This window comes from Jaculus jaculus, chromosome 1, assembly GCF_020740685.1.
Source record: "Jaculus jaculus isolate mJacJac1 chromosome 1, mJacJac1.mat.Y.cur, whole genome shotgun sequence".
NCBI lineage: Eukaryota > Metazoa > Chordata > Mammalia > Rodentia > Dipodidae > Jaculus > Jaculus jaculus.
The window spans coordinates 166,444,891-166,516,979 of NC_059102.1; the positions used below are offsets into that span (position 1 = coordinate 166,444,891).

Genomic DNA, 72,089 nt, shown 5'->3' on the forward strand with positions numbered 1-72,089 from the left:
CCACCAGTTCTCCTTACAGCAGTTTATTCAGGCAGCTTCAAACTTCATCTCCTCCGAGCCTCGGGCGGGGATTCCTTATAAGCGCGCACACTCCGCCCAATCACCCCAGGCTACACAACCTCTCCAGACAAGCATTAGAAGCCAATGAGCAGTGGTGAGGGAGAGCTCCTCCAAATATGGACTTGTTTGTCCCAAGCATAGAACTTCCATCAGGCGCCATCTTTAGGGCTTGGCCCCAGGGGCTCTCCACATCCCCTCATCCCCACAAGAGCCAATTGCTGATCTTCTGGGCCTGGGAGCCAAAGATTGATGGTGCACTGGGACCTCTGCCCCAACCAATACTCTCCATATCACAATGGAGGAGCCTAAGGTCACAGTCCAGCTGGTAGGAAGGCTTGTCTCATTTGTTACAGGGGCCAGTTGGCCAGTCCTGCCATCCTACCCTGGTAAGACTTTTCCCTCACAGATCTCTGTCAGATATTGACGGCCTATCCCACTCCCTACACCTCATCCCCCACCCCTTACCCGGTGTAGTCTGGGACACTCCCCTCTCCCTTCATTTCTCACAACACCCTCTTGTCCTGTTCCTCTCCTGGGTTGAAATTTTATGCAAAAACATTCTCTCTCCTTGACTACTGCTCACACCCCATCTTCCTCCTCATGCCAGTCCCCTCCCTTACAAAAAAATCCAAGTTTCCCCCTCTAAATCTCCAATCTAAGTCTCTGAGGTTGATCTCAGAGTGTAGAACACTTCCTTGCTGACATTAGCCTCTCACCACATGCCTGTCCTCATCAAACTCAAAGGCCCCATGTCCTTTCCCTGCCACCCTTGATATTTAATCTCACTTAAACATCATCATGGACTCAAACCTATTTCTTGCTTGCTCCAGGCCAGCCTCCACACTCATTCCCCCTGCAATACTCTGATCTTGCCTGTTATCAAACCTAATGGACCTACCACTTAGTCCAAGACTTGCGCCTAGTCAATGCCCCTGTTCTGCCCATTGATCCAGCAGTTCCCAGCCCCTATACTCTCCTCACATCCCTCCTCCACTACTCATTTTTTTAGTTCATGACCTCAAAGATGCCTTCTTCTCCATTCCCCTACATCCCATTCTGATCTCTTCATTTTCACCTGGGAGATGTAGAAGATCATTTGCTCTGCTCACACTCTTTTTCTTCTTCTAAACCACACACCAACAAACTTCTTAACTTTCTCGGATCTAAGGAATATTGAGTTTTTCCCCAAAAAGCTCAACTTTCTTTAACCCAAGTTAGGGACCTGGACTTCAGCCTTACCCCCACCTCACAACTCACCCTAGACCACAAACAACATCTTTGCTCCCTCTCCTCACCTACCTCTAAGGAAGAAATCCTTTATTTACTTGGCTTTGCTGGGTTCCTTAAAATGTAGATTCCAAACTTTGTCCTCCTGGTAAAGCCCTTTTATGACAAAGCTAAAGAAGACCCTCATGAACCCCTAGACCCTAAGTCAGAGACAGATGCTGCCTTCTCCTGCCTCCTCTTGGAAGCTCCAGCCCTTGTACTTCCAGACCTTCAGCAGCCTTTTCTTCTTTATTCCACAGCAAAATGGGGTGTGGCAGTGGGAGTTCTGGGCCAAATGAAGGGTCCATCCTTTGCCCCTGTAGCTCTTTCTAAACTAAAATGCTCCATCCAGGGTTGACAGCTGTACCCATGTGCTCTTGCTGCAGCTGCTCTTCTGGCCCAAGAGGCACAGAAGTTCACTTTTGGGCAACAACTGTCTTCTCCCTCCCCCCCCACAGGCTTAAAGAACAAATTCTATTCTTAAAACTCACCTGTATAAACTGATTTCTGAACTTCACCTATGCTGGCCCTAGCTCCTCCCACTTGTCTTAGCCCAAATCAGAGCTACTCCATGGGCCCCCTCCTGACTTACCCCCTCCCTTTTAATTCGTGTATGGATGCCCCTTCTTGTTAAACAACCTTCCTCCACTACCAGAAACTCCTTTCCATGGGGTTTTACCAACTTTCACTTTTATCCAAAACCTTCTCTGGGAACATGCTGACCACCTGCTTCCCCAACCATCAGAGAGAGCCACAACTCTCACTAAACCCTGGAGATCAAGTCTACCTTTAGCAGTCTTGCCCATAGGAACTCAAGCCACTCTGGACTGGACCTCATCTGGTAATCCTAACCATTCCCACAGCCACAAATCTTCAGGGCATCCCCAATTGGATCCAGCTATCACAACTCAAGAGAGTCAAGTCACCTCTGTCTTACCCTACCTCATCCAGGCATAAGTACACCTCCACCCCAACAGGCCTTCTCAAACTTAAACTCTCTTTTCTACTCTTCCCCTGGTCCCAAAATGCTCCTCTTGCATACACTCATGCCCCTCTGCCTCCTCTCTCTTGCCCTAAGCCCTCTGTCCCTCGCTTGAGTGCTCCTTAATTCTTCCTTCTGTCCTCTCACAGGGTGCACAGAACCCATCTCCCTCAAGCCTTTTCTATAACAGGTATCACCAGCAACTGCCAAAAAGCTAGGTCAATACAGGAATGGTACGATAGAAGTATCTGTTTAGCTCAGGACCAAGTCATAACATGCTACACTGGCACTGTCATAGGGTGCTCACTATCAATTTCACCATTCTGTCACCTCTAGCCACCATGGAACTGCCTCATCACCTGCCCTAAAGGGCGACCCATCAACCACATTATCCAGACTCTCACATAAGAACTCATCGCCCCCTACAGTCCACATAAAGACATTACAAAAAGAAAGTACCTTCATCCTGGAATGTTAGGTCAGGATGGGCTCCCAAGATGGAGTCACGGGTCAGCAGAATGGTGACAGAGGCACAGGAAACTGGATTAACCACATTCCTCAAAGAAACCACCCAGTCCTTATCCCCTCCTTGCCTAACAATGCCCCAAATCATGATTTCCTACTCCCTTATCTAGTAAGTTACATGGTCATACTGGTGTCACACCCTAGCTATTTTAAATGGTTAATGCAATGATCTCCCCTAAATGAAGTTCTCTGTTCAATTTAACAAATGAGTTCTTTTTCCTTCCTCACCTTCCCCCAACTGAATAAGCCCTATAAACTCAGGTTGGCTGTGCTCCTCTCTTGAGTCAGCTCTGGCAGCTCGTGCTTTTCCCAAAGAAAGGCTTTCATCTTTGACTTAAGAGTGGTTTGCCTGGTCTTGTTCACTCCCAAACCTTACAGTTCACACCATGGATTATTAGTGTCCTCCTTATTACCAGTAAAAGTGATCTCCTTATTATCAGTAGTGGCACTACTTACCAAACCCAGTAGGAAAATCCATCCTTACAATTCTGTTTCTCTAGAACCACTCATGGTACCACAATCTGTATTAGTCAGGGTTCTCTAGAGGAACAGAACTGATAGAATGAATTGTATTAAAGGGAATTTATAGGATTAGCTTATGGCAGTCCAACAATAGCAATTTGCTGGCCTGAGAGTCAAGGAATCTGGTAGCTGCTCAGTTTACAAGGCTGGATGCCTCAGCAGTCCCAATCTGGCCCTGAAGGCTTAGACACTGCTCTTCAGTCCATGCTGAGTCTTCAGTCCACATTGGAAAGCAGCAAGCAGCATGGGCAGCCAGGTGGAAAGAGGTGATACTTTGCTTCCAAGAGCTTCCTTAGATAAAGCCCCCACCCCAAGAGGGGTCAACCACTCTGGAGAAAAAACTCACCCTGGGAGGATTCCTCCCACCTAGAAGCAACCTCAGAGACCCACTTACAAGAAATGTCTGTGGATTTCTAAACAGATTAAGTTGACAAACTTAACCATCATCACAGCGAGTGAAAAATGTTGATAGGATAGTTCTGATTCCCAGTATCCATGTAAATGCAGGGTGGGTGTAGTGGCTTGCGTGTATTAACCCAGCACTCAGGGGACAGAGTCAGGTACCTCCCCAACCCCAATGAGCAAGCTGAACTGAATCAATGAACTCTGGGTTTAAGTGAGAGCTGCCTCTAAATAAAGGGGAGCATAATCAAGGAAGACATCCAATGTCAATCTTTGGCCTCCACACATATGCATATATGCATGTATCCACACATATGTGCCCATGCATACTATGACTGTGCACACACACATATGCAAATCACATACATGCCAACAAAAGTAGTATCTTCTAGCACACATGACAAGTTGAAGGAAGTTTTCACTATTTTTTTTTTTTTTTTTTAAGAAATCTAGACTTGTAAGAAGTAGATCTCAGGATTTATGAGCTGGAGCAGGAAACTGTGGGGTCGACAGGTACTTCCAGTGCTTGATACCATTTACTGCATTTCATTCCACTGTGTGCTGCCACTGACCAGAAAGACTCATTCCCTACAGTCCTCTGCACTGAAGGTGACAGCAAAAGGAAGGACAGGTGGAACGGAGATGTCCACACTAGGTGGTGTGTTTCTACTCTCATCCTTCCCAACTTCAATAATTACCCAACTCTTATCCAACTCTTCCTTTCTGCTCTTTCTGCTTTTCTGGAAACAGCTCCTGGCTGTGAAGGAATTTTTGTTTTGTAGGAAAGCAAATTCCAGCGATACTCATTTCATTCCTTCCCGTTGAGCTTGGTTTTCAGAAATGTAGATTAAGGGCTCTACCTAGTCACCAGTGGCATATTGCAACTACTCAGACATCCCAGATTCTACATGACCTTGAAGTTCAAACCTTACAGTTCAGTTCTGTCTAATAAATACTCCTCAGATGTTTGCTACTCCATGGAAGTCCCTCTGCTAGGCTTTAGTGATTAAAACAATTAGAAGACCTATTCAAACACCCAAGGACATTTCTTCTTGTGGAGGATGCAGACATAAAGTGTCATTTCAACACAGTGAGAGTATGCTTAGGTACAGCTGTACCTATGGAATTGTGGGAATCTATGAAAGGGCCAACTCAGCAATCTGTCCATTCAAGGACATCTTTTTTCTTAAAGAAACAACAACAACAAAAAAAAAACCTGGAGTCAGGTATGTGGTGCACACCTGTAATCTTAGCACTCAGAAGGCTGAAACAGGAAGACTGCCATGAGTTTGAAGCCATCCTAAGGCTAGAGAGTTGTAACCAGTGTGAGCTAGAAAAGACCCTATTTCTGGAAGAAGAGAAGCACAAGGAGGAGGAAGAGGGAGAGGAGGGGATATGTAGGAAGGAATAAGTCAATCAGCTATTTTCAAGTACATCTGATTGGACTGCTGCAAGGAATGCAGCAGAATGGACTCAGGAGAGGCAGCAGTTCAGATAGTTGAAAGATTCCCCAGTACCCAGGTAAAGCCAAATGCACAAAGTGGCACATGAATCTGGAGTTTATTTGCAGGGGCTCGAGGCCCTAGCATGCCCATATTCTCATTCTCTTTCTCTCTCTCTCCTTGCAAATAAAGAAAACCTAATAAACACACAATATTTTCTTCATTTTTGCTTTTTACATTTAGGCCTAGGATCCACTGTGGATTAAATCTGGTATATTATATAAGGATGACTGGAATGTTTTAAGTCCACCATTGTTCTAGACAGTATGTTGAAAAATGTATGCTCTCCACACTGAACTGCCTTTCTTTTTCAAACACCAAATAAGCAAGGTACTATTTCTGAAATGCATACAATTCCACAGAAATAGCTCATCTTTATGCCCAAACCATACTCTCCTGATATTTGTAGCTTTGCATTCTCAAGACATGTAGTACAACTTCTATACATGTTGTTTTTCACTTTGTATATTGTACAACCTTTGCAGTTAAATGGCAATTTTAAAACTAGGTTTTTCATAAACTTCTAAGCACTTTCATAAACATTTGAGGAGACCCCTGACATCAAGAACATGGAGTTTGGGACTGGAGAAGATGGCTCAGCACTTGAGTGCTAACTAAGCCTGAGGGACCAAGACTCCTCAAAGCCCACATTAGTTTGGTGTGGGGCTGGAGAGAGAGCTTAGAGGTTAATGCACATGTCCACAAAGCCAAAGGACCCAGGTTCAATTCCAGAGGACCCACAGATGCCAGATGCACAAGGTGGCACATGCCTCTGGAGCCCATTTGCAGCAGCTGGAGGCACTAGCATGCCCGTATCTCCTCCCTTTCTCTCTCTCTCAAATAAATAAATAATCTGGGTGTGGCTACACATGCCTGCAACCTAAGGGGGGGGGGGCTGGAGATTCACCAGGGCTCACAAAATAAATAAATAAAAATTTTAAAAACTGGTAATTCCAGGATGATGGAGACCCTGTCTCAAGAAGTAATGGAGCAATGGAGAAGGAAACCCAAGCTCTCTGCAAAGATGTAAACACATACACACAAAGAACATTGTGGTAGTCTGCATCAGATGTCCCCCATAAACCCGTGTTTTGAATGCTTGCTCCCCAGTTGGTGGCAATTTGGGAGGTGGAGCCTTGCTGGAGAAGGTGTATCACTGGGAGACAGACCTTGAGGTTATCACCCAGTTTGCCAATGCTAGTAGATTTACTCTCTTGCTGCTATGGTAGAGGCCAGACTTTGTTCCTCATCTTTCTCCTGCCATCACAAAACTATCCCTTGCTACTTAAGCCAAAATAAATCCTTTCGTCCCATCTGCTGCTTTGGGTCAGATTCTTTGTCCCAACAAGAAGGTAACTACAACACACAGCACATACCCTAGCAGTATTCATTAATTTCTCAGCATTCTTTGTTTTGACGACCCCCCCCCCCAATTTTCACTGTGTAGGCTGCATCACTACTGGGGGTACATTGCAGTGGTATTTTCCTACCATGCACAAGGTCGTAGGGTCAGTCCCCAGTTCCACAAAAGAAAAAAAAAATCATATTTTGGTTAATTCTGAACATTATATTTTGTAACTTGACTTCAACTTCTGATTACACAGTTAACAAATATAAAGGGCAAAGGATGGATCTCAGTGGTAGAGTACTTGCTTCGTATGCACAAAATCTTGAGCAACTCCAAGAAAACAAAAATTTCTTCTAGGGCTGGAGAGATGGCTTAGTGGTTAAGGCACTTGCCTGTGAAACCTAAGGACCCATGTTCAACTCTCCAGGTCCCACGTAAGACAGATGCAAGGTGATGCAAGTGTGCAAGGTACACACACTCACTAGATGGCACACACATCTGGAGTTTCATTACAGTGGCTGGAGGCCCTAATGTGCCAATTATCTCTCTCTCTCCCATTCACTTTCTCACATTAAAAAAAAAAAAAAAAGCCAGGTATGGTGGCACACACCTTTAATCCCAGCACTTGGGAGGCAGAGGTAGGAAGATCTCAGTGAGCTCAAGGCCACCCTGAGACTACATAGTGCATTCCAGGTCAGCCTGAGGTAGAGTGAGACCCTACCATGAAAAAAAAAAAGTGAGGAGGGCTTGCTTCAAAAAAATTTTTTTTCTTCTAGGCATATGCCTGCAAACCCAAAACTTAGGGAGGCTGAGGCAAGAGCTCCAGGCCAGCTTTGTTAACATAATAAGACCCTACCTCAAAAAAATTTTTTTTCTATGTATTATCTAAACCCACTTTAACTGACATTAATTTTAATAGCTTTTTGGGAAGTAGTATTAGATTTCCTACAAAAAAAATGTCAGGTTACTTTCAATGCTGAAGATTTAACCCAGGCCCAGTGCATTCTGAGCACACACTGAAACACCAAGGTAGACCTCCACCCCTTAAAGTTTTCCTTAGTTTTTTTTTTTTGCTCCATTGCACTGGCTAGCTATAAACCTGTTAAGATATTCAGAAAACAGGGCAGTCTTGTGCTGAACCTGGTAGAAGGGACACATCTACTCACTGTAAACTGTGATCCTTGCTCAGGGTTTTGATTGGTTTGGAAGTGCTTTAACAAAGTGAAGAATTTCTCTATAAAGCCAAATTTACTTAGTTATCATAAATTATTAAATGGAATTGTCAAATTTTGAAATTTAAGCACTGATCATGTCATTCATCATATTAACATTAACTTTTGCCTGTTAACCTTACGTTGCTTCCTTAGGTTCCTGCTTATGACGATCTGAGGTGGAAGGCTCTTGATTTCAACGACAGCTTGGGTGGTAAGATGGGAGGAAGGGCAGTGATATTTGCTTATTAGGGGTTAATGTCTGATTTAGAATCAGAGCATTGCTGGCCTCATAGAGTTGAGAAATATTCTCTCACTGTGAGGTGGTATAGAACTGGTTTTATTTCTCCTTAAAAATATGTAACAAGCCGGGAGTGGTGGCTCACGCCTTTAATCCCAGCCCTCGGGAGGCAGAGGTAGGAGGATTGCCGAGAGTTCAAGGCCACCCTGAGACTACATAGTTAATTCCAGGTCAGCCTGGACCAGAGTAAGACCTCTACCTTGAAAAATCAAAAGCCCCAAAACAAAACAAAAATATATGTAACAAGTTAAGTCCTTGTGAGCTTAACTAAAAAGTTAGTTTCTTTCATAAATAAGGCTACTTAGGTTGTCTATTTCTTTTGTTATTTTATTTTTTATTTTCGGCTGGAGAGTTGGCTTAGCAGTTGTTTGCCTACAAAGGACCATGGTTCAATTGCCAGGACCCAGGGGTAAGGCAAATGCACAAGATGGCATATGTGTCTGGAGTTCATTGGCAGTGGCTCGAGGACCTGGTGTGCCTATTCTCTACCTGCCTCTCTCTCAAATAAATATTTTTTTATATTTATTTGAGAGAGGAAGGCAGAGAAAACAGGCATATCAGGGCCTCCAGCCATTGCAAACGAACTCCAGATGCATGTGCCACCTTGCGCATTTGGGTTAAGTGAGTACTGGGAAATCAAATCTGGGTCCTTAGCAGGCTGTCATTACTCCAACCTTCTATGAAATAAAGATATCTTGAGTGGTGTTAAAAAATAGAACAATTTCCACACCACCTCACAGAAAATGAGGGAACACTTCAGTTTCTTGTATGAGGCCAGCAATGCCGATTCACAATTACACATTTTGAGAAAAAAAGCAAAAAACAAAAACAAACAAACAAACAAACAAACAAACAAAAAACCCAGCCAGGTATGGTGGTGCACGCCTTTAATCCCAGCACTTGGGAGGGCAGCAGTAGGAAGATCACTATGAGTTTGACGCCACCCTGAGACTACATAGTGAAATCCAGGTCAGCCTTAGCTAGAGTGAGACCCTACCTCAGAAAAGAAAAAAAAAAAAAAAAAAATTAGACATTTTTGGGGCTGTAGAGATTGCTCAGTGGTTAAGTGTCCTTACTTGCAAGGCCTCACAGCCCAGGTTCAATTTCCCCAGTACTCACAAAAAGGTAAAAGCACTGAGTGCCACATGCAGCTGGAGTTCATTTACAGGGGCAAGAGGCCCTGGTGTTCCCATACTCATCCTCCCTTCCTCTCCCTTTCTGCCTCTCTCAAACAAAAAATAAAAATTTTTAATCAGAAATTACAAGAGTTGACCATTAACCTCTAATGATGCCCTCTTTCTTTCCTGGCAGTAGTATTCTAGGTCATATCTTTTTCTTTCCCCTGATCAGTCTAGACAGAGGTTTATGAATTTTCTTGAACTTCTCCAAGAATGAGCTTTGATTTCACTTTACTGGGGTTTGGTTTTGTTGTTGTTTGTTCCAGTGTCACGGATTAACTACCCTACATTTATTTACCACTTATTACACTTTAATTTCAACTTTTCCTAGCTTCTGAAAGTGGCAACTAAGAGTATGGAGACCATTTCACCCTTAACATACACACAGTGCTTCCCTCTGAGTATTGTTTTAGTTACATCACAAGATACAAGGCCAACACAGAAACCAACTGTATTTCTATATATAAGCAATGAACAAGTATAAACCAAATTAAAAAAAAAAACACCATTTACATTAACTCCAAGAAAATAAATATTTAACAAAATATATACAGGATATGAATGCTGAAACAATAAAATGCTGGAAGCCAAAGATTCAAATCAGAGACAGACATGCTGACGGGCTGACTCACTGTGGTAAGTATGGGAGCCCCATGCCCACACTTAGATAAATTTACTACAATTCTAGTCAGAATCTGAGTAGGGTTTTGATACAGATAAGCTGATTCTAAAATTTATATGGAAAGGTAAAGTTGAAGAGGAAAACTAAAGCTGGAGGAACTGGAATTAACAACCATATTTTAAGACTTACAAGTACTAGTCATCCTGACCACACAGTATGAGCAAAAAGGAGAGACACACAGATTAAGGGAGGAAAAGAAGCTCAGAACTGGGCCCATATGAACATAGCTGATTAACTCTTGACTAAGATACAAAAGAAATCCACAGGGAGAAGGATCATTTGTATGTCCTCAAATAAGATACAAAAAACATATACCTCACACTTTAAAAAAGTTAACTTGAAATGATCACATATCTAAATATAATGTATAAAATAAAGAAATATTTGGAAAACTTCAAAGAAAATCTTTGGGACCTGGGGCTAGGCAAAGCCTTCTTAGACATGACAACAACAACAAAAATAATCCTTAATAACGAATGGACTTTACTGAATTAAAACTTCTGCTCTTTCAGTTAAAGGCAGTGTTAGATAAATGAAAAGACAAGCCACAAAGTACACTTCTGACAGACTTGTATTCATAATATATAAGGATTCTCAAAAGCCACAGTAAGAAATACACCAACTTAAAAATCAACAAAAGACTTGGACAGACTCCACAAAAAAGACATAATGGTGGCAAATAAGAACATGATATTCACCAACAGCCATTAGGAAAATACAAATTAAAACCATGATGAACTATCACTGTATACCTTTAGAATGGCTAGAATGAGGTATAGTGACAATACCAAACACTGGTGAAGACTCAGAGCAACAAGAACTGCATTTCTGCTGAACTTTTTTCTTAGGCACACTATATGAATATGATTACAAGAAGTTAGTTTGATATCATGGTTTTAAGTTAGCAACCTGCTTTCCAACTTACTCTCATAGCTGCCAGTCAGAACATAAGGAACAACTGGGTTATGCACCATTGTGAAATAACTGTAAATAAATTCTGCAAGGCAGAGTCTTCTAGACTTCAGTTGATTGTGTTCACTACTGCCTCAATTTTTAAAGCTGCTTTATTTGTAATTAGCCTTATGTTGTCCTAAAGCAAGATATGGAAAACATTTCCTGTACCTGTTTACAACTATTCAGCTTCTCAGGCCACAAGGACTCTGGTGCATGGTTTAGTTTTCCTCAGAGCAGCAGAGCTGAGGATAATGGGCACAAATGAGCCTTTCTATTAGTGTAGTCCAAGAACACTAAAGTAATGGCTATGGATTGATTTGGCCCACTGGACATAGTTGGCTGGCTCCAATTCTAGGAGCTCGAGAAGCAGCAGCTAGCAGGCAGGGCCAGGGACTTCACTGGGGCTAAGCATTTACTAAGTGGCTGCCAGGTTTTGTGGGGAACTCTCTCACTGCTGCAAGTCCTAATCCCAGGGTCCATTTCAAGGAGTATCTCTTTTCTAGTCAGCTCTTAACAGTGCAGCAGCCCATGGGCTTTCTCAAGGCCCCTGCTGACAGGACAGGAATGGTACAGCCTGAGGAGGAAGGATGAGGAAGTAAGTGGCAGAGCTGTCAAGAGCCAGGTCTCTCCCAGGGAATAAGCTACCTAAACAAACAAGGAGCATGTCAAAACATAGGAAGTGTGTGCACATGCCCCATCTGTTGACACACTGTTTAGCATCATAATCACACGCTGCATCAGCCATCTATGGGTGCAACCCTCCACCAAGCAACCTTGAGATGATGCATCCAGAGGTCCCAAGATGTACAGGTACAGGCCCAAGAGCAAGGACATTCTGCTGAAGGCCCTAATCTTCACAATATCCACATCAGGCTTCAAGGAATATACTTTATTAAACTAGCTCTCAAATTCTGGAAACTAAAATTCAGCTGAATTATAACAATCTATTTACAGAGTGCTGTCTATTGGCCAACTGAGTTGAGAGTGGTCCTTCTCCAACCACCCCTCCCTCTAAAGCCCATTCTCTAAACAGACCTGGGGCTGCCTTCTACCTCAACAGAAACCCCTGGCACACAAGAACAGAGAACCTGACCAAGCCCTCAGCAATGGAGGTTCATGCAGTAGGATGCCAGCCCAACACAGAGACAGACAGACAGAAAGATAGACAGACAAGGTCCTGAGACTGTCAAGCGGCTGAGCACCCGCTTCAGGGCTTCTTCAGACTGTAGGCCAGGCTGCTGGGGACCCTGGTGCCCTTCAATGGTGGTGAGTTCCAGACAGCAGAGCTGGTGCGCTTGTGGTAGCGAGGCTTGCTTTTCTTGAAAATGTCCTCTAAGTCCAGTGGAAGAATGGAGCCAAAAAGCTCAGGAAGGTTCGGGGGGTGGTAGTACTGGTGGACAATGGCCTGGCTGAGCTGGGAACCTGAGAGGAACAGAGGTCTGGGTTACTGCCTTATGCTCTGAAAACTTCCGTGCCCACTTAACCTAACCCGCAGAGGCCTCACGTTCTCAATCCCTGCAAGCCCTGCCTCTGCCCCACCCATCCACTCTTGCCTGCCCCATCACCAACACTGATTGTGTTCTAGTGAGTGCACACACGTGCATGTTTGTATCCATGAATACTGGCACCCGAATGCCAAGATATGCATAAGGAGGCCAGAGGACAACCTCAGATCCTTGCCCTACCTTGTTTGAGACAGGGTCATTTGCCAGGTGAGGGAATCTCCTGCCTCCACTTCCCATCTCCCTGTAGGTACACTGGGATTACAGACACTGTGTCACAACACCCAGCTTCTGGATTTTGGGGGTCGAACTCAGGTACTCACATTTGCACAACAAGCACTGTACCCACTGAACCATCTCCCTAGCCCTTATGATCTTTGTATTACTGTCCTCTGGCAGCTGATCCCAGCAAAGCTCCCTAAGAGCCCTCACGACCCAGGCCTTGGCTGAATGCTCATTTGCATGAGCTCTTGGTCCCCCTTTTGTAGACAGGGAGACTTGCCCCAAGGCACAAGCCAGATACATGTCAGAGGTGGGGGTATGAAGACAAGCCTGGCTCCAGAGCTGAAGCACAGGATACAGTCCTCAACCTCCCTGGCTGGCTACTCCGACCAACCCCAAAGGCCCCAGGGAGAAGGATGCGGGCAGAGAGAGGACTGGAGGTGAAGACTGAGGGAGGAAGACCCTGCAGGGTGGGGCGTCAGAAGGCACTCGGCGCTTGTCAGCACCAGGTGCTCTTCCTCACTCACTCTAGTTTTAATAAGTCTTCTCAGCTGGTTCTTACTGTCAGCATCTCTTCACAGATAAGAAACTAAGGTCAACCACCATTAGGTGGCTTTACTGGCCACATTGACCCTGCTTGTGACCTGACACCAGTGGCTAAGGACACAAAAATCCCAGTTCTTATAGGTTCAAATGAGGTGATAGTCAAAAAACCTAACTGTCCTTCTATACAGAGTGCCAGTCCCTACTCAGAAGAACATGGGCACGCTGAACTTAAACCCTGCAACCTTCCCAATCTATGCTTATATGCTCTAAGCTTCATGGGCCTGGTCAACATGAACTCTTAGCAACCTTCCTTTGGGTTCAGCTGCGACAGGACAGCAGTAAGAGAAGTACAGGGGCTTGGGAGATGGCTCAGTAGATCAAGTGCTTGCTATGCAAATGTGAATGCCTGGAGTTCAGATCCCCAGGACCCACATAAAGCTGGACATAATAGCATTAGTGACTATAATCCCAGTGCGCCTACAGGGAGATGGGAGGTGTAGACAGGAGAATCCCTCCCTCTGGTATATGTACCCTGCCCTGACTCCCAGTTCAGAAAACTGCAAAATACCTGCTTCACTCCAGACTTCATGCCCAGGCTATGATAGCACCCACTCACCCACATTCCTGTGTAAATGCCAGACCTGTAACTTCCAGGTTAGTTCCTGCTCAAGTGCCCTATGCTCTACCTCAGGGTAGAGCCTTAGCATTTCACCTAAAGCCTGCTACCCCGCCCCATCTCTACACTTATATCGATCCAAGACTCATGAGCACTGCTGAGCCAGACTGAGGAGGAGACTTGTCAGAACAGCATGCTTTGTCTGGGCCACACACAGTTGTATTCACTAAAATCAAAAGAAGCCAGGCATGGTAGTGCATGCCTTTAATTGAGGCAGGGGCAGGGGCAGGGACAGGGGAAGAGGCAGAGGCAGAGGCACAGGCAGGAGGGTCACCATGTGTTCAAATGACCCTGAGATTACATAGTGAATTCCAGATAAGCCTGGACTACAGTAAACCCTACCTCGGAAAAACAGGCACAAACAACAACAACAACAACAACAAAAGGAATTCAATATCTATATCCTGTATCTGGAACTCAGATGGGCCTACTGGCCAGAGTGCCTCTCCTTCCCCCAAGTACATGCACAAAACCCAATGGAGACTTCTCATGCCAATGTCCCAAGCCACCAGCCCCCAGTATAACAGCCTATACACCTATAGCAACCAACCCACCACTTCCAGATCCCAAGAAGGGAGACAGCAAGAGCCTCCCAGAGCTCCGGGTCCTGCTTACCTCTGGCCCAGGAGGGAATGGGCTTCCTAGGATGGGCCTCATCATCTGTGGAGTCATCACTGTTCAGGTCCATTCCATAGTTATCTGGGTTGATCTTGGGGTGGGACCTGGGTCCTTGTGGAGTCATTTGATATGAGTTACAAACAGGAGACTGGAAGAAAACCAACATGGTTATCAGGTCCTCCCTGCACTCCTGTTATCTTACCATAAGGAAGTACTTAAACTCTGGTCACCTCCCTTCTTATTTCATTAGGGGGAAAAAAAAGATTTTAGGTTTCATTTTTAAAAGTCACAGAATAGGGCTAGGGACATGGTTCAAGTGGTAATAATGCTAGCCTAGCAGGCAAAAGGCCCGGGATTCAATCCCTAGCAAACACACACAAAGCACTACTCTGTATCTTCTTTTTCATGCAAATTTTCCTCCAGGGCAGCATGTCATCTCCTCAGAACTACTCCTAGAAACTCCATGATCCTCAATTAATCTTCTACCATAGACTGCCCTTGAGCTAACTTCCAATTTTCAACATCTTGACCCTGCTAAAATGATAATATATGTTTAGTATTTGCAATGAGTTGAAAAGCATGTGTTTTGGTCCATGTGTATCTGCATGCTTGCATGTATAAAATGGTAAGATGTGCAAACAGATAGAAGAATATAAGCTTAGTTTTCCTGAGATTCCTTTTTTAACTTTATATTTTTTTAATTATTTTATTGATTTGCATGTTGTGTGTGTGAGCCAGGGTCTCCTGCTACCAAAAATGGAATGCCCAATGTTTGTGCCACTTTTTAAATCAGGATTTACATGGTAGCTGGGGAAATGAACTTAGACTGGCAGACTTTGCAATCAAATGCCTTTAGTCACTGAGCCATCTCTGAAGCTTCAACTTTACACTCTTTTTTTAAGAGGTTTATTTTTTTTAAAAATTTTTTTGTTTATTTTTACTTATTTATTTGAGAGTGACAGAGATAGAGAGGGAGAGAGACAGAATGAGCATGCCAGGGCCTCCAGCCACTGCAATCGAACTCCAGACGCGTGCGCCCCCTTGTGCATCTGGCTAACGTGGGTCCTTGGGAATCGAGCCTCAAACTGGAGTCCTTAGGCTTCACAGGCAAGTGCTTAACCATTAAGCCATCTCTCCAGCACCAACTTTACACTCTTACCTTAAAAGGTTAGCCAGGGATGGCAATTTCCACCTATAATCTCAGCACTAAGGAGGCTAAAGTAGAAGGACCACTGGAAGTCTGAGGCCAGCCTGGGCTAAGATGAGACCCTGCTTCAAGAAAACCAATATTGGGGGCTGGAGAGATGGCTTAGTGGTTAAGACACTTGGCAGAAAAGCCAAAGGACCTAAGTTTGATTCCTCAGAACCCATGTAAGCCAGATGTACAAGGTGGTGCATGCATCTGGAGTTCGTTTGCAGTGGCTGAAAAGCTCTGGCGCACCCATTCTCTCTCTCCCTCTTTCTACCTCTCAATAAAATAAAAAACTTAAGAAAACCAACATTGGACTAGAGGGTTGACTTGGCGGTTAAAGCGCTTGCCTGCAAAGCCAAAGAACCCAGGTTCTATTCCCCAAGACCCACACAGGCCAGATGAACAAGGTGACACATGCATCTGGAGTTTGTTTGCAGCAGCTGAAAGTGCTGGCATGCCCATTTTCTTCTCTCTCTCAGCCAAGTAAATAAATTAAAAAAGAAAGAATGAAAAGAAAATCAACATCATCAAAAAGTTTATTAGTTTCTTTTCTTTTTTATTGGCTTTTCGAGGTAAGGTCTTGCTCTAGCCCAGGCTGACCTGGAATTCACTATGTAGTCTCAGGGTGGCCTCAAACTCACGGTGATCTCCTACCTCTGCCTCCCGAGTGCTGGGATTAAAGGCGTGTGCCACAACGCCCGGCAGTTTCTTTTCTTTTGTAACATTCTAGTTCTACTTTTTCTTTTGTAACATTCTAGTTCTACTATATGAAATAATATGCGTATGAAAATAGGATAAAATATAAGCTGGACATAGCAGTACATGTCTGTAATCCCTGTAATTGAGAAGCTGAGGCAGTAGGCTCACAAAAACAGCCTGTGGTACAAAGCTAGATTCTGTCACCAAAATCAAATTTCTTTAAAGTAAAAACAAATGACTCAAGTTCTTTCTTCAGATTCTCATATACACAGCCCATGCCTGCAAATACTGGGCAGAGAATAGAGCAAGGCCCTCACCAAACTGGAAGCCTCCTCCTCCTGAGGACACAGGCCTCACCTGCACATCCATGGTTGTGTTTAGGGTTTTGCTGTCACCTGCCACCTCCTTAGCTTTCTTCTCTTGCTCCTCCTGCAGACGCTGCTCAGCGAGACGCTGCTGCTCCTCCTGGCACCCAGAAAGCAAGGGGATGTTATGTGTATGCCTGCTCTCCTCTTGCTATACTGCCACCCCATGTGGCAAGGCACACCAGGTAGCCCTTGCCTCAGCGTCTACACCAGGCCCCTACCTGTCTCAGCCCACAGCTCAGCATAGACCCTATGGAAGCCCTCCAGTACCCCTACCTTTTTCTTCTCTTCCAGTTCCCTCTGTTGTCGCTCCTTCTGTAGCTGCAGGGTCTTCTCCCTCTCCTGCATCTCCCTAAGGACACCAAGAGCCCATCAGGACAGAAGTGGAGCCCTAACCCTACTCCCATCCCTGCTATGGAAGCCATGACCAGTAGGCATGCCTTAAAGGATGGGAGAGCAGAACTGAAGACCAGCTTAGAGCATATATATACTTGTACTTTTGCCCCAGACTTGCCAAAAATCAAGAGTCTGAGCCTGACTTTAGAGTCCAATAAGCTGAGGCTCCTACTCTTCCACTTTTCTCTTTTTTGTAATGTGGAGTGTAGCATCTTTCCTCCAGCATTAACACAAGAATCAAATGAGACAATCTAACTCACAGAACAGACACCAGCTTCACCACACAAGGGAGGGACTGTGATGGTTTTGGTTTCACCTCCACATTCAAGAGCTTGTGACCTTAGACAAGTCATTTAACTTTCTTTTCAAACCAGTTTCCTCCTCTACAGAGTTGACGGCTCCACTATCACAGTGAGCTTCAAGTAAGGATCCAAGGAAACATCCAGAGCATAGAACCTGGTAACCCCAATAGCTACCAATCATTAAGACTATCACTATCCCTCAAAGACCCCAATACTGCCCTACACCAGCCAGTTCCAGCATGTTAGCTGCCATCAGGTCCTCCTCTTCCCAGACTGTTATCCGCCCACAAGATCCTTTGTGTCAGTCAATAAGCGGCCCCGATAGTCCTTGGGCTGAGTGTTCTCACTTCTCCACTAACTCTTTTTTTTAAAAAAATATTTTTATTTTACTTATTTATTTGAGAGAGAGAAAAAGAGAAAGAGGGAGTGGGCACCCCAAGGCCTCCAGCCACAGCAAATGAACTCTAGACATATATGCCACCTTGTGCATCTGGCTTACATGGGTCCTGGGGAAGTGAGCCAAGGCTCTTTGGCTTTACAGGCAAGTACCTTAACCACTCAGCCATAGCTCCAGTCTCCACTAACTCTTTAATAATCACAAAGATTATGGATGAGCCTAAACAATGGTACCAAACTGCCTGTATTTGCTGAAAAGAAAACTAATAAATTTAAAAAAAAAATCACAAAGATGCAGTTTCATTTGAGGTGGAGTAAGAGAAAGGACAGCTTCTGGGGCCTGTGTGTCTGTACATATGCATTGGCACAGTCCTTGTAAATATCAAAGGGATGGGCAACCTGAGTTATCATCTCCAAGTAAAGTGCCAGGGATAGGATTAAACATCCCTCCCGCCTAGGATGTCCACAGAGGCCCTGTTTGTCCTAAGATTCCCCTCTGCTACTGGGTCCACTGAGAAAGACACCAAAAGAGCAAGCAGACCTGGTTAAAGGCAGAAGAAAACCAGGAGTAACCCCACTAACTCCTCTTTCAATCACCAATAGCCAATGTACATCATCCTGTTTGATGGCCTACCTGCTGCAGGTTACTGGCTTTGAAGCCAAGGAAAAGCCTACCAACCTCCAAGTGAAGTTGGGAGCTCCCAAGAGTTAGTGAACAGACATATTGCCTCTTATCTTGCACAAGGGGTGGAGGGAGCCTGGCCAGTGTCCACACCTTTCAGCCTGGAGGCGCTCTTGCTCCTTCCTGCGCTCCTGCTCCCTCCGCCGCTCCTCCGCCAACTGCCGCTCCTGTTCACGTTGCTCTGCTAGCCGCCTGGCCTCGGCTGCCTTGCGCAATTTCTCCTGCTCCTCCTCCTTCTTCCGCTGCAGCATCTCTTGGTGGCGGCGTTCCTCCTCCTCCTGTGACAGTATGCGAGCCAGGTCAGAGGGCTGAGGCCAGGCCTAGGTCTCCAGGAGGAGGGAAAAGCTGGCCAAAGGCTGAGGCACCACTCCCACACCCACACAGCCCTAGCACCTAGGGCAGTGGCCATCTGACAACAAGTCCTGAATCTCCAGATTCCTTATCAAGTAAGGCTCTACAAGCCATGACCAGAGTGAGAAGATGCCAGGCAACTACTGCAACAGATCTAGCAAGCAAGTGGTGAGACAGGAGCTGTGTAACAGGGCAAGTGATATGACTATAGTGGTCAGTTTCCTCATCTGTAAAACAGGGACAACAGTAGTTCCTATGTCTCATTGAGTTGCTAAGTTAACTCATATTACACATTTATAACAGTGGCTAGCACAAAATAAATAAACCTCACTGATTAGTAACAGAACTTCCCAAAGGTGAAATTTTGTTCTCTACAGTTTTCAGTCTCTGCAGACTGACAATTCCCATGGAGAGGTAAAGTGCTACTCTACTGGCCAGATTATATAAGTATGGATGGTACAAATTAGTGCAGAACATTTAGCATGTGCCAGGCATTAACTTACTTTTCATACATTAGCACATTTAACTCTTGCAATGACCCTATCAAGAAGATACCACTGATACTTGAAGAAAAAAAACAAAAAAGATCGACCAGGATCAAACCCACAAAGTGGAGTGTGCCCAGCAGGTCCTCACGGAGCTAAAACAGGGCCAGTCCACCCTACCTGTTCCACGACTCGTACCTGTTGGAGCCACCTAAGCCTGCGTGCCTCCTCCTCCTGCTTCCTACGTGCCTCCACCTCCTCCATCTTCTTAGCTGCAGCCTTCTTCTTGGCCTTCTCCTCTGCCAGTCGCTCTTCTTTGGCCTGCAGAATCCACCCACATGTACTCACAGGAGCAGCCCCTCACTCTAAGGCTGAGTGAGGGCTAGCCTTCTGTGTGATGGGTACCCCAAACTTTATGAACATTAATTGCCATCTTCAGGCCAGGGAAAAGACACAGGAAGCCATTCTTGTCCAGGACTGCGCATTCACAAAAGGCTGCTTGGAAACCCCAGAGGCCAAACCTTCAACCTTGAGCTTGGCTCTAGAGCCCATAAGAAAGACAGGACTACTAGCCCACAACTTCTGGAAGATCCAATCCTGCCCTCCAAACTATCGAGTCTAAGGAGTGCTACTCTACTAGGGCACAGCCCACCTGCAGCTCAGCTGCCCACCAGCCCAGGCTCACACCTTCTCAGTTTTCTCGTCAATTTGAGCAAACTTCTGCTCAATTTGCTTCTTCTTCTCCTCCTTCATTTGCTCCACCCGCTCACGGGCCTGCAGCACTTTGCGGAGGCGCTCTTCACGCTTCCTGTGGGCACAGAGCAGTCACAAGGAGCCTGCCTAGGCTAGGGAAGGCTTGGCTGGGAGTTGCGCTACTTACAGCTTCACCTCCTCCAGTCGCCGCCGCTTGTCCTCCTCCACCTTTTGCCTACGCAGCTGTTCAGCCTCCTCCTTCCGTCGCAGGTTCTCCAGGCGCTGCCGCTCCTTCTCCTGAAAGGGGGGGGGGGTGCTAGGACATGAACAAGGATGCCCACCAACCCCAAAACAAAGGCTGCCTGGTAGTTTTCACTAGCTCTCAACAAGATGGCAGGAACATCAAAATGTCTCGTAGTCAATAGATGCCCCTAGTACACTCTCCGTGCACACTGGAGCTTCAGGCAGTACTCTCTGGAGGACCCAAAAGCCTCTCAAGGCCGTAATTTGTGGGCAGCATAAAAAAAATCAGACTCAAAATTAGATGTGTGCCCTGACTGTAACTATATAAGCACTGCAAAACAGAATGAAAACAGACTGGGAAGAGACAGGAAGGGAGCATGAAAAGTTACTATTAATGTTCTAACTTAAAATGGTAGCAGGTCCAGAAACAGTCATTTATCACTATCATGCTTTATAAAATATGTCCTAGAAGTGTGTCCATTATACTATACTTATGTGTGCATTAACACATAATAGTTGAAATATATAGTTTTGCCAAAAGTTAACATAGCTATATAGGCTAATAAGATCAATCAAGAATGACATTTCTAGCCGGGCGTGGTGGCGCACGCCTTTAATCCCAGCACTCGGGAGGCAGAGGTAGGAGGATCACCGTGAGTTCGAGGCCACCCTGAGACTACATAGTTAACTCCAGGTCAGCCTAAGCTAGAATGAGACTCTATCTTGAAAAACCAAAAAAAAAAAAAATGACATTTCTAAAAAAAAAAAGACACTTCCTTCCATCAGTTTCCAAACTTCCTATGATCTGGTTACATCAGTAATTTGTAAACCAATGTATCCCCTGCTCGGCAGATCCAGAAAGCCCAGGAGGACATGGCCAGAGCTCCAGGCAAAACACGAATGGGCTGAGGTTCCAAACAGCTGAGGAATCTAGCCCCAAGGTAGCAAGATGTTCTTAAAGATGAAGAAAAGGGACTCCAGCAAGCTAGGTGTAGTGGTGTACACCTTTAATCCCAGCACTCAGGAGGCAGAAGTAAGAGGACTGTCCTGACTTTGAGGCCACTCTGAGACTACATAGTGAATTCCAGGTCAGCCTGAACTAGAGGAAGAAAAAGGGGCTCAGTCTGTGGGTAAGGCAGAGCAGACACAACCTACCTAACCCTCTGAACACAATTAAAAACCTTGGACAAAATGCAAAAGAAAACAACAGGTATTTGAGACCTCTAAAAAGTAAACAGTAAGAGGCAGACCAAGAAAAGACAGACTAGGACTTCCTGCTAAGATGGTGGTCTAGAAACCACACCAAAGTAGCCAAGGGGAGAAAAAGAAAAAAAAAACCCCAGCAAAATACACACTTCTACTAAAAAATGAGGTTATAAGAAATTATAAACTGCAGCAGAGAAATAGGAAAGATCCAGAGCATCTAGAGCCCACAGAAGGAGCAGCAGAACCAGGGCCACAGCCTTTAGGCTCAGGCTGATATACAGAAAAAGTTGGTGTGGGGATTCTACACTCACACCAGCCTGCTTGCAAACTCAAGAAACGTGAAGGGAGGATGGCAAGGAAGAACAAAAGAGCAGCTTGTGAGGAAGAGGATCACAAGGACCACAGGAAGAACTTTAGCCACCATCCACAGCCTCCCCTCCCCCACCGCCAGCCAAGCACCAGCAAGCACCAGAGACCTGGGAAAGGGAGCTCACCTACACAACACCCAGTACAGGTGATCAGAGCAGCAACCCGGTGACGCAGCCAGCCTACCTGAGCCCATGGCGCAACAAAGGACCCAAGCAGGAGCGCAGCATAACTGAGAACAAACATTCCCAAAAGGTAACTGGGATTACACCAGGTCAGTACCCGCTGAAAAAGCCTGGTATATAGGCTTGAATCGGAAAAGCCAATTGCACCTCCCACGTCAGGGTAAATTACATGTTAAATCTGATGGAGGGTTATATTTGCCATTCTTAAATAAGCTATATTTTTGGCTTGTCATTTCTTGCTTCCTGATTTATAGAGCCTTTGTTTCCACTTGTCATTCATTAGGGAAGGGTCTCACTTGATGGCAAACTGACTTGGAACCCTCAACAGACCAGAAATCTTAGCCTCCTAGTTAACAGGATTAAGGGTGTGGGGCAACATACATCCTAAGGTACTGTGGCTCTGTTAAAGGATCTGGTTGTCGTAATACCTACTCCTCCATAAATATTCTGTGCTATTTTTCAATGAATGTGTATATTGTTTAGTTAAATTTTAGAATCTGCCTGCATTTTGCTCCACTCAGCCTACCTGAATACTCTCATAGCAGGCAAACCCAACATCTAAGGTCACTTTTATAGATACTCTTGAGAGTCTTGAGAGCCACACCTAGCACCTTAAGCTTCTATCCTGATGATACCTAACATCAGATTGATTGATACATCTAATTATAATGCAGATAATTAGAAAATCCAAGCACTAAATTAATCCAAGATGCAAAAGTATGTACATTATAACACAAGAAACACAAAATATCAAGTCAATATAAATCCACCAAAAAGTATTAATGCATCAGAAATGACCTCCAGTAAGACTGATTTAGACAAAATGCTTAAGATTTCAAAAGTGTGACCATAAATATGTTCAAACAAATCAAAGGAATGAAAGAGAATCAAAGGAATCAAAGACACAGGAAACTTATTTAATGAAATGAGGAGGTCACTACAAGACATAAATAAGGAAATAGAAATAATAAAGAAAAACCAGTCAGAATTACTAGCAATGAAGAACACAGTCAACAAAATAAAAAATTCTGTAGAAAAACTCTCATATGTGGATCCTAGCTACAAATGTTTAGACTTGTGTGTGATCTGCAACCAAAAATCGGTAGCAGAGGCCAGTAAGCTAGAAAAAGGCTATAAGGGAGGGAGTAGAGGAAAGGACTTAAGGGAATGATATTATATATATGTAAGAAGAACAACAGATTAGAGGGAGTGGAATGGCCTAACTGAGGCCAGGGGAAGAGATTAAGAGAAGAGTGGGGGAAGGGTCGACCAAATTTCAAGATATTCTGAATAAAACATATGAAATCCTACCCCCTTTTTTGGATAATGGCACATCCAGAAGCCATAGATTGTTACTAGAAAATTTTCAGAGCCAATGACAGAATACCTTCCAGTGAGTTGTTGGCCAGAGAAGTCCCTGTTGCCTCTAAAACATTACAGGCTATTGCCAAGGCCCTTGGTTTCCCACCAAAAACAAATAGTAAGACTCTATGCCAAGGCCCTTGGTTTCCCACCAGAAACAAATAGTAAGACTCTATTGCTTCCCATGCCTGGGTGGCAACATCTCTGAGAAATCAAGCTGTGGCTGAGCTGAAAGCCTCCTCCCTGTAGACCAGCTGATAGAAGCTGGAGAAAGCTGCACTGCATGCAACTCACTGGAAGCCTCAAATTTGGCCAGACAGGCCATTTACCAAATGGGTGCAAGCAATAGTGGCATGTCTGTTCTGAGGGAAACTAACTGCTGTTTAATTGGATTGGAGGCCCACTCTATGGAATGGAATACAACCCTGGTACTGAAAACCTAATCAAAAGCCTATGGCAGGGGAGGTCATAAACCTTAGGGATGTAAAACCTGCTCTTATCTGGCTAAATGTATATATTATGCTCACCAAACTACCCTGTGAGCACTACACTTAATGTCCATATTCATATACTAATGCTACTCACACTTTTGGTTAGAGAAGCTTCTCTTTTCAGATGGCAGTGACCACTGGGATGACCCAAAAGGCAAGATAGTGCTAAGAAGAAGTGATAAAGGAGTGCTCAGCACTGAAACATCTCTATCACACCTACACGGCTCAGGATCTATTGCAGAAGAGCTGGAAGAAAGAATGTAAGAGCCAAAGGAAGGGTACAACTCCTTACAATGCAACTGTCCAGACAGAAATTGGCCTCGATATCCATGACCTCACAGTGCCTAGCAATACTTTCACAAGACCTTCATAATAGGAGGAAAAGACAATGACATCAAAATAAAAGAGAGACTAACGGAGAGACGGAGGGGATATTTGGAGAGTGAATTTGTGAAGGCAAAAGTGGGGGAAGGAAGGGGGAAATTATCATGCTTTATTGTCTGTAAGTATAGAAGTTGTCAATAAAAACATTATACATCAAAAAAAAAAAAAAAAAAAGGAAGGAAGGAGGCTGGAGGGATGGCTTAGCAGTTAAGGTGTTTGCCTGCACAGCCAAAGAACCCAGGTTTGATTCCCCAGGACCCACGTTAGTTAGATGCACAAGGGGGTGTATGTGTCTGGAGTTCATTTGCAGTGGCTAGAGGCCCTGGCGTGCCCACTCTCTCACTCTCTCTCCGTCAAATTACAGGCCTTTGCCAAGGCCCTTGGATTCCTACCAGAAATAGATGGTAAGACCCTATTGCTGAAGACTCCACATATTTGGGCTACAAGGTTACTGAAAAATCCTGCTGGAGCTGAGCTGAAAACCTTATCTGTGTAGAACACCTAACAGAAAAATGGAAAAAGCTACACTGTATGCAGTTCCATGGGAGAGAAAGAAATCACCAGTGGAGATAAACAGTGGACACTGCAAGCCAGGCCAAATGCGCCAATAGTGAAATAGTGGCATGTCTTTTCTGGGGGAAACCAACCACTCTCTAATTGGACTAGAGGCCCACTCCACAGGAGGGAATAGATGCCTGATACTGAAAACCTATGACAAGGGAAGACACGAACCCTAAAGGTATAAGGTTTGCTGATGTCTGGCTAAATGTATATACTATGCTCACCAAACTGCCCAGTAAGTACTTCTTTTAATGTTCATATCCACATATTACTGCTACCCTCACTTTTGGTTAGAGAACCTTCTCTTTTCAGATGGTGGTAACCTTGGGATGACTCAGAAGGCACCATTGTGCTGAGAGGAAGTGACAAAGGAGTGCTCAGCACTGAAATATCTCTATCACACCTTCCAAGGCCCAGGGTCCATTGCAGAAGAGGTGGAAGAAAGAATGTAAGAGCCAAAGGAAGGGTAGGACTCTTTGCAATGCACTCTTCCAGACACAAAATGGCCTGGATATCCATGACCTCACAGTGCCTGACACTACCTACACAAGACCATCATAATAGGATGAAAAGATGATGACATCAAAATAAGAGAGATTGAGAGGATAAAGAGTTATAATGGAGAGTGGAATTGCAAAGAGGAAAGGCAGGGGGGAGATTACCATGTTTATTGTCTGTAATTATAGAAGTTGTCAATAATTAAAATTTAAGAAAGGAAAAGAAGCCCTCCAAGTAGTCTTCAGAATTCCTTATAGAAACTGAAAGAGCAAAGGCATGTGCAGCCTGGCTCATGGCACAAGAAGCCAGGACTACCAAGGTCACGTTTCCAGATTCCACTGCTAACATGCCAGACCCAGCCTGCAGCCTTGGTTCAGAGCCACACCTTCCCCATCATACCCAACATTGCTACTGCTCAGGTCTATGCCCCTGTAAGTTTCAGAGGTTCTGGGAACCAGAGACAACACTGTCTGTTCTCTTCACAGACACCCATGGACCCCAGTGTTCGGGACAGGAGAGGAGATGACTGTGGGAAGCATTTTAAGGTGTGGCCTGGTGAACAAACAGCCACAAATCACACACCACTTGCATACTCCCTGGCACAGTGTCTGGACAAAGGACAAACTCTGTAGAGGGAGAATATGGATCCCCAGAACTGCTGAGTGCCTCTAGCCAGCCATTGGTGTCTCTTGTGCTCCCCACATTCACATCTCACTTCCTCACATTCCTACTTACAATATTAGTGCTTCTACAGGGACTGTCGTAACACAGACAGGACTATAGTGGGTAAGTGCCAGGTGCAGCTCAGTTATAGAACAGAAAAAGGTGTTACTTACGACAAAGCTGCACTGTGGAGAAGAGAAAACAGAAAAAAGGCCAAGAGTTAATGCTAGCCCAGCAGACATCCTATAGGGCAGCCATGTGCCCAGCTGTGGTAGTAGGGTCTACTCAGGGCCTGAACTTTCTCACCAGTAACACTGCCACCTCCTCTTATCTCACCCAGTCTTCATTCCCCACAGCAAAGGTGTCTGTACCCACTCCTCCCCTGAACCACTCACAACACAGACATGTAATACTGTGGGCAGTGCAGTGGTCAACCAAGCCAAGCCAATTTTCCCAGTTATAAGCAACTGAGCCTCTAGATCACAGTCCAGAGCCTGTAATGTCAGTGCAGTACCCTAACACTGAGGCAGCCCATGGTCAGAGGCTTGACCACACAGAGGCCAGGCCTCTCTGTGCTCAGGCAGCCTAAGAGATAGACCAGAGCCCTAGTTCCAGCAAAGCAGACAGGAGAGCCATTCCCTCACCTTAGGGTCCACACGCAGAGGAGTGTTGCGCTTAATGAAGGATTTCATGACACTGCTGCGCGAGGCTGAGGTTGGGGTCATGAGCATCTGGTTCCTCTGCACCGTGTGCAAGAAGGTCCGGAGGGGCCGCACTACCTTGCTGGCTGGACAAGGTGGAGAAGGGGTCTTGCTCCTGGGGGCTTGCAAGTCCTCATCCTCAGGATGTTCCTCATCCAGCTCACTCATGGCCTGCTTGTAGCTGCGTTTCCTTCTGCCCGGGACAGTAGGCTGTATTACATGATGGACCTAAGACCTCTACCCACAGCCCTGCCACACCTCATAGAAAGTCACCCCTGTGAGGGCTGGAGAAAATGGTAAAGGCGCTTGCCTGCAAAGCCTAAGGACCAGGGTTCAATTCCCCATGCCCATGTAAAGCCAGATGCACAAGGTGGCACATGTCTCTGGAGTTCATTTGCAGTGGCTGTAGGCCCTGGCACGCCCATTCTTTCTCTCTCTCTCTCACAAATAAATAAATTTTAAAGTCATCCCTGTGAAAAAAATGTGGGGCCAAGCCATGGGTTTCTGAATAAGAAGGGAATGCAGCTGCTTTTTTTTTTTTGCTGCTCAAAGGAAGGGAAGTGGCAAGTCCAAGGTCAGAGATAGGAAGAGAGAAATAGGGATCACCCAATTCCCAACTCAGTGCTCATCCATGGCATCAAGCAGCCTCCTCTGCTAAGTGGGAGAACCAGACCATGATACCAGCCAAGAGGCAACAGAGCACCTAACCATACACCTACCAACTCTGTGTGGACACAGCTTGCTTCATGTCCCCTGGCCTCCTCAGACTAGCTGCCTGCATATCCCTTCCCAGATACAAACCTGACACTCTGGGGAGGTTCTCTACGTCCATCAGCTTCGTCAGTCTTGGCCTCTGTGAAGAGAGCAATTGCAGTGATGCTGCAGAAATAACAGCAGTGAGGTGTACATGGAGGACTCAGAGAAAGTGTCCATCAGCAGCAACTTTAGAGGAGCAAGGCTCCCCTCTTACAGAAGCATCAAGTTGAACATGAACTGGTCCTAAAGAATCTATATCCAGAGCTGGAGAGATGGCTTAGCAGTTAAGGCTTTTGCCTGCAAAGCCAAAGAACCCAGGTTTGATTCCCCAGTACCTACGTAAGCCAGATGCACAAGGTGGCACTTGTGTCTGGAGTTCGTTTGCAGTGGCTGAAGGCCCTGGTGCACCACTCTGTCTCCCTCCTTCTCTCTCTCAAATAAAATAAGTAAATATTTTTTAAGAATCTATATCCAGCCACAGCTCAGCATACCATTCGCAAGTCAGACCCTCCACCCAGAGCCTGATATCTGTGCTAAGAATGGCAAGACAGACAGTCAGGCGTGGTGGCGCATGCCTTTAATCTCAGCACTTGGGAGGCAGAGGTAGAAGGATTGCTATGAGTTCAAGGACACCCTGAAACTACATAGTGAATTCCAGGTCAGTCTGAGCTACACTGAGACTCTACCTTGAAAAAATAAAGAATGGCAAGACAGTCTCATCAAAATCCTAGTCTGTGCCTCACTATCTCTGACACCAAGTGCCATGTGCAGAAACCTTAGAGGAAGCAAGTTCTGAAGCTCCTTGCAAAGTTGCTATACCTACCTCTCCTGGCCTTCAGTTGGTGTCACTGTGACATGAGGGGAGCGTCCCCACACAGGATCACCATGTGGGGAACACAGGCAGTACAATTTGTTTCACTTCCAAGAGAAGGCACCATTTACTCCAAAGGGTCCTTGCAGCAGTCTTGGAGCAGCCTATGAGACTGGCACAAACACTATCCCTGAGCCCTTCCTGAAGATGCCTTATTCTCACAGCTTCAGTGTCTTCATAGCAGACTTACCCTTCACAGGAATATGAACAACCCCCCCCCGCCACACACACACACACACACACACCCAGCCCCGCTGCCATAGCCCGAGAAGCCAGGCAGGGCTTTAGACCAGCTACCAAAGCCCACAGCAGTTCTGCCCTCTTTGAACAGGGAAAGCTGTGGAAAGGTCAGAAATATACCAAGTATCTGGCAAGAGGCCAGATAGGTATGTAGACTCCAGCCTGTGATTATTCCTGACTCTCTTGGACTGAGCCTCAGGATCTTTAACTGACACTTTTGCATTCTTACCCTGATTCAGCTCCCCCACCAACCTCCTAATCCAGCCAGCTCCAGCTACTCATGGCCCTTAGCAGCAGCTATGGCTAGATCCATGGCCTTTTCAGATTTCATTATTTAGCCTATCAAACTAAAAAATGGGATTCCTTATTACTAGAGACAGGGCCAGAATGGGGCCACACGGCCCACAGCAGCTCTGGCTATCTCTGTTCAGCTTGTCAGCCAAGACTCACCTTGCTGCCTTACAGGGCGTGTTTCTTGGCCACTGGTCACAGGCTTCAAGGTAGGCATACTAATGGCAATCTTGGTGGCACTGCGGGGCTGTAAGGTACACTCAGTGTTTTTGGAGACCTACGGGAAGAACCAAGGCTTAAGGATGCCTTACCTGGATCCTGGTACTCACATGGCTGTGGTACAGAACTTCAGCCCTGCAGGGTCTCAAGTTCGCTGCTCTCTGACTTATTGGCCTTACCTCTGGCTCAGGTGCCTCCTCAGGCTCAGCCTCATTGCTGGTCTCCTGCTCAGGGCTGAAAGCAAAAGGGGAACCACTAAAATTAAGTATAAGCTCTCCCCCATACCCCAAGGTAGGGTCAGCAGTGGCTGAAAGTCTTAGACAACAAACCCACAACCCTCAAGCTTGATAGGAGGACAGCAGCCACAACCAGTAGTTTCCAGAACAGAGAAGCAATGTCAGTTCCTGAATCTTAGTGGATCTCACTCTGTCAGAGCTCTGACTCAAGATAGGAACTTATTACTATTTGGATCTTAACCGCTTCCCAAAGACCCATGTTGATGGATCCTCTAGCAAAGTGCTATTGGGAGGTGATGGAAACTGAGGAGTAGGACCCAGTGGAAAGTCTTCAGATCACTAGGGTTTTTGTGGGTAGTGGGGGTTGGGGGAAATAGGTTCAGGTCATTAGGGAACTATGGAACCATAGCCTTCCTTTTCTCCTTTCAAGTTCTAGCTAGGAGATGATGGCTTTGCTCACCATGAATTCCTCACTAGATGCAATATACTACCACCCTAAAGCAGCAGGGCCAATTAGTTAAGAATGGAAATTTCTATAACTGTGAGCCAAAATTCAATGTTTTCTCTTTGTAAACTAATTATTCCAGGGTTAGTTATAGGAAAGAGAGCTGGCATATACCTTTATCACACCTCTGTCTCAACCTGCTAGTCCTAGATGAGCCCATCTCTTTTGAGGCCTAATCTCTACATACTTAGGGGTTGGCTAAGCCAACAGCTGTGCCCAAGCACTGACTCCCTGCTTCAAAGCAAGGAAGCATCTAGTAGTAGAGAAACCTGACCTCTACAGAGTCAGTATCCTGGTCCCAAACAAAGCTGAGTATAATCCTGGGGCAGGAAGCACCCCTAACCCCTGGCCACCTCATCTTATCCCACCTCAATTTAAAGGCGGCTTTTCGGGCTGCAGAGATGGCTTAGTAGTTAAGTCGTTTGCCTGCAAAGCCCAAGGACCTCAATTCGATCTTCAGGACCCACATAAGCCAGATGCACAAGGTGGCACATGTGTCTGGAGTTCATTTGCATTGGCTAGAGGCCCTGGCATGCCCATTCTCCGCCCTTCCCCCCATAAATAAATAAAAAAACATTTAAAGGTGGCTTCTCATGGCTATCTGCTTGATTTACAACCTACACAGCCCATACCCCAGAGGCTAAGCCTGGTCAGGGTTCACAAGTGATAAGTCATGCTGCCTAGAGACCCGACAGTCCTGTTGCTTGTTGCAGTCAGCAGTGCCATGGACAGTGCAAGATGAGGAGGGAAGGTTCAACGTCAGTAACAGTTTTAACCTAGTGGTCACCTAAACCCAGTGTGTTCTGCCTACGAAGCACAAGAATTGAACTCACCCAACTTTTTGGGGCACTTCAACATTCAGGAGCCTCTCCAGGTAACTATGACCTGAGGGGAAAACAAAAGAACAAAAGGTACCTTCAGAAGCTTGCCAGGTACCAAGCCAGAGAACCAGAAAATGGGCTTCTTGCCGGGATACAGACACTGCTCCCTTCATACACACAGCCCCACTAGTGTCCTAGGCCTCACCCTCACCACTCCTCCTTATAGCCTCAAAGCAGCTGTTGGTTTTCTGTCAATAGGCCAGCCAGCCTGAGGGCATGGTGGTGCACAGCTTTAATACCAGCACCCAGGAAGCAGAGGTAAGAGGTTGCCATGAGTTCAAGGCCACCCTGAGACTACATAGTGAATTCCAGGTCAGCCTGAACTACAGTGAGACCCTACCTTGAAAAAAAAAAAACAAAAAATTTAAAAATCTAAGAGGGACATCAGACACAGCTCTGGGCCAGGCACTAGAGCCACTGTCTGGTCGTCTTAACAGTCATCAACTGATCCTATAAACAACAGTATGTGCAATGCCAGGGCAAAGAATGTTGAAGCCTATGATGGGAGCAGGGGCTCCCAAAATGACCTATAGGATTTGCTATGAAGAAAAGGCAAAAGGAGAGGAGTGACAGAAAGACAAATTCTGCATGTGCTCCCTCATATGTGGTTCCTAATCTGGAACAGCCTAAATTACAGGTACACTTGACAGGCAACTCGAGAGACAGATAATAGGGTGTGGAAGGGTCGTGGGCGCTGTAGAAGGTAGCCTAATTCTAAAACCATGGGCTCTGGCTTATAATTCCCAGTGCCAGAAATGGGTTGCACCCCACAATGAGCTGTTGGTCAAAAAGACCTATGGGGTCCCAAACCAAGGTAGGCTTCTGTCAAAGTACTTGGTTACCTGCCTATTGCCTATTGTTGCTGAATTCACCACAAGCTGCCAACACAGGACACTGAGAAATCACGCTAGAATTTAGAAGGAAGCCAGCTCCCTGAATGGCTAGCCCTAATAGTGCTGAATGAGTGCTACATGAGCTGGGGTGGGAGGGGAGAGGGAGGGTAGATAGCCACCTACATGGTGAACAAGTAATAGATCCTGCTAGATATAAAATCAACCAGCTGGAAGAGATATATACTACACACCTGTGCAATAGTGGCACTCAGCCTAATCAAATAATCATTGGCTCTCTGGATAAGAAGACCTCTCAATTGGAAGAAACTCACAGCTGGTACTGGGAACCAAGTCATAATCCTACAGAGATGATGGTCATAGACTCTACTGAGAAACTCCCACTAGTCTTTGGCCAAAAAGAGAGGCTATACCCATCAAAATCTCTCTTAATTAACTGTGTTTATCCCCTTTAACCCATGCTGCTCTCACTTTCTGTTGGGAGAATCTGTTTTTTTCACAAAAGACAGCAAAAACCGGGGAGCACCAAAATCCATTAACATGACAAGAAAAAACAGGGACTGCCTACCATGAGATGAGCCACTGCTTGCACATCACCCAGGGTCCAGGTAAAATCACAGAGGAAATGGTGAATTAAGCATGAGTGCTGCTCTCACAGTGAGCCTGACAACCTGAGCCAGGGAGATGGCTACAGATACTGAGGACACTCAAAGCTTATCAAAGCAGAAATCTACAAATCGCTAAGAGCTCAACACTAAAGTAGACTTAGAATACACCTTCCAACAAGACTCGGGAAAACATTATAGAAGAGGGGGCAGGAAGATTATAAGAGCCACAGGGTAGGAAGGAGTATTCAGAAGCATTGCCCATGTTGGTGGTATAGTGGTGAGCATAGCTGCCTTCCAGAAGCATTGCCCCCACCCCAACAATGACTGACTGCTGCATTTATAGCCCATAACCTCATGATAAACACCAGTAACACCACTAAAGTGGGCCCACAGTGAGGAGAGGAATGGGACTAACACTATTTGCCCATACAACAAAGCTCCTAATTAATAAAAATAAATTTTAAAAGGGGAGCCAAGCCGGGCGTGGTGGCACACACCTTTAATCCCAACACTTGGGAGGCAGAAGTAGGAGGAATGAGTGAGTTTGAGGCCGGCCTGAGAATATGCAGTGAATTCCAGGTCAGCCTGGGCTACAGTGAGACCCTACCTCAAAAACTCTCCCCCACAAAAAAGGAGGGGGGAGCCAGGCGGCTCCTACCTTTAATCCCAGCGCATGGAGGCAGAGGTAGGAGGATCACCATGTATTCACAGCCATTCCTCCTATAAACTGGTCTGGAAGTTCATCCCAGCAACTGACACTGACTACAATACTAATTATAAAAATAAAATACTGAGGCCTGGAGAGATGGCTTAGTGGTTAAGGCACTTGCTTGAAAAGCTTAAGGACCCAGGTTCAATTCCTCAATACCTACATAAGCCAGATGCATAAGGCAGCACATGTGTCTGGAGTTCCTTAGCAGTGGCTAGAGGTCCTGGCATGTCCATTCTCTATCTGCCTCTTTCTCTCTCCTTTCTCCCTTGCACATGCTCACTTCTCTCTTTCTCTCTCCCTCTCTCTTAAATAGATAAATAAATAAAATATTTGCCAGGCATGGTGGCACATGCCTTTAATTCCAGCACTTTGGAGGTAGAGGTAGGAGAATTATGGTTGAGTTGGAAGCTATATAGTGAATTCCAAGTCAGCCTGGGCTAGTGAGACCCTGGAGAAATGGCTTGTCTGCAAAGGTAAAGGACTAAGGTTCAATTCCCCAGGACTCATGCAAGCCAGATGCACAAGGTGCCTTTCTCTCCTTCAAATAAATAAGTAAATAAGTTTATATATACATAAATATATATATATACATATATATGTATGTGTGTGTGTGTACATATATATATATATATATATATATATATATATATATATATATATATGTAGAGAGCGAGAGGTGTACCAACATGCCCAGCTGAAAAAATGTATTTAAAAAAAAAGGTCAGCTCCTGGGTCAGAAGATTACGACCAGAGCTAAGGTGTATAGCAACCCAGGTGGTGCCCAAAACCTAGGGAAAAGAGGGAGGACAGTCAAGAGCAGCAAAGTGGGGCTGGAGAGATGGCTTAGCGGTTAAGTGCTTGCCTGTGAAGCCAAAGGACCCCAGTTTGAGGCTTGATTCCCCAGGACCCACGTTAGCCAGATGCACAAGGGGGCGCATGCATCTGGAGTTCGCTTGCAGTGGCTAGAGGCTCTGGTGCGCCCATTTTTTCTCTCTATCTCTTTCTCTCTGTCTGTTGCTGTCAAATAAATAAATAAAAATAAACAATTTTAGCCAGGCGTAGTGGCGCATGCCTTTAATCCCAGCACTTGGGAGGCAGAGGTAGGAGGATCACCGTGAGTTCAAGGCCACCCTGAGACTACATAGTGAATTCCAGGTCAGCCTGGGCTAGAGTGAGACCCTACCTCAAAAAACCAAAAAATAAAAATAAAAATAAACAATTTAAGAGCAGCAAAGTGACAGGGCTCACAGGGAACAAAGCAAGGAGCAGGATACAGAGATCTCTCCTTTCTGGGATCCAGTAGACAGGTTGCTTAGGTAACAAGCCCCAGATACCCTATCATTTGTTTTGTGTCTCAAAGCAGAAGGAAAGGACTAACAAGCCAAGGTTATCCTCTAATCTTTAACATGTGTACCATAGCACATGCATGCATGTATACACATGTATGAGTACAAATAAAAAAATACAATAAAATTACTCTTCCCAACTGAACTCTACTCCCTTATGCAGGCAACCCTGACTCTGAGCTGTCTACTGTCCTCTGTAGCTCACCACACCTGTTTTGACTAGAGCACTGGTCATTTGAGCTAAGAACCAACATTAATTAAAGCAACTAGTATTATGGAGTCCTTCCTACGTGAGGCACCATCCTAGATGCTCTATGTGATTTAATCAAAGAGAAGCTCACAATGACCCTGTGAAGTCACTCTCCTACCACTTTACAGATAAGGAACTGAGGCCTGTCAAGATATTTCCAAAACCTGCCCAAGGTTCCAGGGTGGAGAAATGGCTGAAATGCACTCAAACCCAGGCCAGTAGCTTCCAGGGTCAACCTGATCATCCCTACTCCTCTCAGCTGATATTTAGTCATCTGCTCCCAAAATGAGCAACCCTGATCAGAACTCACATCTCTACACCAAACAGTTTCATTAACAGGAGGTGAGAGAGCATTATGAATTAAGTCAGTTGCTGCAGGACAGAGCTGAGCTGAAAACCTGTTGACCAGCTGACAGAAAGCTGGGAAGAGCTACACCACATACAACCCTATGGGAGAGAGAAGTTATCAATGGTGGCAAACAGCAATTAGACATTAGAAGTCTGAAGATTGGCCAGTCAGGCCAAATGTGCCAACTGGTGCAATAGAGGCATGTCTGTGTTGGGGGAAACCAACCACTCTCTAACTGGACGGGAGGGAATACATGGCTGTTAATGAAAACCTAGTCAAAAGTCTGTGGTGGGGGAGGTCACGAGCCCTAAAAGGAGTAACACCTGCTGTTTTCTGGATAAATGCATATATATTATGCCCACCAAACTGTCCTATAAGCACTTTTTAAAAAATGTTTATACCCATATATTAATGCTACTCTCACTTTTGGTTCTCTTTTCAGATGGGATTATCACTGGGATGATTCAAGTCACCATAGTGCTGAGAAGTGACAGTGGAGTGTTCAGCACTAAGACATCACTATCACACCTTCCAAGGCATAAGAGGTGGCAGAAAGAATGTAAGAGCCAAAAGGGTAGAACGGCTTACAGTGCATCTGCCAGACACAAAATGGCCTAATATTCATGACCTCGCAGTGCTTGGCACTACCTACACAAGATGATGACATCAAAATAAAAAAGAAAGATTAACTGAGAGGGGGAGGGAATATGATGTAGGGTAGATTTGTGTGGGAGAAAGTAGAATGGGGAGAGAATTATCATGGTTTATTGTCTATAATATGGAAGCTATCAACAAAATTTTCTGAGCCGGGCGTGGTGGCAAACACCTTTAATCCCAGCACTCAGGAGGCAGAGGTAGGAGGATCACCGTGAGTTCGAGGTCACCCTGAGACTACATAGTGAATTCCAGGTCAGCCTGGACTACAGTGAGACCCTATCTCGAAAAACAAAAAATAAAAATAAAATAAAATAAAAAAATAAAATTTTCTTTTAAAGATTACTTACAATTCAGCTCTTTGGTGGCACATACCATAATCCTAGCACTCAGGAGGTAGAGGCTGGAGGATTGTGAGTTCAAGGCCACCCTAAGCTAAGTAGCAAGACCCTACCTCAATAAACCAAGGGCTAGGACTGGAGAGATGGTTCAGTCAATAAAGAGCTTGTGCTGAAGCACAATGAACTGAGTTCAGATCCCCAGAACCCACATAAATCCATGCATGGTAGAACAAACCTATAATCCTAGTGCTTGGGAAATGGAGACAGGTGGATCCCCAAGGTAAGCTACACTAGCAAACCAGTGAGCTCTGGGTCCAGTGAGAGAGACTATCTCAATAAATAAGGTAGAAAGCAATTAAGGAAGATACCCAAGGTTGACCTCTAGCCTCCACAAGTATGCATACATGGTCTAGGGATATTGCACACTGGTTGAGAACTTGCCTATCATGTATAAGACACTGACTAGGGGAAAAAAAATCAGTTCCCCAATCAAACTAATCACATTTTGAGGGCTCAAGAGCCAGACATGGCTAGCTAGTGCATCCCATGATGGAAAACAAACATATGGAACATTTAAGCCAGGTGTGGTGGCGCACGGCTTTAATCCCAGCACTTGGGAGGCAGAGGTAGGAGGATTGCAGAGTTTGAGGCCACCCTGAGACTACATAGAGAATTCCAGGTCAGCATGAGCTAGAGTGAAATCCTACCTTGAAAAACCAAAACAAACACCAAAAAAAAAAAAAAAGAAAAGAAAGAAAAACCAAAGAGATGTGACATTTACATCATCACAGAGAGGTCTATGGAAAGTTCCCCACTAGATAGTTCTTTCAGAAACCCAGCTGAACCAGGCACTAGGGACCATCCACCACACCCTATCTCCCCACACTCACAGATGATGCGTGGAGAGGCCTCTGGCTCTTTGATAGCCTTCTTGGCAATCCTATTTGACCTGCGGATGGGCCCTTCCTGTATGGATATGAGGGAGTACTTCTGGGCTAATGATACTGGAGGACCAGGAGGAATCAGGCTGCGCCGCACTGATCGAATGTCCCCATGAGGGTGCTTGGGTGTGTCGGGCATGTTATTTGGCAAGATGGGGGAAAGCACACGTTCCTGCCATGGTGAGTCTGGAGAGCCAGGTGAGTTCTGTGGGTCCTGGGAGACTCGTGCAATCTTGAGCTTGGAAGCAGAACGTCCTGCCCCAACCCCTCGACTCTTGGGGTTTTGGGGAGTAGCCATCAAGGAGCTCACTGTGACAGATTCCAGCCTCCCAGCCTCTGATTTCCTGGATATTGATTTCTCCTCTGATGTCAAGATGCCTTGGGAAGCTGAAGGTGTGGTTGGAGCTGGGGCTTGGGACAGATCCAAGTCAGCCACAGGCTGAGGGAGGTGCTGCTCAGCACTGAGGCGCTCACTGGCACTTATTTTTACCACAGGCTGCTTGGTCAGTAATATGGATGAGGAAACAGTTGACTGCATAGAGTTTGCTGCAGCCGCGGCTGCAGCCCGTGTTATCCGTCGCAGAACAGGGGAGCCATTCTCCCCATTCACTGTGGTCAGCTTCTCCACCTTGTCCTTGCTACAGCGGTGCCGATTGCTGCTCCGAGACTTTCTGCGGGATAACCTGTTGAAAGTGGTAAGAAGACAGGGATGTACTCCCAAAAACAGAGCTGGGCACATCAGTCTCCCCAGTAGCCTCCAGCTTAAACAGAGTATGAAACAAAGAATTTGAAAGCAAAAGATAAGTGCTTCCATGCAATCTCATCCACCTCTAGCCATGAGACCATGACTGCTCCTCTCTGAGCCTCAGTCTCCTCCACTATAAGCTAGTAACAATACCCAGTCCTCACAGAACTGCTAGAAAGATTAAATTCATATGAACCTCCCACTGACTACAAGCACACTGTACCAGTCACTCTGCTAGAAACTTCACTTATGCTACCCTTAATCTGCAAGGTGGCCCTAAGAAGTAGAAACCAGTATTCCCACACTGAAGGATGAGGAAATTCCACCCCAAGTATGTATAGCTGCCTAGGTACGGAACTGGGGCTTACATCCAGGGCAGCCTGATCTAAGATCTGATATTTTCATTTGAGTACTACAGTCATCACCATTCCTATAGAGAGTTCAAACAAGCCAAGCAACAGGAGAGCTGGGGAGCAGCCACCTGGGTCACATCTCTAGTCAGTCTTATCCAACAGAAGGCCAGTTTCTCTTTCTTCTTCCAGTCTAGAAATCCTTCCCTTCCTCCAAAGCCCAGATCAACTTCAACAAAAACATGTGCATGCACTTTGAACTCGGTTAACACTTCATTTCCCCATATCTCACCCCTCACCACCACCAATACTGGTTGATGCTCTTATTAACACCTGCAGGAGTAAAGTCTCCCAATGGACACTAAGTTTCCAGATACCACCTGCCTAGCTCGACCTCCCTGACCCCTCCTACCTTTTCCTGATGGGGTCTCTGTTTTCATCCTGAATATTAGAAACTTGTCTCTTCTTCCGTCGGTTCTTCTGAGAGGGAGTTTTGGGCATCAGCTCAGGCTCTTTGCTGAATTCTCTGTTTTTAGTACAAGGTGGATGAACTTGAGACTTCCTGCCCCCCTCTTCCCCTCTCCTGCTGACCCATCCTTTCCCCCCAATCCTGAAAGTGACAAGTTAAGCTGAAGGGGCTAGCACATGGTGAGCTCTCTGAAGCCACATGTAAGTATACAACAGGCATTCAGGGCTTTCTCCTGGAAACAAGGACTGGGAAGCTTCCACAGACCCATAGACCCACATAACTAAGAAGCCCAGCCAATTACAGTGAGCCAGGCAGGGAATTCTACCTTTCCTTCCCTGCCCACTGCCATAGCTCAGGCCCAGCACACCAGACACTTGGGAAGAAACCCTAATAGTCCATCTAAACCTACAAGATACCCTACCACTATCACCATCACCACCACCAATTCACCAGCATGCATCTGCCTTCACCTGGTGAACATGCGCTCAGCCTCTTCCTCAATCTCCTGGAGCCACACCAAGTCCTTATTGTCCAAGTTGCAGACAAAATCCATGAGCTTCTGGTCACACAGATCCAACAGGTGAATGGGTCCTGGGGCAGTGGTCCCCATGATGGCTATTTCTGGTGAAGGCAAACACAAGAAGCATAAGGGCTCAGGGTGAGGAACCAGGACCTCCTCCAGGGGGAGAATCTGACAGGCCACAATCCCCAACCTTCCCCCGCCCCCCCCAAAATCACACAGAATACCCAGTGCCTAAACCATGACTCCTCCTAGTTACAAAGCCTCTTACCAGATGCACAACTCCAAACATCAATACAATGACCTCATGTCTATAAAGAGAGGGGCTCTGGGCTGGGGAGATGGCTCAGTGAGTAAAGTGCTTGTCACAAAAGCATGAGGACCTGAGTGTGGAGCACCAGAACTTATGTGAAAGCCAGATATGACAACATACGCTGGGGAGGCACAGACAAGAGAATCGTTAGGACTTGCTGGCTAGCTAGTCTAGCCAAACAGATGAGCTTTAGGTTCAGTGCATAAACCTGACTCAAAAAACAAAGTGGAAGAGGTAGGAGGATTGCTGTGAGTTCCAGGCCATCCTGAGATGACATAGTGAATTCCAGGTCAGCCTGGGCTAGAGCGAGACCCTACCTCAGAAAAAAACAAATAAATAAATAAAATGGAAAGCTACTGAGGAAGACATCCAATGTCAAACTCTGGCTTCACACAAACCCATACATGTGCACCCACACACATATGAACATGTATGTATACAAGCATGCCCAACATACAAACATACAGATGCAAGAGAAAGAAGGGCCCTTCTGCTCACATCCTTCAAATACCCCCTTTCTTAGCAATCTCCCTGCCCACAGAGCATGGCTGTCCCTATGGGTCCACATTTTGCAACCACTTCCAATGTGAACCTTACAAATGGCCTTTTGGAGATTTAACGTGTCCAACAAATGCCACCTACCCCCCTGGATCAGGGAGCAAACAGCAGCCACCCCAACACCTCTCTCTCTACCCAAACATAGGTCTGTTATATTACTTTTCTGTGGGATCTCCTCCTCTCACTTCTCATGAGTAGGGAGTGTCAGCCATATGAGCTAATACCAGACATCACGCAATCAGACATCCAATACAACCACCTCTTTAAAAGGTCAGTGGAACTGGGCATGGTGGCATATGCTGTAATCACAGTTGGTAAGTGGGTTGGGGGAGGACAAGAATTCAAGGTCATCCTTGGCTACATACCAAGTAGTGAGTAAAAAGACAACATAGGCTACGAGAACTTGTCTTAAAAAAAAAAAAAAAAGGTGTAAAGATGTTCTGCATTCCACAAAAAAGTAGGGTCCAGAGACATGCTCTCTCCAAAGCACCCCCACAACTCTCTCCTTATAAAAGTCCTATAAATGGATGAGGATGCTTAAGATGAGTGGGTAAGCAATTTCTTCCTTTTAGGAAAGCCTGTCTACAAAAAACAAGCAAAGGAAAATACAAAACCAGTTTTGCTTTTTGTTTCCTTAAAAAACTAGGAGTTTGAAAGCTGGGTGTGGTGGTACATGCCTTTAGTCCTGGCACTCAGAAGGCTGAGGTAGAGGATCACCCTGAACTGGAGGCCAGCCTGGACTAGAGTGAGTTCCAGGTTAGCCTGGCTAAAGTGCAACCCTGTTTAAAAAAAAACAAAAAACATAAGAGCATGAACATCCTCAAGACCTGATAAATGTAACCTCACAAAAGTCCAAAGCTAAGAGGAAGATCCTGTTATTGTCATAACAGGGACTCAATAAATATCCCAGGTGGTGAAAGAATGAAAAATCAAATGAGTGACCAGGTAGGTAATAACAGTTCAAAGCCATACTATAGCAGACCTCATGTAGGGATGATAAACCACCACCCTGATTTATACCTTCAAAAGCAAGAACCATGCTCAGCCTCCCACCTAGGATGGAAGGCCATGGAACTAGATGGTTGACCTCTCTGATCCTTCTCAAGATTAACACCATGACAAGCTGCAACTTTATAGAGGACTTCCTTGGACATGATTTTGGGGGCATGTGATCCTTTGCCCTTCAGACAAGCTCTGCTCTCCATCTGGAACACAGTATCATCTCTTATTTAGTATGCTTCTTCACTTAGATCTCAAATCTCAGAAAGGACTTGGCCTCCAACCTAAAGTAGCACCAAACGCACTGATTTTAATTCTCTGTACCGCATCTGTTTATATACGTATATTGCCAGTCTTTGTCCACTAAACATTGCTCCCTGAGGGCAAACCCTTGCCTATTCTATTCATCATCAGAAGCCTATAGCCCTCGACAATGCTTGGAACTTGCAGAATGAATTAATCCATCAACTAGTCCTATCATTTCCCCTCCTCACCACAAGTACACGTGTGCATAGTAATAAACAACTCACTAAGTACAAGTTAAAACAGGTCGATCCACACCCACTGCTCTAGATGCCAAAGGCAGAACTAAAGGACAAAGCCACACAGACAGGAGTGCACAGGCTTTAGGGAAGGACTTCATCTAATGTAGCCAGCTAGTCATAGTCAGGGACCTGGCCACTCCACTGACTTCCCCTAACCCCTCTGCACCCCACCACAGCCCTAGACAAGTGCAGGTCCTCAGTTCAAAGGCAGCAAAGACTTGAGAGGCACTACAGGGAACTGGGTAAATAACTTTTCTGAGTTTCTGCTCAAAGTGGATGAGTACCTCCTTTCACAAAGTCTAAAAAAGCACTTCTTCCATGAGAGACAGGGGTTTTTGTTTGTTTGTTTGTTTTTTTATTTTTTTGTTAAGCAAGCCTTCACTTGGACATTAAAAATAAAAGTTGTAGGCAGGAGTGGTGGCATACACCTTTAATCCCAGCACTCAGTAGTAGTAGAATTACTGTGAGGTCAGCCTGGAACTATAGAGTGTATTCCAGGCTAGTGTATTTCAGCCCTGGCTAAGAGAGACCCTACCTTGAAAAATCAAAAATAAAATTAAATTAAATTTAAAAAAAAATTTTAAGTTGTCAGGCTGAGGAGATTGCTCAGTGGTTAAAAGCACTTGCGCCTGCTGGTCTGGGTTCAATTCCACAGCTACCCACATAAAGCTGGAGAGGCACTCATTTGCAGTAGCAAGTGACCCTGGTGCTACCATACACACACACAGACATATCCAAAAATATGTTTTAAGATTGTCATTGTAAGTTAGAACACAGGCAGAGAAAGGAAGAATAACAAGAATCGGGCTCCTGGAAAAGGCAACAAAAACCTCACCTTCAGCACATTCTAAGAACCTGTGCACAGAGGATGGGGACACTGGCAATTAAAGGTACTTGCCTGCAAAGCCTGTTGGCCCAGGTTCAATTCCCCAGTACCCATGTAAATCCGGATTCACAAAGTGGCCCCATGCATCTGCTTAGTTTGCAACAGCAAAAGACCCTAATGCGTCCATATACTTTCTCTCTCTCTCTGTCTTTTTTTCGAGGTAGGGCCTCACTCTAACTCAGGCTGACCTGGAATTCACTATGTAGTCTCAGGGTGGCCTCAAACTCTCTGCAATTCTCCTACCTCTGCTGGGATTAAAGGCGTGTGCCACCACGGACGGCTACTTTCTCATCTTCTCTCTCTTTCTCTCCTCCAACCCCCACCCCCATACACAAAAAGAACCTGTGCACAGACCCCGATCACCCAAAATCACACGGAAGGAGAAGGGAGATTTCCTCCTCCATGCTATACAACTATGCACCAGTACACCTACCCCTCGGTACCATCCCTCCTAAGGATGCAGGAAATTGGGCCTTTCCCTACCACACCTCCATGCAGGACGATCTGTCATAACGGTCCGGCTTAATACCAGGGTCTGGCACTATGTTATTTCATTCTGACCATAACGTCCAGTCTAGCTATGCACATATAAGAAGGAAACAACAAGAGGTCTTAGTCAAAGTCACCCAATAAGACAGGGGGCGGGGCCCAGATTTAAAACTGCTCGTCGCCAGCAGTTGAGCGACCTGGACAAGGCAGGCGTCGAGTCTCGGTCCTGGGCAGCAAGTGGCTGACGCACCTTGCAGCGCTAACACAGCCGCGCTGGGGCGAGTGACAAGCTACGGGGAAGCCTCCGCCTCTGGACCGGGGACGGTTGAAAATGCTGCTCAGCTGGGGCGGGGGAGGCTGAGCGAGGGGCTTCGGGGCACCGGGACGCCATCGGGAACAACGCCTACCCCCGCCGGGGCCCTCCGGCTTCCTGCGCGTCCAGCCCGCACCGCCTCCCCGCCAGGCGCAGCGCAGGGTGCGGGGCCCGAGTGGGGGAGGGGACGGACGCATTCTCTCGGCCCGTGGTGAGGGTCTAGGTGGGAAGGCGCGGAGCCCCGGGACCACCTGGACAGGTGACCCCTGCATTTCCCAAGCTGCAAGGGGGCAAAAGTGAGGGATCTCGGGCCGGGCTCGAGGCTGACAGAAAAGCGGCGGCGGGGCGGGGTGGGACAGGGCCTAAGAACAAGTCGCTAAACTTCCCAGACCACGCCACGCGGCCGCCGCGCTCACTCACGACTGCACCGCGTCTCCTCGGCGCTACTCCGGATCAAGTCCACGGCCTCCGCGGCTGAACCCCGCCCGCGACCAGACCCACCCGGCTCCGGGTCTTCTGGGCTCACGGCACCCGAGGAGCGACGGGGCGGCGAGCGCGGGCGAAAGCTACGATTTTCAAAACCGAAGGCTCAGCCAATTCTCTGCGAGTTTGTCTGGGCGGTTAGAAAACCCGAAGCCAATCAGGTAGCAGGAAGCGCCAGTCGGGCTGTCTATTGGCTCTTCGATTGTCAATCTGCGGGACTAAGAGTTGAAGAAAGGAAGCGTAGACGCTTTAACCCGCCTCAGCTTCCGGAAACCGTGGGTCTCGGCTCTGCGAGGAAGTCGCCGGCGCTCTGGGGAACGCGCGGCGCGGAGAACTACAAACCCCAGAGGGCACTGCGAAGGCCCCCGCGAGGGTGACAGCCTTGCGACCTTTTCCACTTTTGAAAAGTGAAAAGGAAATGCGTTGTAAATCGCTCCGAAGTTTGTATAACATATGCAGGGCCTTCCGTCGTCTCTTGGGATCAGTCTCGTGAATCACACTTACTTGGACAGTGGTTGTTAACTGGAAGCAGCTCCTCCCCCGCCCAAATATACATGCTTGGCAAAGTAAGAATACATTTTGTTGGGGGGGGGGGCGATGTGCCACTAGAGTCCAGTAGGTAAAGGTCGCCCTGCTAAGCAAAGATAGCTACCCGCAACAAAAACTTTTCTAGCTTTAAATATCAGAATTGCTCCTATGGAAAAACTGCTTTAGGTAAGTCTGAGTTGAAGATTGAGGGCATTTGCACATCCATCTTTGCAGAATTAGTTACAACCTAAAAGTGGAAGCTATTGTAAATGTCCAACAACAGATGAATAGGTTTGTTTCTTTCTTTCTTTTTAAACTTTCACTGGGCTGGAGAGATGGCTTAGCGGTTAAGGCGCTTGCCCGGGAAGCCTAAGGACCCAGGTTTGATTCTGCAGGTTCCACGTTAGCCAGATGCACATCGTGGTGCATGCATCTGGAGTTCCTTTGCAGTAGCTAAAGGCCTCCCTCTCCCCCCACCTTTCATTAACAACTTCCATACATATAAACAGTATAATATGTGTTATGTTTTATTTGGTTTTGAAAGTATATAGCAGAAACTGCCTTATAACTAGAGAATCTTCTGCCTCAGACTCCTAAAAACTGGAATTACAGATGTTGATCCCTACAAACAGCAAATGTTTTAGAATTGATTATGCAGATTGTTTAAAAGAAGGAAAACCAAGCCGGGTGTGGTGGCGCACGCCTTTAATCCCAGCACTCGGGAGGCAGAGGTAGGAGGATCGCCATGAGTTCAAGGCCACCCTGAGACTACAGAGTTAATTCCAGGTCAGCCTGGACCAGAGTGAGACCCTACCTCGAAAACCAAAAAAAAAAAAGAAGGAAAACCTATCGTGCTGCTGCAACATTGATGAACCTCGATGATCTTTCGTTAAGAAAGCTACACCAGTCACAAACAGACAAATATCTGTATGTCAACAGTAGCAAACTCCCAGCTATCAGGGTGTGGTGGTGCACTCCTTTAATCCCAGCACTTGGGAGGCAGAGGTATGAGGATCACTGTGAGTTCAAGGCCAGCCTGAGACTACGTAGTAAATTCCAGGTCAGCCTGGGCTAGAGCGAGACCCTACCTCAAAGAAACAAAAAGAAGAAGAAGAAAAAAAAATGTAGCAAACTCACAATCAGAAAATAGAATGGTGGCTCAGTTTGCCCAAGGGCTGGGGACAACATGTCAGAGCTTCAGTTTTACCAGATTAAATGCCTACAGAACTGTTGTAGAACACTAATATAATTTATAGCACCAGGCAGGAATTCCCTCCCATGGTGTGGGCCTTAAGTCCAATCAGAGATCAGTGGGTTTGTCCCCTAACAGACATGCCACCATTGCAGCAGTTGGTACATTTGGCTTGGCTAGCCAGCTGCAAAGTTTGCAGGGTTCACTGATGCATAACTGTTGATGTGAAATCATTCTTAAATATAAATTAAGGGGTACGGGTGCAGCTCACTTGGTAGAGTGTTTACCTAGTATGCATGATGCCTTGGGTTAAATCTTCAACGCCTAACCAAAAAAAAAAAAAAAAAACAAAAAACCAACAACTAGGTGTGGTGGCATAATCCCAGCACTTGGGAAGTGGAGGCAAGAGAATCAGGAGTTCAAAGTTTGGCTATATAGTAGTGACTTACAAGCCAGCCACATGAAACCCGGTCTCAAAAAAAAAAAAATACATAGGGGCTGGAGAGATGGCTTAGCAGTTCAGGTGCTTGCCTACAGAGCCTGACAACCCAGGTTCAGTTAATTCCCCATTACCCACATAAAGCCAGATGCATGTATCTGGAGTCCATTTGCAGCAGTTCAAGGCCCTGTCACCCTGACATGCCTATTCTCATTCTCATATTCTGTGTGTGTGTGTGTGTGTGTGTCTCACTGTCTCTCTCTCTCTCCCTGCTTACAAATAAATAAGTAAATCATTTTTTAAGTAAATGAGATTAAGATGCATGCCTTTAATCTCAGCACTTGGGAAGCAGAGGGGCATAAGGATCATTATGAGTTCAAGACCACCCTGAGACAACATAGTAAGTTCTAGGTCAGCCTGGGCTAGAGTGAGACCTTACCTCAAAAAAAAAAAAAATAATTAAATAATTAAATAAAATGTGGAACATGCTAGGCATAGTGGCACACACCTTTAATCCCAGCACTTGGGAGGCAGAGGTAGAAGGACTGCCATGAGTTTAAGGCCACCCAGAGACTACATAGTGAATTCCAGGTCAGCCTGGGCTAGGGTGAAACCCTACCTTGAAAAACAAAAACAAAAAATAGAACATGTCCTAAGGAAAAAAAAATAAATTTAAGTTTAAATAGGGCTGGAGGGCTGGGATGGCTTAACGGATAAACATTTGCTTATGAAGCCTAAGGACCCCATTCAAGGCTCAATTCCCCAGGACCTACATAAGCCAAATGCACAAGGTGGCACATGAATCTGGAGTTTGTTTGCAGTGACTGGAGGCCCTGGCATGCCCATTCTCTCTCTATCTCTTTCTCTCTTTGTCTGTTGCTCTCAAGTAAATAAAAACAAATTAATAAAATAGGGCTAGAGGGAGGATTTGGTGGTTAGGGCACTTGCCTGCAAAGCCTAAGGACCCAGGTTCCATTCACCAGGATCCATGTAAGCCAGATGCACAGGTGGCACTCAGATCTGGAGTTCATTTGCAGTGGCTGGAGGCCCTGGTGTGCCCATTCTCTCTGTTTTTCTGTCTCTCTCATAAATAAACAAAAGTTATAAATTTAAAATAAATGTACCAAGAGAATCAAAAGATAGGATTTGTATATGCATCATCGTCTGTTTAGAATATATAAGAATGAGGGCTGGAGAGGTGGCTTAGTGGTTAAGCGGTTGCCTGTGAAGCCTAAGGACCCTGGTTTGAGGCTTGATTCCCCAGGACCCACATTAGCCAGATACACAAGGGGGCACAAGCATCTGGAGTTCTTTTGCAGTGGCTGGAGGCCCTGGTGCGCCCATTCTCTCTCTCTATCTGCCTCTTTCTCTCTTTCTGTCACTCTCAAATAAATAAATAAAAATAAACGAAATTTACGAATGAGGGCTAGGAAAATGGTTTAGCAGTTAAAGGTACTTGCAGCCAGCCTATCCCTGTTTAACCTGGGTTCAAATCCCTGGTACCCACTTAAAGCCAGATGCACAAAGTGGCATGTACATCTGGAGCGCATCTGTAGTGGCAAGATACCCTTGCATGCCTATTCTCATATTTATATTCTCTCTCTCGCTCCTTGCAAATAAATAAAATATAAAAATATAATGATGCATCCTTTTCTGAACAATAAAAGCCTTTAAATCATTCTATTTTGATTTCTTGAGTTAATCTCTACATTCTATGTTGCTATATAATTTCATCCTAATGCAATATGCTTTTTTGTCACTCAGAAGGTGAGGATTTCAAGTTCAAGGTCAGCCAGAGCTATATAGTGAGCTAGTGAGCTCTAGACCAGCCTGGGCTACATGGTAAGACCCTATCTCAAAAAAAGAAGGTTTGGGCTAGAGAGATGGCTTAGCAATTAAGGCACTTGCCTGAGAAGCATAAGGACCCAGGTGCAACTCCACAGAACCCACATAAGCCAGATGCACATGCATCTGGAGCTCCTTTGCAGTGGTGCACCCATTCTCTCTCTGTAGCAGACAGCTTCAGCTTTGCAGAGATGAAGTTCCAGACCAGGCACAGTCATGGAGGAAGAAATATTTATTGAAGCTTACAGATCCAGGGGAAGTTCCATAATGGCAGAAGAAGCTGGCCTGCTTTCACAGGACCAAACAGATAGAGAGGAAGCACCAGCCAAAAGCCACACAGCACAGCACACTTCAGGAACTCCAGCTAGGCACACTATGCATATCCTTAGATTGAAATCTCAAACCCACCACCACACCTTAAGATTTGCCCATTGATACCACCACCAGTCAGGTGGCTATAGATACAAGGTACAAAGTAATAAAACACTGAATATATTGGGAGCCATCTATTCAAACTACCACACTCCCCTACCCTCAAATAAATACAAATAAAATACATTTTTTTCAATTTTTTTTTTATTATGTAGTTTTCATTGACAACTTCTATACTTACAGACAACAAACCATGGTATTTCCCTCCCTTCCCCTCCCTCACTTTCCCCTTCATAACTCTGCTCTCCATCATAGCCCCTCCTTCTCTCCATTAGTTTCTCTTTTAATTTGATGTCATCATCTTTTTCTCCTAGTATGAGGATCTTGTGTAGGTATTGCTAGGCACTGTGAGGTCATGGATATCGAGGCCAAATTCTGTCTAGACAGTTGCAGATAAGGAGTGGTACCCTTCCTTTGGCTCTTTCTGACACCTCTTCCGCAATGGTCCCTGAACCTTGGAGGGTGTGAGATGTTTCAGTGATGGACACTCCTCCATCCCTTATTCTCAGCACTATGTTGCTGTTTGGGGCATCCCAGGGGTCATCACCATCTAAAAAGAGAAGTTTCTTTAACCAGAAGTGAGAGTAGCATTAATATATGAGTATGAGCATTAAGTCTAGTGCTTTCAGGGCAATTTGGTTAGAGTAACATATGCATTTATCCATGCAAAAACAGGGTTTATATCCCTAAGGCTCATGACTTCCCCTGCCATAGGCTTTTGATTAGGTTTTCAGTGCCAGGTATGTACTCCCTCCCACAGAGTGGGCCTTTAGTCCAATTAAACAGCAGTTGGTTTCCCCCAGGGCCAACATGCCACTATTGCACTTGTTCAGTCATTTGGCCTGTCTGGCCAAACTTGAGGCTTCCAGTGTCCACTGTTTTCACTGCTGATGACTTCTGTCTCCCATAAGACTGTATACAGGGCAGCTTTTTCCAGCTTTCAGTTGGCTGGCTGCAAGGAGAAGGTTTTCTGCTCAGCGCTAGCTTGATTTCTCAATGACTCTGCCACTCAGGCATGTGAAGCCTTCAGCAATAGGGTCTTACCATCTCTTTCTCACAGGAAATCAAGGGCCTTGGCAATAGCTTATAATGTTGGTAGACAACAGGGACCTCCATAGCCAACAACTCAAAAAAGTATGCCAGGCATGATGGCATATGACTTTAATCCCAGCACTTAGGAGGCAGAGGTAGGAGGATTGCTGTCAATTCAAGGCCACCCTGAGACTCCATAGTGAATTCCAGTTCAGCCTGGGCTAGAGGGAGACCCTACCCCCAAAAACCAACAACAACAAAAAGCAGGTTTTCTGTGTGTTGCAGGGGGTTGGCGGGGGTAGCATGTTTGTGTTGCTTGGAACTCACCAATTAGTCTAGACTGGCTGGTCATCAGGCAATTGCCTTCACCTCCCCAATGCTGGGATTACCGTTCCCAGCACAAAACAAGAGAAAATGTTTAGTCACATGTAAGAGAATTTCCCTTTGAATAACAACATATTTTCCGCCAGAAAACTTTATAAGCTAGAAGAGAGTGGTATGATATACTCAAAGTGCTGAAAGAAAAACCAAAAAATATGCCAGTCAAAAGTACTAAATCCTCAAAATCTTCCTCCTTTTTATTTATTTTTTTAATTTAATTTTTATTAACATTTTCCATGATTATAAAAAAGATCCCATGGTAATACCCTCCCCCCCCACTTTCCCCTTTGAAATTCCATTCTCCATCATATCCCCTCCCCATCTCAATCATTCCACTTACATATATACAATACCAACCTATTAAGTACCCTCCTCCCTTCCTTTCTCTTCCCTTTATATCTCCTTTTTTTTTTTTATTTATTTATTTGATAGCAACAGACACAGAGAGAAAGACAGATAGAGGGAGAGAGAATGGGTGTGCCCAGGGCTTCCAGCCTCTGCAAACGAACTCCAGACGCGTGCGCCCCCTTGTGCATCTGGCTAACGTGGGACCTGGGGAACCGAGCCTTGAACCGGGGTCCTTAGGCTTCACAGGCAAGTGCTTAACCGCTAAGCCATCTCTCCAGCCCTTATATCTCCTTTTTAACTTACTGGCCTCTGCTACTAAGTCAAAATCTATCTTTCAGAAATGTAAGAGAAATAAAATATTACTCAGACCAAGCAAAAACAGTGAGTTCATCACCACTAGAAAAGCCTTTCAAGAATGACTTGAAGGATTCCTATATCTAGAAGCAAAAAGTCACTTAACTGTCATTGTAAGCAGTATGGAATGGCTGGGGAGGCTGGGGCGGCGGCTTGGTTGGTAGAGTGGTTGACTACACGAAGCCTGGATCAGATCCAAGGCCTGCATGAGCCTGGCATGGAGGCACACACATGCCTAACATTCACGTCTTGGCTACATAGCAAGTCTAAGCCAGCCTGGGCTAGACTCTGTCTCAAAAATAAATTTAAAAAAATTTAAAAAGTGCTAATGCCAGCACTAGAGCATTTCTGGAAGTGCATGTGAGTGCACTCTGAGGAACATGCCTTGTACTTCAAGCACTGGTGCAGTGCCAAGAACTTCTTCCCCAAGGAAAGCACCAGCTTCAATCTAAGCGCCTTTTGAGCAGCTGGCACATGCGCAGTCAGGTCTCCTGCGGGCTCCTTTGCACCTGCTCAGAAGTCAGCGGGCAATGGGTTTGGAGGTGGAATTGGAGAAGAATGACTGCTGGGCTGGAAGGTCTATGCACTGTGTCTGAAACAGTCTCTGTGGCAGGGCTTTGTACCTACCTCATGGAATCCGACTTGATGCCAACACTCTTTAGAGTCTGGGGACACATGGAGTCTTGGCATAGGCCTGGGGCTGGGGCTCCAGAATCATGCCACTAGCAGTGTGCAGCTGGGGGGCCCCTGGCTTCTCTAGTCACTCAACACATCTCAAATGAGGTGTGGGTTTTTTTGTTTTTCAAGGTAGAGTCTCCCTGTAGTACAGGCTGACCTGGAATTCACTATGTAGTCTCAGGCTGGCCTTGAACTCACAATGATCCTCCTACCTTTGCCTGCCAAGTGCTGGGATTAAAGTCATGCACCACCACACCCTGTTAAATGGGGTTTTCTTTTAAGAAAAGTGTGTGCATGCACACACGTGCATGCATGTGTATGTGTACTTAAAATATAAAATATGTAGAAAAGTGCACAAAACAGAAGTACAGCCTTAGTGGTTTACCAAAACCATTTCTGAAACCCACCTCCCATGACAAGAAAGCAAACATCACCACTTCCCAACAGCTCTGTGGGCCCATTCACATTCGTCACCTTTTCCAAAGTAACACCTTCAAAAACAAAGTCAGGGGTGAAAAAATAAAGGCTAGGGATTTAGCTCCAGTAGACAGCTTTAGTAGGTGCAAAGGTCTGGGTCCAGTTAACAGCATGGGGAAAAAGAAATTTCAAGTAGGGCAGTCGTCTGAGATACATGAGACCCAGTCTCAATAAATTAAATTAGTTAATTAAAATCGCATAACTGTTTATCTAGCACTCCCATCTGCAGCAGTTAAATCCCTATTGTCAACTTGATAGGATCAGGAGCCAAGTAAGAGTAGATCTGTGAGGGCATTTCCAGAAGGGATTAACTGAGGGAGGAAGATCTTCCACCCTTCTGATGGCAGCCTGTGTATAAGGAGGTTCTAGGAAAAGGCAGGCCTTTTGCCTGGCTACCCTTGCTTTGCAGAGTTGAAACCTAGCTTCTTCAGCCTTCCAACATGCACTAAAGACCAGTGGCCCTCCAGGAATCTGCCAGACCTCAGCTTCACACTGGAAATACTGCAGTATTCGACTCAGTGAACCAAGCAGCCGCTGGTGACCAGATTCCCCAGCCTATAGCCATTGTTTGAGTGCCTAGCCTGTACTATTAAATCCCCTTTATAATGTATAGTTATTCTTTCAGTTCAGTTCCTCTAGGGAACCCTCATATACCATCCAAACATACATACCTAAGCATATAGTTTGCTTTACAAAAAAAAAAAAAAAATGGTGGGTTTTAAATACAGTCTGATCTTGTGTCCAGTAGTTTTCACTCAACATTGTAAAATTCATCTGCTATGTGTGTCTGGGATTCCCTCAGTTTTGTTACTGCTACAGTATGCTTCATCTTATGAATACAATACAATTTTATCCAATGTATTATTGGATTGTATTTTGAGATTTCTCAGTCATTGGCTATGTCACATAAAATAACAAGTCAACTTTAAAGGGAATAGGAAAATAGTTTCTTCTGAACCAAATATGATGATCATGGCCTAGGAACATGGCTCTAAGTTACCCTGAGTGACACATTCCATCATGAATTTTAGTCACAGTCCAAAAGAGAGTCACCAATGAGGCCGGGCAGTGCACGTCTTTAATCCCAGCACTTGGGAGGCACAGATAGGAGGATCGCCATGAGTTTGAGCCTGGGCTAAAGCGAGACTCTACCTGAGGCTGGGGGGGGGGGCGGGCAGAAAAAGAAAGTCACAAGTGAATGTATTTGCCTATTGGTGGAAACATGAGATAGAGGGAGCATGAGATAAAGAAGGCAAGACAGGAAATCTCTCCTACAAGTTTCACATTTTAAAATATTCTTAGCTTTAGGGTTAAATGTAAAAGGTCCAGTACCCTCTAGAAAGTATCATACAGCTTATGTTGACAGAAGTTGTGCTAAGCTTCATGATAAATAAAGAAGTTTAAATACTAAGAGCTAGAGAGATAGCTCAATTGGTAAAGTCCTTGCTTTGTAAGCATGAGAACCTGAGTTTGGTCCCTAGAACCCATGTAAAAAAAGCAGTTAGGTCCCTGAGCCTTGCTGGATGATAATGTGGCCTAATTGGTGAGCTCCAGGCCAACAAGAGAGCCTGATGAGTAATTGTGCAACCCAGAAGGGTGCTTATATTTTAACTAGAGAAATTATAGCTGTGTTTAATTTTTAATTAATTTATTTGTAAGCAGAGACAGAAAGAGAGAGAGAATGGGCATGCCAGGATCCCCAGCCACTGCAAACGAACTCCAGACACATGCACCCCCTTGTGCATCTGCCTTATGTGGGTCCTGGGGCATCAAACCTGGGTCCTTTGGCTTCACAGGCAAATGCCTTAACCACTAAGCCATCTCTGCAGCCCACAGCTGCATATTTTTATATGTAAAAAGTTCAAGCAGCAGGAGACTGAAGAACTTAAAATGAGTATATTTCGGAGATGGCACACCTATCTACTTACTGTCAAGGTTATAAGTAAGAATGTTTGGTTAGTAGGTTAATAGTTAGGGAGCTAAAGGAGAGTGTATCTGGGGATTGTTTCTAAAAGCTCATCTGTAAAGGAGGTTATACTTGAAAGAGAGTGTGCACTTATCTAGGGAAAGAGCAGAGTTAGAGTTGCTTGGGAAGGTCAGGAAAATTGTGGCCAATATGAGAGCCTTTTAAAAAAAATGTTTTATTAGTTTTGAATCCAGCAAATACAGGCAGTTTGGTACCATTATTAGGCTCATCCGTGACCTACCCCCTCCCCATTGGCCCCTCCTTGTTGAGGTATATGTGTCGTGCATTGTGAAGTTAGCCCACAGTTATGGGTAAGATAAATGTCTCTGCATATCATGACCAACATGTGGCTCTGACATTGTTTCCGCCCCCTCTTCCGCAAAATTTCCCTGAGCCATGTGGGGTTCATTTTTGGTCTGCTTCAGTGATGAGGTGCTAGGGGCCTCTGAAGTATGAGAGCCTTTTAAACATATCAGAAGAGCAGAGAATATATGAAGACAGCACATATTCCAGGCTGATCCGAACTCCAGCAGAACTCAGGCACTTTGCGTATTTTATGCTGGAATTCAGATCTGCCCTCAGTGACGCCTCCTCCAGCCAGACAGCTGGGAATCCAAGAAGCTTTAATAAAGCTCCCAAATCTATTGGGGAGCATCTCTTCAAATTACCTCTTAAACCAAAACCAGGTTGGGTGAACCCGTGAGTTTATCGGGGTTACTGACAGAAGAGTGAGGGTTGCTTACAGAAGCATGGGTAATGCAAAGACAAGCTGCATCACAGAACCCCCCCTTCCCCCCCCAGCGTAGGGGAACTCAGTTGGTCTGAGAGTCTCCAGCACACTGCCTAACTTGCAAGCAGGTGGGAGAGTCTGCCAAGGAGCTGCTGGTCCTTTGTGTGCCTTACCTTCAGAGGGATCTTGCGACCTTTTCCAAGACTTGACCTCCTGAGTCTCTGGAGCCTCCCTTCTCCCCTCAGGAGGGAATGTTTCAATCCAGAGGAACTTGCTGCACAACACAAAGGCAAAGTTTTCTGTCTACCTCCTCAAGGCTTTGTAATTGAATCAGTAAAATTAACATAGTAGACAAAGCAACTGGAGAAAAGCAATTATGTGCCTTCATATAAGAGTCCTATAAAGTAGGAGTCTACATGAAGACCCAGATGATTGAAGGTGGTGGGTTGTTTTGGGGTTTTATTTGCTTTTTTTTTCTTTTCCAGCTCCAGATCTATATAGAAAAGACTTGTGGCTTTTTGGGAGGTAGGAGTGAGGCACAAACTCTAGGAAGCTGAGTGGAAGAACTGCATGGCAGATAAGAATAATCTTGTTCTGAAGGCAGTCACTCAGGTAATAAAAGTTACCTTTTGGGGAGATAGCTCAGGGTAAAAAGCACTTACTGTACAACTTTCTGTCTAAGAGTTCAGGTCCCCAGATCACAACTAAAAGCCAGAAGCTGTGGTTAGCTTCCATAATTGCAGTATGCCTACAGTGTGGAGGAAAGCAGAGACTGGGGAGCTTCCCAGAGTGGTGAATGCCATGCCTCAAACAAGGGGGAAGGCAGGAACTTGCCTGAAAGTTGTTCTCTGTCCTCCACACGCATGCCTTGGTGCAAGTACCCGGCCACTTGCACATGAACATGCATGCTCATCAAATAATTAAACTTAAAAAAAAATAAACTCAGTTGTTGGCCAGGGAGGTCACTGATATCCCCAAAACAGTCTAGGCCATTGCCGAGGCTCTTGGTTTCCCACCAGGAATAGATGGTAAGACCCTATTGCTGAAGACTCCACATACTTACGTGGGCTGCAAGGCCACTGAGAAATCCTGCTGGAGCTGAGCTGAAAACCTCCTCCATGTAGACCAGCTGACAGCTGGAAAAAGCCATTCTGCATGCAGTTCAATGGGAGAGAGAGAAATCACCAGTGAAGATACTCAACAGTGGACACTGTAAGCCTTAGATTTGGCCAGCCAGGCCAAATGAACCTACGGGTGCAATAGTAGCACATCTGTTATGGAGGAAACCAACCACTCTCTAATTGGGCTGGAGGCCTGTTCCATGGGAGGTAATACACCCCTGATACTGAAAACCTACAACAGGGTAGTCATGAGGACTAGGGGTGTAACACCTGCTTGTGTCTGGCTAAATGTATATACTATGCTCACCAAACTGCCCAGTAAGCACTTCTATTAATGTTCATAACTGAGCAGATTTTTTTTTTTATTTCATGGATCAAAGTCAGATCATATGCATTAAGTAACTCCCTCCTTTCTTTTGAGGACCCCTCTCACTCTTGGAAGTCTTCCTATATTTCTTTTTTTTTTAAAAAAAATATTATTTATTTATTTATTTGACAGAGAAAGAGGAAGGAGGAAGAGAGAGAATGGGCACACCAGGGCCTCCAGCCACTGCAAATGAATTCCAGACACATGTGCTTCCTTGTGCATCTGGCTAATGTGGGTCTTGGGGAATCAAACCTGGGTCCTTTGGCTTTGCAGGCAAATGCCTTAATTGCTAAGCCATCCCTCCAGCCCCTGTATTTCTTTAATCTACTTTTGCTCTGCTTAAAAAGATTTCCACATCTCATCAGAATTTGGAGAATTACAACTTAGCTAATGTTGCTTGTCAATATCAAAATATGAGTATCAAATTAGATAGTAGCATTAACAGCTATTAGTATTTTTACCTTTAGGGTTGAGATTACACCTTTTGCATAAGTTTCTCTAAGTTGCACTTAATCACCAAAAGCATCAGCCACTGGAATCAAGCACTGTTTCATCAGGATTGGTTAAAGCAAAACTGAATCTGTGGGTTTAAAAACTGGGGAATAGAGTGGAGATCCTGTACCACATTTTAATTCTCAAAAATAGGAAATGTCTTAGCAGCTTAAATCTTTTATTTTTATTTTTTATTAGCATTTACCATGATTATAAAAAAAAATCCCATGTTAATTCCTTCTCTCCCCCCTACTACACTTTCTCCTTTGAATTAAATCTTTTAATATAAGCTTAATATTAGGTTTTACTTTGATATGTAGCTTAAAACCAAATCAATTGTACATATACTGGTACTTTAGCATGAGAGCAAACTTCTTTAAAATAATTGGGGACCTTTAAAATTAGGCCCTAGTAGAAAAAAAAAAAGTCCATGGTCATACATCCAGCAAATTCATACTAAAAAGTCTTTTTCAGCCGGGTGTGGTGGCACACGCCTTTAATCCCAACACTCAGGAGGCAGAGGTGGGAGGATTGCCGTGAGTTCAAAGCCACCCTGAGAATACATAGTGAATTCCAGGTCAGCCTGGGCTAGAGTGAGACCCTACCTAGAAAACCAAAAAAAAAAAAAAAAAAAAAAAAAAAAGGTCTTTTTCTAGGATAAAAGAAAACTTTACATGTTACAAGCTTATTACACGTATTTGCATGGCTCTTTCTTCTCTAGGCACTTAAAACAAGTATTTTTAAAAAGTCTGTCTGCAGGCAGATGCATATCCACTATACTTAAACAGGGACAAAGCCAGGCATGGGGCACATACCTTTAATCCCAGCACACTTGGGAGGTTGAGGTATGATCACTGAGTTCAGGGCCAGCCTGGGCTAAAGTGACATCCAAAAAAAACAGGGCCACTGGTTGCTTTGTTCTAGCGAGTCCTAACTGACCTTCACACATGCACCAATTAGTAAGTACAATTTAGTAAAATGAAAGCTCCTGAGGCTACATAGTGAATCCCAGGTCAGCCTGAGCTAAGTGAGATTCTAAAGCCAAAATAAAAAAGGCTTCAGTAAAAAGTCATTTTATTTTGGCAGTGCATTCGGTTGTTTAGGTGCTGCTAGAACATTTAATTTCTGAATGTCTACATTATTTTCAGTTCCTGTATATTTCAGCTAGAAACCTATAACCTGACTGACTGTAAACTACTGTCTCCCCAACAGACAATTTTAAAAGTCAGCTATTCCCCAAATCAACCTGAATGGTTCACTTGAATTTATTTACTTGCCAATCCTATCAAGTACAATTATTTAAATTGTGTTGATATGTCACCATGCACACAGCACATAAAACAAATGAGACAGTCTTGGTTAGACTTGTAAATTAGAAGTTTTACCTCCTTAAATCAATTTTGTTCAGGCCAATTCATGACTATGTAAACAGTGCTAAATTTAAACATCAGTACTTCATCTTAGACCTTTGCTTTCAGTAAGGTTTTAAATTGAAATGTCATTATTTCCCTATGTGAAGGATTAAATGAAACTGGAGCCCAGTGGCTTAGTGGCTTGGGAAGAACACTTGGTGATGGTGGCATAATAAATTTAGCTCCAGCATAGTTCTGATTAGCTTGAGACTTAAAAAGCAAGCTGGGACTTGATAGGCTAGAGCTCCAGTTTGTATTACTAGAAACATTTTTGTTCTTCCCTCCATTTCGCATGGCCTGCCATGCAGCTGCTGATGAGATGTAACTGTGTCTTCATTCTTTTTTCTTGTGAGCAATCTTCATCGGGGAATTCTGATCCTTAGTCTTCTGTCTAGTAAGCTGTTGTGGGCTCTTATTAAGGTTTCTAGATTGAGGGGCTGGAATGTTACACCTCTCTCCACCCATCGTTCAGCATCTTTGTCAGGGACTTCGAGCTGATGGCCATGGCCGAGGCTCGCTCCCTATCCACCACGCCTCCCCCCTTTTCCAGGCAGGTATGGGTGGGACACAGCATGTGAGCACCTCCAAGCGAGCGAGCTACTCTCACTTTTGGTTAGAGAAGCTTCTCTTCTCAGATGGCAGTGGCCTTGGGATGACTCAGAAGGCAGCATGGCGCTGAGAAGAAGGGACAGAGGAGTGCTCAGCACTAAAATATCTCTATCACATCTTCCAAGGCTCAGGGTCCATTGCGGAAGAGGTGGTGGAAAGAATGTAAGAGCCAAAGGAAGGGTAGGACTCCTTACACCGTGCTCCTCCAGACACAAGATGGCCTGGATATCCATGACCTCACAGTGCCTGACACTACCTACACAAGACCACCGTAATAGGAGGAAAAGATCATAACACCAAAATAAAAGACTAGCCAGGTGTGGTGGCACTCACCTTTAAACCGAGCACTTGGGAGGCAGAGGAGGTAGGTGGATCACTGTGAGTTCGAGGCCACCCTGAGATTACATAGTGAATTCCAGGTCAGCCTGAGCTAGAATGAGACTCTACCTCAAAACAAAACAAAACAAAACAAAACAAAACAAAACAAAACAAAACAAAACAAAAAAACCCAAAAGATAAAAAATAATAATAATAAAAACAAAAGAGAGACTGATTGAGAGGGGGAGGGCATATGATGGAGAGTGGAGTTTCAAAGGGGAAAGTGGGGGGAGGGAGAGAATTACCATGGGTTATTGTCTACAGTTATGGAAGTTGTCAATAAAAAATGAACTTAAAAAAGGACAAACAAATAAATAAATTCACTTCTTGTGAACCTAAAAAAAAAAAAAAAAAGGAGTTAACTCAGGAGAACGGATGGAAGCACTCAGTTTCCTCTCCTGGGATATTTGGAATAAAGGAACTTTAGAGAATGCCCCTCCCCTTTAAGTGCCAGACCTCAAGTACTCTCACGCCTTGGGCATGTTTGAAGTAAAATTTCCTGAACTTTTCCAGAAAAACACCGCACTGGGGAGTCTGAAGACTGGTTGGAGCGCCTGCTGTCTAATGAAGCCACAGTGCGGCAGAGTGGGGTGGGCTGTGTCTCCACAATGTCTCCACAGGAAGGATATCGGTCAGTGAAGTGATTGTCTTGCGTGACTTGAGATGATCCCTAGAACCCACATTAAAAAGAAAAGTCGGAGCCAGTCGTGGTAGCTTATGTCTATAATCCCAACACTCAGGAGGCTGAGATTGGAGGATTACAGTGAGTTCAAGGTCAGCCTGGGATTCAGTCAGACCTTGCCTCAACAAAAAGGCATGGTGACACATGCATATACATTCTGGGGAGTCAGAGATAGGTGGATCTCTGGGACCAGCAGACAGCCTGTTTGGTGAATTTCAGGCTAGAGAGAGACCCTGTCTCAAAATGGTGATAACACCTGAGGAATGCACCAGAGGTTGTCCATGGGCACAGACACACACGTGTACATGCTCGCACGCACGCACAAAGCAGGAAGTAGCTTTGGAAGGTCTCTCTGTCAAGACAAATTCAGCACCTGAGGAATTAAATTTTAATTTCTGAATTTAGACTGGGCCCCCTTTGGGGCCACTAGGGGGCAGTCAATGTCTGCATATGCGTCTGCTGCGCTTTAAACAGCATGACGCATTTTTCTGTGGGTGAAATGGATAAAGAACCTCCTTTTGGCTTTCCCTTCCATTCCAAGCTATTCTATAATAAAGCCTTCTAAGTCATAACCATTTGGGCAATAAAACAAAGGGGGACTGGAGACATGCTTAGCGGTTAAGGCGCCTACCAGCAAAGCCAAAGGACCCAGGTTCAATTTCCACAATACCCACATAAAGCCAGATGCATAAGGTGGCACATAGGTCTGGAGTTTATTTGCAGTGGCTAAAGACCCTAGTGTATCTTCTTATTCCCTCCCTTTCTCTTTGCCTCCCTCTCTCTCAAATAAATAAAATATACTTTTTAAATGAGTATTCTGTTGTTGCCACAACCCTGAACTTTTCTAGACTTGACCCTTTACACATGAGGATCCAACTCTTTACCCTAATATGTTAAACTTGTAGATGGTTGACTTGTTCAGTCACAGAATTTCAAAGCTGAAGGGACCCTTTACAACAGAGAAAAGAGTACAAAGAAGTAAGTAGCTCGTTCAAGGTTACATGGAAAGTTAGTGCAAGCCCAGAAATAGATTTCATCAAAGTTAATTTCTTCATATCTATAGGAAGAGAGATTTCAGGAGTTCTTTCAGGCCTAAGAATATGAGTATTTAGTTTTGACTGTCTGCACCATGTTTTCTCCCCCATCACGGTTCAAATATGCTGGTAACTAACCTTTTGAGTCTTAGAGCTGGATATCCCAAACCTTCCTCACCAGAATATTACATTTCATGAAATTCATTATTTTTTTGTTTTTATTTTTATTTAGTTTTTGGTTTTTTGAGGTAGGGTCTCACTCTAGCCCAGGCTGACCTGGAATTCACTATGTAGTCCCAGGCTGGCCTTGAACTCACAGGGATCCTCCTACCTCTGCCTCCCAAATGCTGGGATTAAAGGTGTGCACCACCACACCCAGCCTATGAAATTCATTATTATCTCAATTAAAATTCAAGTTAAATTCCTTAAAGCTCTGGCCAGCCTAGAGAGCCTGTGCCAGTGTTCTAAATGTTCTTCCACGAACGCACTCTCTGGGTAGCGAATGGATCCCTTCAAAAGAGGCTGAAGACATTTACAAACTAAGTGAGAAAATAATGGAAACAAGATGGTATTTCCAAAACAAAACTCAACAAAGTGCTGAGAAGAAATGACAATGGTATGTTTAAAACTAAGTGAGACATTGCTACCACACCCTCCAAGGCTTGGGGGCCATTGTGGAAGAGGCAACGGAAAAGCCTATGAACAGGGAAACGATGGCATTAAAATGGAAGAGACTAGTTAGAAAGAAGGGATTCAGTGGAGAGGGCACCTGGGAGGAGGGAAGGGGTAGTGGGAAGGGATTATGATCATGATATATTGTCTATCCTTATGGAAGTTGTCAATAAAGTTTTTTTTTTTTAACAGAATGTAAAGGCTAGAGAGATGGCTTAGCAGTTACATCACTTGCCTGTGAAGCTTAAGGACCAAGGTTCAACACCCCAGTACCCACATAAGTCACATGCACAAGGTGGCACATTCGTCTGGAGTTCATTTGCAGTGGCTAGAGGCCCTGGCATACCCATTCTCTCTCTATCTGCCTCTTTTCCTCTCTCTTGCTCTCTCTTTCCTTCCCTTTCTCTCAAATAAATAAATAAAATATGTTACAAGAAAAGAATGTGAGGCCCAGAAGAAGGGGAAGAGCACTTTGCAATAGTGTCTTCCAGACATAAATTGGCGAGGGTATTCATGACCCCATAGTGGCTGATGCTACCCACACCAGACCTGCATAAGAGGGGAGAAACAATGACATCAAAATAGAACAGAAACTAGTTAGAAAGAAGCTGGGATTCAGGGAGGGGGGATCTGGGAAGGGAAAAAGGGAGGGTAGTGGGAAGAGATTATAAGCATGCTATATTATTTATATGCACTGATGTTGTCATAAAGTGTCAAATAAAACTTCCCCAAGAAGACCTGCAACTTGGGGCTGGAGAGATGGCTCAGGGTTAAAGATGCTTGCAAAGCCTAAATACCTGAGTTTCATTCATTAATACCCATGTAAAGCCCGATACACAAAGTAACGCATGCATCTGAAATTTGTTTGCAGTGGCAGGGCCCCCCCCTGGCATGCCCATTTCCTCCTTCCCCCACCCCCCGTCTGCCTCTCTTTCTCAAAAATATCTTCAACCTGTATTTCTTAATGATGAGACACTTGCCACCTTCAGTGAACTGAAAGAGGGGAGAAAAAGAGAAGGCAGCTTCCTCCTGTGAATGCAAGCTTGCTTGACCAGGAAAATGTAGGTCTGTGTAGCCCCCTTGCAAACAGCAAGGATAGAAAGCGCTGTGGACGAAGTAGATACAAAGCTTGAAGATACACTGAGAAAACAGAATTCTTGCTTTTATTTACTCATGGGTTGGTTTTGTTTGTTTTTGCAAACTGTCGAACCCTTATCTAAAATTCTAATATTTTACTTTTATTTATTTATTTGAGAGAGAGAGAGAGAGAGAGAGAGAATAGGTGTGCTGCAAATAAACTCCAGGCACATACAGGAGAATCAGGAGTACAAAGCCAATCTGTAGTATTTGATGGTTTTGAAGCCAAACTGGGCTACATGAGATTCTAATTCAAATAAAAATAAAAACAACAACAACAAATAGGGCTGGAGAGATGGCTCAGTGGATAAAGCACTGAGGACACAAATATAAAGATGCAGATCTCTCAGCACCCACTTAAATGCCAGGTGAGCATGACCGCCTGCCTATAATCGAGCACTCAGGAGGTGGGGACAGGGGATCCTGTGTAAGATCTGGAGCTAGATTAGGTGCCTGGGTGAGCCCACAGTTCAAGCAAGAGATCCTATACCTACAATGGAAAATGATCAAGGATGATACCTAATGTCATTCTCTGGCCTCCACGTGCATGTGTATACATGTGCACCCACACACATGTGTACCCACACAAATATACACAAAATACTATACATACATACACAGAATAAATAAATAAAATAAGGACACCATGTAATTTCTAGCAGTACTCCCTCAGAAAAATGTTGGGTCTTCTTTTTTAAAATTTTATTTTTATTCATTTATGAGAGAGAGAGAATGGATGCACCAGGGGCTCTAGCCACTGCAAAGAAGTTCCAAATGCATGTGCCATCATGTGCATCTGGCTTATGTGGGTTCTGAGGAATCCCACTTGGGTCCTTAGGCTTTGAAGATAAGTGCTTTACTACTAAGCCATGTCTCCAGCACTGAGTCTTTTTTTTTTTTTTTTTTGAGGTAGGGTTTCACTCTAGTCCAGGCTGACCTGGAATTCACTCTGCAGTCTCAGGGTGGCCTTGAACTCATGGCAATCCTCCTACCTCTGCCTCCTGAGTGCTGGGATTAAAGGCGTGCACCAACATGCCCGGCTTTTTGAGTCTTCTTTTTAAACAATGTTTTGGTTTTGCCAAGCCATGTGGACTTTGTTTTATTCCTCTCTAGGGAAAAAAAAAAAAATTCTTTTTTTAAAAGACCTCATTTTTTTTTTTTTTTTTTTTTTTTTTTTTTTTTTTGGTTTTTCAAGGTAGGGTCTCACTCTGGTCCAGGCTGACCTGGAATTAACTCTGTAGTCTCAGGGTGGCCTCGAACTCATGGCGATCCTCCTACCTCTGCCTCCCGAGTGCTGGGATTAAAGGCGTGCGCCACCACGCCCGGCTTTAAAAGACCTCATTTAACAAGAGAGCAGAAGGGGGAACTAACAGAAGGACAGAAGGAAGAAAGGGAACCAGCTGGAGGAGGGCGGGACCATGGGGAGAATAGTGTGGGAGGGGAATAAACGAGAACAAAGTATAGTGACACATATGTATGGAGAGGCCATGATCACCTTTTGTTGTTGTTTTGTTGTTGCTGCTGGGTAGCCGCAGGCTGACTCAAACTCATAGTGCTCCCCTCACCTCAGCTTCCCCAGTACTGGGAGAAAAGGCATGTGCCATCATGCCCTGCTACCCATTATTTTCTTTTAAAGTGATTTTATTTTTATTTATTTATTAGAGACAGAGAGAGGGAGTGAGAGAGAATAGGCATGCCAGGGCCTCTAGCCATTGCAAAGAAACTCCAGATGCATGCACCTCCATGTGCATCTGGCTTAGGTGGGACCTGGAGGATCGAACTTGAGTCCTTAGGCTTCACAAGCATGCACCTTAACTGCTAAGCCTTCTCTCTATTACTTTCCATGCTAACCTAAAACCTTAATTAAGAAGATAAATAGGGACTTTGGGGTAAGATGCGGCATAGCCACACCAAACCAGCCTAGCAAGGGATTTAAGCAAAACGCACTTTTCTTCTGTAAAATGAAGCTATATAGTTTTTTTTTTTTTTTTTTTTTTTTTTTTTTGCCACAGTGGAAAAGCAGGAGAGACCAAGATCCACCAGAAAGGAGGAAAATGAAGCCGGGCATGGTGGCTCACTCCTTTAATCCCAGCACTTGAGGGGCAGAGGTAGGAGGATCACCATGTGTTCAAGGCCACCCTGAAATACAGAGTGAATTCCAGGTCAGCCTAGACTAGAGTGAGACCCTACCAGAAAACAAAAAACAAAAAACAAAAAAAAAAAAAAAGAAAAAGAAAAAGAAACCAAACCAAGAAAGGAGGAAAACAGCCAGGATCCCATTGAGGTACTTGCAGCCCCAATCTGTGTACCTTCCCAGTGCCCCCGACCTGGCATTAAGCTGCCAGAGCAGAGACCAAAGGCGGGGATTTTCCAACCTCATAAACCTCCTTGCAAAGTCAGGAAACCTGAAGGGGGAGTAGTGAAGATCAGCTAAGGAGCTGCTGAAAGAGATACAGGTGGAACCAGCTAAGCAGTTCCAGTACAACTCCAGGCTTCCTGCACTCTCCCATCCCCCAACGACCTTCTGTGGAATGCATTCAGCCCCCCCCCCGCCAAGGCAGGGCATCCAGCACAGCTGATCAGAGCATCAGATTCACAGCACAACACGGAGGGATGGAGGTGGGTACTCAGCATTGGTGAGATTGGAAGCCACCCCAAAAGGTACCAATAATAAAGCAGGTACATAGGCCTGCACCGGAAGTGCTAATCTCTCTTTCCATGTCAGAGCAGGTGGGTTGTACATTCTTGGTTGGCTTCACCATTCTCAATTAAGCTGTTTTTGGGAGGTGGTTATTATTGCCTGTGACAATTTCAGATTTATAGGGTCTTTGTCTTTTGCTTCTGTCATTATTGGAGGCAGGGTCTGATTCAGATCCAGGCTGACCAGGAACCCAATTCAGAACAGAAATCTTGACCTCCCAGCTGACAGGATTAAAGGTGTAGAGCAACACGCGCCCCTATGGATTTAGGCTTTATAAGACTATCTGTTTGTTTTAATCCCCACACTTGCATACTCTGTGCTGGTTTTTATTGAATGTGTATACTGCTCAATTGAAGTTTAGAATTTGCCAGTAAATTGCTCCATCCAGCCCACTAGAGTACTCGAACAGCAGCAAACTCAACACCTAGGATGACTTCTGTGGTTGGACTGGAGTACAAGAGCTACACTGGGCACCTCAAACTCCTACTCTGAAGGTACGTAAAGTTGGATTTCCAAGTCTAAAAGCACCGCAGATTATTAGAAAACCCATCAAGTCAACTCAGGATGCAAAAATCACTACATTATAATACAAGAAACACAAATAATCAAGACAATACAATCCCACCAGAAATTATAAATCCATCAGAAATGGCCCCCAATGAGACTGCTTTAGATGAAATGCCTGACAAAGATTTTTAAAAAATGATTTTATCTATACTCAAGGCAATCAGAGGAATCAAAGAAGAAAACAAAGGAATTAAAGGAGAAAACAAACTCCTGAAGGAATTCCAAGAGAACACAAGAAACCAGCCTAATGAAATAAGGAGGTCATTATAGGCCATGAGTAAGGAAATAGGAATACTGAAGAAAAATCAGGCAGAAATTCCAGCTCTGAAAAACACAGTCAAATAAAAACTCTGTGGAGAGCTGGAGAGATGGCTTAGTGGTTAAGCGCTTGCCTGTGAAGCCTAAAGACCCTGGTTCAAGGCTTGATTCCCCATGACCCATGTTAGCCAGATGCACAAGGGGGTGCACATGTCTGGAGTTTGTTTGCAGTGGCTGGAGGCCCTGGCTTGCTCTCCCTCTCCCCCCCCTTCCTCTCTCTGTCTGTCGCTCTCAAATAAATAAATTAAAATAAACAAAAATAAATAAATAAAAACTGTGTAAAGTCTCACCAGTAGAATGGATGAAGAAGAGAACAGAATATCTAAGCTAGAAGACCGGGTGGCAGATCTAATACAGTCCAACAAAGAGAAAGACAAACTAATAGGAAGGTATGAATGGGAATTTCAAGATATCCAGGACACTATGAAAAGATCAAACATAAGAATTCAGAGTATAGTAGGAGAGGAATTTCTTTTTTTAAGGAGAGGAATTTCAATCCAGAGGCTTAGTAGGCATTTTCAACAAAATCACAGAAGAAAAATTTCCTCAAAATGGGAAACTAATGCAAATGCAGCTACAGGAAGATTTTAGAACACCAAGCAGAAAAAGCCTGGAAAGAACCTCTCCTTGCCATGTTATAATTAAACTACTAAACACATAAACCAAACAAAATATATTGAAAGTAGTTAGAAAAAGAAAGTCACCCACAAAGGCAAACCCATCAGAAAATAGCAATGGTAACTCAACATAAACTTTAAAAGCCAGAAGAACTTGAAATGATGTATTACAGTTTCTTTTTTTTAATTTTAATTTATTTATTTTTTGACATTGCAATCTTTTTTCTCAATTTTTATTAACATTTTCCATGATTATAAAAAATATCCTCCACCCCCTTCCTATTTCTTTTTTTTTTTTTTGCCCTTCCTATTTCTTAAAGATAACAATTGTCAACAAATATTACTATGTCCTGCAAAGCTATATATCCAAATAAATGGAGAAATAAGAACATTCTACAACAAAATCAGGCTAAAGGAATTTGTGACAACTAAGCCAGCTCTACAGAATATACTTGAAGGAATTCTTAATGCCAAAGAGAAAGCAAAGCACACACATGAGGAAACAGGAAAAAATAAACCATACTCAAATAACAGCTAAAACAAGCAAATAAAGGGAAATCAGGAAGCACTACAAACCAAAATGAATGAAGAGAATAAATACATACATTTAAAAAATAACTCAATATCAGCGGCCTCAATGCCCCAACCAAAAGACATAGGCTTGCAGACTGGATTAAAAGGCAGGATCCTGACCATTTGTTGCCTCCAGGAAATTCATCTCTCGATAAAAGATAGACACTGTCTTAGGAAGAAAGGGTGAAAAATGATGTTTCAAGCAAATGGGCCTAGGAAACAAGCAGGGGTTACTATCCTAATATCTGACAGGATATACTTCAAACCAACATTAGTGAGGAAAGATAAAGAAGGTCATTATATACTGATTAAAGGAACACTCCAACATGAGGAAATTACAATTGTAAACATATAGGCAACTAACATGGGGCTCCCAATTTCATCAAACGCTATTAGACTTAAGGTCACAGATAACACCAAACACAATTGTATTGGGTGACTTCAATACCCCATTCTCATCAATTGGCAGGTCATCCCAACAAAAAATAAATAGAAAGACATCTGAATTAAATGATGTCATGGAACAAATGGACCTAACAGATATCTACAGAACATTCCATCAGAATGCTGCAGAATACAAATTTTTTTTCTCAGCAGCACATGGAACATTCCCTAAGATAGACCATATATTAGGACACAAGCAAATCTTAACAAATAGAAGAAAATTGAAATAATCCCTTGTACACTGTCAGATCACAATGGGATTAAACTACAAATCAGCAACAAAAAAACTACAGAGCATAATGAAATTCATGCAGACTAATCAGTACACTATTGAATAATGAATGGGTCATTGAAAAAACCAAAAAGGAAATCAATTAATTCATAGAATCAAACAATGGTGAGAATATAATATACCAAAATCTTTGGGACACAATGAAGGCAGTTCTGAGGGGGAAATTTATAGCTCTAAGTGCCTATATTATGAAATTGAAGAGTTGACAAGTAAACAACTTACTGTTTCACCTTAAGGCCTTGGAAAAAGAAGAACAAGGCAAACCAAAAATCAGTAGATGGGAAGCAATAATAAAGTATCTGCTCTGGGGGAAACCAACTGCTCTCTAACTGGACTGGAAGCCTGCTCTATGGAAAGGAATACATGCCTGGTACGGAAAACCTAATCAAAAGCCTATGGCAGGGGAGGTCATGAGCCATAGTGATATAAAGCCTGCTCTTGTCTGGATAAATGCATATATTATTCTCATCAAACTACGTTGATACAATAAATGTCTCTGCATAGGTCACAGATGAGCCTAATAATGGTACCAAACTGCCTGTATTTGCTGAATAGAAAACTAATAAAAAATTTTTTAGCTCTTTCCAGCCAGCGCCGAGCGATGGGCATCCCTCGGGACAACTGGCACAAGCGCCACAAGACCGGGGGCAAAGAGAAAGCCCTACACAAGAAGCGGAAGTATGAGCTGGGTCGTCCTGCTGCCAACACTAAGATTGGCCCACGTCGCATACACACAGTCCGTGTTCGAGGAGGCAATAAGAAGTACCGGGCCCTGAGACTGGATGTGGGGAACTTCGAGTGTTGTACTCGCAAAACGAGGAGAATTGATGTGGTCTGCAATGCATCCAATAATGAGCTGGTCCGCACCAAGACCTGGTGAAGAACTGCATTGTGCTCATTGACAGCACACCGTACCGACAGTGGTACGAGTCCCACTACACACTGCCCCTGGGCCACAAGAAGGGGGCCAAGCTGACTCCTGAGGAGGAAGAGATTTTTAACAAAAAACGATCAAAAGAAAATTCAAAAGAAATACGATGAACGAAAAAAGAATGCCAAAATCAGCCCTCTTCTGGAGGAGCAGTTTCAGCAGGGCAAGCTTCTGGCCTGCATTGCATCAAGACCTGGCCAGTGTGGCAGAGCAGATGGCTATGTGCTAGAGGGCAAGGAGCTGGAGTTCTATCTGAGGAAGATCAAAGCCCGGAAAGGCAAATAAAACCATCCTTAGTCCATGTAATAAAGGCGTTTATTGTTAAAAAAATTTTTTTAAAAACTACTTTGAAAGCACTATACTTAACTTTAATATTCATATATTAATGCTAATCTCATTTTTAGTTAGAGAAGCTTCTCTTTTCAAATGGTCATGACCACTGGGATGACCCAGAAGGCAACACAGTGCTGAGAAGAAGGGACGGAGGAGTGGCCAGCACTGAAACATCTCACAGCCTCCAAGGCTCAGGGTCCATTGCAGAAGAGGTAGAAGAAAGAATGTAAGAGCCAAAGTAAGGGTACCACTCCTTACAATGCAACTGCCCAAACAGAAATTGGCCTTGATATCCATGGTGTTGCAGTGCCTAGAAAGATTCTCATAATAGGAGAAAAAGATGATGACATCAAAAGAAATGAGACACTAACAGAGAGAGGGAAGGGATATGATGGAGAGAGAGTTGTGAAGGGGAAAATGGGAGAGGGGACAGAAATATCATGATTTATTATCTGTAAGTATAGAAGTTGGAAATAAAAAATTACATATATATATTTGGTTTTTCATGGTAGGGTCTCACTCTAGCCTAGGCTGACCTGGAATTCACTATGGAGTCTCAGGGTGGCCTTGAACTCACTGTGATTCTCCTACCTCTGCCTCCCAGTGCTGGGATTAAAGGCATGTGCCACCACATCTGGCTTTAAAAATATTTTATAAAGATAAATAGCCAGGTGTGGTGGTGTACACCTTTAACCCCAGCACTTGGGAGACAGAAGTAGTGGATCACTGAGAGTTCAAGGCCACCCTGAGACTACATAGTAAATCCAGGTCAGCCTGAGACCTTACCTCCAAAAACCAAAGAGAGAGAGAGACAGAGAGAGAGAGAGAGAAATAAATGGAACTAAATGTCATAATGAAGCACCTCAAAAATTTCACCCTTGCCCATTGCAGAAGAGGTGGTGGAAAGAATGTAAGAGCCAAAGGAAGGGTAGGACTCCTTACAACGTGCTCCTCCAGACACAAGATGGCCTGGATATCCATGACCTCACAGTGCCTGACACTACCTACACAAGACCATCATAAGAGGAGGAAAAGATCATGACATCAAAATAAAAGACAGACTGATTCAGAGAGGGAGGGTATATGATGGAAAATGGAGTTTCAAAGGTGAAAGTGGGGGGAGGGAGGGCAGTACCATGGGTTATTGTTTATAATCATGGAAGTTTTAAATTAAAAAGATATATATATATATATAATTCACCCTTGCAGGGGAGCTCACCTACACAGCACCCATCACAGGCAATCAGAACAGTGACCCACTGACTCAGCCAGCCTACCTGAGCCCACAGTGCAGCAAAGAGGGACCCAAGCAGGCATGCAGCATAACTGAGACCAAAGCCATTCCAAAAGGTAACTGAAATTACAACAGGTCAGTACCCAGCAAATAAATCTGGCATATAGGCTTGCATAGGAAGTGCTAATTGCACCTTCCATGACAGGATAATTTATGTGTTAAACCTGATGGAAGGTCGGATTGGTCATTCTTAAACTACATTTTGGGTTTGTCATTCATCGCTTCCTGATTTACAGTGCCTTTGTTTCCTCTTCTGTTGTGCATTGGGGAAGGGTCTCACTTGGTCACAAGCTGACCTTGGAACCCTTGACAGACCAGAAAACTTAGCCTCCCAGTTGACAGGATTAAAGGTGTGGGGTAATGCACATCCTTAGGGATGGTGACTTTGTTAGAGGACCTGTTTGTCAAAATACCTACTCTTTTTTAATGTATTTTTATTTATTTATTTGAGAGAAAGAGGCAGACAGAGAGAATGGGCACAGCAGGGCCTCAAGCCACTGCAAATGAACTCCAGATGCATGTGCCCCCTTGTGCATATGGCTTGTTACATGGGTCCTGGGGAATTGAACCATGGCCCTTAGGCTTCACAGACAAACGCCTTAACTGCTAAGCCATTTCCCCAGCCCATAATACCTACTCTTGCATAAATACTCTGTGCTGTTTTTCACTGGATGTGTACCTCCAGTGAAACTGATTTAAAGGAAATGCCTGAGAAATATTTCAAAAGAATGATTATAAATATGCTCAAGGGAATGAAAGGAATCAAAAAAGACACAAAAAACCAATTTAATGAAATAAGGAGGTCAACACAAGACATGATCATTCGATGACTGGATAATGAAGATGTGGTACATATACACAATGGAATTCTACTCAGCACTAAGGAAAAATAATATAATGAACTCTGTAGGAAAATGGATGGACCTGGAAAGATCATGCTAAGTGAACTCACACAAGCACAGAAAGACAAACACTGCATGTGCTCCCTCATCTATGGTTCCTAACCTGGAACAGTTTGAGTTGCAGGCATACCTGACGGACGGCTTGAGGGTCAGATAATGGGGATGGAAGGTTGTTGGGGAAGGGAAATGGGAGGGTGGGGAAAATACACACAAAACTAAATCCAAAATTGATTTGTTCCATAGAAACTTTCTCCTGGATAGCAGAATAATTGATACAACCCTCAACAGGAGTATGCAGGGATTGTCTGGTTAAAAAAAAAAAAAAAGGCCCTAGAGAGGATGGAATGAAGTCTAACCCTAAAACATTTGACTCTGGCTTGTAACTCCAAGCATCAAAATTTGGTTACAACCCACATTGAACTAGTGATCCAAGAGACCTACTAGGGCCCCCAAACAGGATAGGTTTCTGTCAAAACACTTGATTCCCTATCTAGGTAAATGACCCTATTGGCTGGAGTGATGACTCAGTGGTTAAGGCACTTGCCTGCCAAGCTTAAGGACCCAAGTTCAGTTCCCCAGTATCCATGTAAGCCAAATGCACAAGGTGGCACATGTGTCTGGATTTTCATTTGCAATGACTGGAGGCCCTGGCTGTGCTCCATTCTATCTGTCTCTCTCTCTCGTAAGTAAGTAAGTAAATAAATAAATAAATAGAAGACCGTATTGCTGAAGACACCACATGCTGCCCACCAGAACATTGAGAAATCTGGCTGGAATCTGGAAGGAAGCCAGTTCCCAGACAGTCTGCCCATAGAGTGCTGGAAAGTGCTTCATGAACTGCTGGGGAAACTGGCCAACAGCCTGTGTGCTAGCGGGAGACATCTCGATACAACAGCAACCAGTCTGACAAGATGGACATGCCTGGCCAGTAAGGGCACCCAGCCTAGGTGAGTAACTAGTGGCTCTCTGATTGGCTAAGAGATCCGCTCAGTGGAAAGGACCCCATAGCTGGAATTGGAACCAAGTCAGAATTTTATGGAAGCCAAGATTATGGACTCCAGTGAGACGTTTCCCTTAGTCTTTAGCTATTTAAATTAAAATTCAAAATAAATTTACAGTTTCGTTTCTCTACCACTGTAGTCACTATTTTTTGAGGGAGGGCAGTGTCACTGTGTTGCTCATGTTAGCCTCACACTGGTGATCTTTCTACCACATGAATGCTCAGATTTCAGGTGTGTGCCATCAGGCCCAACACTGCAGCGGAATTTCAAGGGCTAAGAGCGCATGTGGCTGAAGACCACTATGCTGGATAGTACTGAGATAAAGTATTTCCATCATTACAGATGGTGTTATTGGGCAGCACTCCAAAGAG

At 44.7% G+C, this 72,089-nt stretch overlaps 1 protein-coding gene and 2 pseudogenes across 5 annotated transcripts; 1 reads left to right on the top strand and 2 right to left on the bottom strand.

Annotated features, from left to right (window-relative positions):
• Positions 1-10,442: 10,442 nt before the first annotated feature.
• LOC101608256 (inner centromere protein) lies at positions 10,443-43,507 on the bottom strand. 5 transcript variants are annotated; one of them, XM_045155502.1, is made up of 18 exons: positions 43,377-43,507; positions 38,804-38,954; positions 38,277-38,390; positions 36,719-37,452; positions 30,670-30,721; positions 29,275-29,329; positions 29,036-29,153; positions 27,520-27,571; positions 26,662-26,911; positions 26,191-26,202; positions 20,246-20,355; positions 20,053-20,173; positions 19,564-19,686; positions 18,623-18,807; positions 17,030-17,105; positions 16,746-16,853; positions 14,495-14,645; positions 10,443-12,355 (listed from the first exon to the last, which is right to left on the bottom strand). In XM_045155502.1, the coding sequence occupies exons 2-18, from the start codon at positions 38,941-38,943 to the stop codon at positions 12,141-12,143; spliced, it is 2,616 nt and encodes an 871-aa protein (XP_045011437.1). In that variant the 5' UTR covers positions 38,944-38,954; positions 43,377-43,507; the 3' UTR covers positions 10,443-12,140. The 5 variants fall into 5 exon arrangements, with proteins under 5 accessions (XP_045011437.1, XP_045011443.1, XP_004667616.2 ...); XM_045155508.1 differs by having other exon boundaries at positions 43,373-43,500; XM_004667559.2 differs by lacking the exon at positions 43,377-43,507 and adding an exon at positions 42,894-42,923.
• A 13,774-nt stretch (positions 43,508-57,281) lies between these two features.
• LOC101608544 lies at positions 57,282-57,698 on the bottom strand (annotated as a pseudogene).
• Positions 57,699-67,857: 10,159 nt separating this feature from the next.
• Positions 67,858-68,494, top strand: LOC123455296 (annotated as a pseudogene).
• The last annotated feature ends 3,595 nt before the right edge of the window (positions 68,495-72,089 follow it).

Bases quoted from the DNA above. Each gene is read 5' to 3' on its own strand.
- LOC101608256 (XM_045155502.1), bottom strand. From the start codon at position 38,943: ATGGGGACCACTGCCCCAGGACCCATTCACCTGTTGGATCTGTGTGAC. The intron at 37,453-38,276 runs GTAGGAGGGGTC...CACTTTCAACAG, and splicing joins AGAGACCCCATCAGGAAAAG to GTTATCCCGCAGAAAGTCTC. The intron at 14,646-16,745 runs GTGAGGCCTGTG...GTTTTCTTCCAG, and splicing joins ACACAACCATGGATGTGCAG to TCTCCTGTTTGTAACTCATA.